General features: G+C 39.8%; 5 protein-coding genes and 1 long non-coding RNA gene across 18 annotated transcripts; 3 read left to right on the forward strand and 3 right to left on the reverse strand.

Moving 5' to 3' along the window:
- Positions 1-260: 260 nt before the first annotated feature.
- Positions 261-3,801, reverse strand: LOC111270859 (uncharacterized). Its single transcript, XR_002686511.2, has 2 exons — positions 3,652-3,801; positions 261-3,501 (listed from the first exon to the last, which is right to left on the reverse strand). It is a non-coding gene; the product is annotated as an uncharacterized LOC111270859 (long non-coding RNA).
- A 3,852-nt stretch (positions 3,802-7,653) lies between these two features.
- LOC147752070 (uncharacterized) lies at positions 7,654-10,868 on the forward strand. 2 transcript variants are annotated; one of them, XM_086972660.1, is made up of 3 exons: positions 7,654-8,207; positions 8,689-9,008; positions 9,504-10,868. In XM_086972660.1, the coding sequence occupies exons 2-3, from the start codon at positions 8,724-8,726 to the stop codon at positions 9,708-9,710; spliced, it is 492 nt and encodes a 163-aa protein (XP_086828786.1). In that variant the 5' UTR covers positions 7,654-8,207; positions 8,689-8,723; the 3' UTR covers positions 9,711-10,868. The 2 variants fall into 2 exon arrangements, with proteins under 2 accessions (XP_086828786.1, XP_086828785.1); XM_086972659.1 differs by having other exon boundaries at positions 7,654-9,008.
- A 25-nt stretch (positions 10,869-10,893) lies between these two features.
- On the reverse strand, positions 10,894-18,754 carry LOC111270857 (F-box protein 42). Its single transcript, XM_022851304.2, has 12 exons — positions 17,140-18,754; positions 16,203-16,479; positions 15,976-16,105; positions 15,717-15,822; positions 15,257-15,410; positions 14,753-14,834; positions 14,237-14,348; positions 13,697-13,827; positions 13,514-13,563; positions 13,121-13,206; positions 12,518-12,915; positions 10,894-12,284 (listed from the first exon to the last, which is right to left on the reverse strand). The coding sequence occupies exons 2-12, from the start codon at positions 16,329-16,331 to the stop codon at positions 12,160-12,162; spliced, it is 1,503 nt and encodes a 500-aa protein (XP_022707039.1). The 5' UTR covers positions 16,332-16,479; positions 17,140-18,754; the 3' UTR covers positions 10,894-12,159.
- Positions 18,755-18,902: 148 nt separating this feature from the next.
- Positions 18,903-33,697, reverse strand: LOC111270852 (uncharacterized). Of its 6 annotated transcripts, none has more exons than XM_022851289.1 (21): positions 33,619-33,697; positions 32,560-32,737; positions 29,648-29,781; positions 29,377-29,487; positions 28,946-29,089; positions 27,651-27,755; positions 27,076-27,180; positions 26,707-26,891; positions 26,445-26,567; positions 25,044-25,279; positions 24,502-24,774; positions 23,987-24,236; positions 22,786-22,929; positions 22,464-22,526; positions 22,079-22,208; positions 21,547-21,640; positions 20,866-21,126; positions 20,592-20,695; positions 20,348-20,467; positions 19,933-20,055; positions 18,903-19,529 (listed from the first exon to the last, which is right to left on the reverse strand). In XM_022851289.1, the coding sequence occupies exons 2-21, from the start codon at positions 32,609-32,611 to the stop codon at positions 19,416-19,418; spliced, it is 2,871 nt and encodes a 956-aa protein (XP_022707024.1). In that variant the 5' UTR covers positions 32,612-32,737; positions 33,619-33,697; the 3' UTR covers positions 18,903-19,415. The 6 variants fall into 6 exon arrangements, with proteins under 6 accessions (XP_022707024.1, XP_022707023.1, XP_022707026.1 ...); XM_022851288.2 differs by lacking the exon at positions 33,619-33,697 and adding an exon at positions 33,315-33,580; XM_022851291.2 differs by lacking the exon at positions 33,619-33,697 and having other exon boundaries at positions 23,987-24,191; positions 32,560-33,002.
- A 4,676-nt stretch (positions 33,698-38,373) lies between these two features.
- Positions 38,374-57,075, forward strand: LOC111270855 (uncharacterized). 7 transcript variants are annotated; one of them, XM_022851300.2, is made up of 13 exons: positions 39,881-39,896; positions 41,996-42,072; positions 42,759-42,816; positions 46,491-46,882; positions 47,205-47,325; positions 50,828-50,953; positions 51,623-51,701; positions 51,869-52,331; positions 52,584-52,695; positions 52,918-53,014; positions 53,218-53,475; positions 54,024-54,222; positions 56,598-57,075. In XM_022851300.2, the coding sequence occupies exons 4-13, from the start codon at positions 46,874-46,876 to the stop codon at positions 57,027-57,029; spliced, it is 1,896 nt and encodes a 631-aa protein (XP_022707035.1). In that variant the 5' UTR covers positions 39,881-39,896; positions 41,996-42,072; positions 42,759-42,816; positions 46,491-46,873; the 3' UTR covers positions 57,030-57,075. The 7 variants fall into 7 exon arrangements, with proteins under 7 accessions (XP_022707036.1, XP_086828784.1, XP_022707030.1 ...); XM_086972658.1 differs by lacking the exons at positions 39,881-39,896; positions 42,759-42,816 and adding an exon at positions 38,938-38,952; XM_022851299.2 differs by lacking the exons at positions 39,881-39,896; positions 42,759-42,816 and having other exon boundaries at positions 41,996-42,121.
- Positions 57,076-57,322: 247 nt separating this feature from the next.
- LOC111270854 (uncharacterized) lies at positions 57,323-66,853 on the forward strand (the record flags this gene model as incomplete). Its single annotated transcript, XM_022851294.2, is given in 4 exon segments — positions 57,323-61,555; positions 63,085-63,731; positions 64,097-64,265; positions 65,510-66,853. Coding segments are annotated over 3 exon segments (2,143 nt in total), but the record flags the coding sequence as incomplete, so codon positions are not given.
- Positions 66,854-67,835: the final 982 nt, after the last annotated feature.

Consider the following 67,835-nt stretch of genomic DNA (forward strand, 5'->3'; position numbering starts at 1 on the left):
ACTAGCGAGGGCGCAGATGGCATAAATGAGATCACAAGGCAAAAAAGATGTATATGTAACGTGCTGGACTGTTTGCAGTAAATATGTGAGTTCTTTACGTAAGTTATCGCTTGACTAATTGCAACAGTTCACACAAATCCTCGAAGGCCGGAACAAACATGGTAGGCAACCCAGTTTTGCCTCCAGCCTCACAGGTACCTTGATCTGCTTCTGAACAGTTGATCCAGCGCTTTCTACTAGTATACACAACAATGTTTAAGAACGTTATATAGCAGTGTACTTTATTTATGTGATTATCGCGTTGGGTACAATACTAATCCGACGTAAGTTCTGGTCAAATTTTTGCTTTTGAAAGCGCACTGAAGCCTTATTGGCATGTTCGGTCACATACATACCGAACGTACTATTATCTAGCTACTAATGAAGAGCAATATCCAACAGCTTAAATAATCGTTAAGTTATCATTAGGAAATGTGTAGACCTTCATTCAGCACCTAACCTTAATTCCGACTTTCTTCTAGGCAGCATTTAAAAGACAAAACTATTGAGACGCTAGTTAAGAGTATAAGAATAAAGAAAAAAAACTAACTAATTATTATATAAATGAAAAGTGTTGGACCGGTTGCGTCCGTACGCGCTCGTCGGAAGACCTGGTTCTGGAAGCCTTCGGTGATACCCCTTCGGATCACTTCACATGTCCAACTTACGAAATTCTGTTTTTAGATAAAAAAAAAGCATTTAGCACGATGATGGTACGACAATTTTTGTCGAGTTGTTAGCAAATACAAATCTGATTCATGTGCAATTATGTAGAACTAACATCGTTAAAAGTGTATGAAAAGTATATTATTTTTCCCTATTTCGAAATTTAATGAACCCAAAAACACGTCTCTTGTCGCCACCTCACTCATATCTGGGACCTGCATTTGTCCTGTCTCAATGTAAAGCAATACTGATTTTGTATTTAATACAAGCAAACTATGGCGACATACGCTACGAGCGGGCAATAATTTGCTTCTAGTTCTAAATACGTGTCGATAGGACCATTGGCAAGCGTGTTTCTGGCAACCGATATTTCCTCGAGTGCCCTCTTCTCAAGGTTATTTTTACCTCGTTTGTTTTTATGATCAGGACATTCTATCAGGACACCTTGATGAATTTTTGAAACGTTTGGTGTTTCGTTAATTGATAACAGACTAAAGACCATGACGCCACTGTCTTTATCATCATTTGTTACGATCGTGCATTTGAATGTACCAACTCCATTACCAGGACTTTGGCCAGCGCATACGCCAAACCCTTAGAAAAGATGTTTTGTTTGGCTGATGCTTTCAATAAGCATTATTTTTTGATACAATTTCATACATTTCTATCCAACTACGCTACTATCCTAGGCAACCTAAAAACCTAGATTGCGTGTTAATTCTTAACATGGTGGTGCTATCTGTCGCATTTGGTTTTTTGAGGCTCCGTGAAGATACTTTTGTTCAATCAAAGTCCTTACCATTTTGCCTTTGAAGAAAATATTGAAGGTGATTTTTCGTGCTTAGACGGCGTGACGCTTTATTTCGGCAATTATTAAAGCACAGCACAAACTACGATGTAAAAAACAATTCGTTTCCAATAAACAAATGTAACTTCAATAAGCTTACGTATGGATATATACATAGTTGACGTTCATCATCTAGAAGGTCATCAGATGAATTGTACGTAGCTGCGACTCAATAAAATATAATGAATACTCCATTACACAGATGTGATATCCGGACCTTTCTATTTCCTCTAACTTAATTTGCCACAAACATGCATTTTTTTTTAAATTTAAAAAAGCTTTTCGAATGCACAGACCTTACAAGTATACTTTCATATTTCTTAAGCCTACATACAAACTTTTTTAGAAGCGGAGCATTCTTCGAGGTGTATGATGGAAACTGTACTTCATGAGGAAATAGCACTAATAGAGTTGCTAGTGAAGGTATATAATCAACGTTTAGTGACGCCAGCAAACCGTTGGTTTTCCATACACTGTTCTCGCTTTAATAGCAATAGTAATTTATTAATTACCTAACCATCATTGTGGTCATGTTCCTTCAGTCATTATAACGGTACCCTCGTAATCGATTTATATATAGCTCCATTTATATATATATATATATATATATATATATATATATAGACAATCGTCATTCAGATGCAGATATTGCAGTTTGAGACATTGAGTTGGCATCACGTGCTCTGCAGCGCTGCCAGCAGTGAAAATCGATGTGGGAGCGAAGGTTTGTGTAAGTGTGCCATTTACGTCGTTTGAGACGACCGGGTCGAAACAGGAATTATAAATACTTGTTTGCCCCATTAACAGCGGTATATAAATTACTAAGCACTGGGTCGACGAATCCGTGAGGTTTATCGCTCAATTTGCTGACCATCGACAAACGACTAAATAGATATACTTTAATGAGTAGAATGCAAACGACTTTATAAGACCTCTGAAAAGGGTCCATTAGGGAATACATTTTTATTAGATCACTAGAACGCAGCGCGTGTTTGACGCCAATTACCGCTTGTACGAATAGGTTGTTTTATAATCGTAGACATGCGTATCGGAAACCTAATGTTCAGAACAATTAAAACAGGAGAAATCGGACATTCTCTCGGCAATTGCTTCCACCAATAAGCAATGCTAAAATAAGGTAGAAACATGAAACGAGTCCAAATAGATCAGATTGTTACATTTGTTCCAATGTGCTTATGCAGTCAAGGAGTTACCACGCACAAGTACGTACCTGTTAATATAACTTACTGAAGTTGGTTACGCAGTTAGAAAAATACGCGCACGATCCTTTTTACGTTCTTCGCATAAAAATACTTTTCCAGCTTGAAGGAAAATTGATCAAAGATCATATTGTAATAACAATGTCGTAACTGTAGTAGTAAGGCAATTATAATGCGGGTTTCGTTGGCATGGATAACAGTATTGCATACATAGAGGCCTTATGCATATGTAGCATCTATCAAAACTACTATTTTTAGTAAAAACATAACAGCGACTGCAGACGAACCGCAGCTTGTCATTAGGAGGCTATTTAGGTGCTTTTCAAAGTCTACTCATATGCGCATCAACATAAAGACAAAATTCAATATAATCTTATCTATTTTTAGTGATGGAACCAATAAAAGGAATATACGGTGTCGGCGTAGCTCAAATCGATCAGGACTATTGATCATTCTACAAAATAACCTCACACAAAAAATCACTTGACCATATGTAAGCTCAATATCGGATATTGTGCATTTCTCGTTTGAATAATGTCCATAGATTAGGCCCGTAAACTCGTTCGTGTCCGGCTTCCCTGATGCACGGCAATGATGCTTGTCACCACTCGAGGTCTATTGCTACAACGCTGAACGCCGGTAGATGCTGGCGTAGGCTATGCAAATTGGCGCATGCAGTTGGGCCGGGCCGTCAAGCCAAAGGAGTATTCCAAAGCTCTGCATACGCCACTGTAAAGAAAGGGAATGTAAAGCGCATCATACACACTTTAGCAGTCCTCTACGTCATCATTATGAGTCGTAACAGAAAAATGCAAAAACGTTCGCGTGCTCAACGACATTTGATCGAAGTCGAGCGTCGGAAACAACAGAATACGTTACCATTAAGGTGACGTGTGTTGCGAGAAGGTCTTCTTGAAAAGTGACACATGCACGGTAATAGCCAATGGAATTGGCTGCACGTCACGTGCATCAATTTTCGTACAGCAAGAATACGTCGGCTGCTTTAAACACAGCCGACCGCTATCCGCTAACAGAGCCCTACTCACAATGTCAACACGTTAGAGTTGGCCAAGCCAATTCAGTTACCAGCTATATTCAGCGGCGTAAATGAAAGATGCTCAAGGCGTGGTTTTTATAAAATAATTGCTAATATCCTATTGCGCTTTGCTCTCAGTTTTTTTTTTTCAATATTACTATTTTTAAAATGTAAAACTTCTTTTACCTACATAGGTCATATACGTTGGTGATGACCTGTGCGGAACTTTGAGGTTTTGCCAAAACGATACGCTTCACAAGTGGCAGCGAGTTATTCGCGTAGGAGAGCGCCAAATAGTCCTTTCGCTTTCCAAAGCCACTTTTATTCGTCCACAACCGTTGCAAATCGTTGGCTCCGGTGGGCTCCGGTGGGCTTCGTAGTGGAAAAATGACATCAATAAGTCTGTCGATGAAAAATTCTAGAAGCTTAGCGACACTGGCGCCAGACTAAAAGGACTACAACACACAGGCCGTGAACTCTTATTTATTTTTATTATTTATTATATTATATTTACTATTAGAAATAGTATATTTCAATAAATAGAAGCATCAACCCTATACTTTATTTGATGAAAATTGAGTGGTAGCAAACGTTGAGACTTAGGAGACTAGTTTAGGAATATTTGAGAAAGGTATTGATTTAGGTGTGTTTCATTCGTTGTTAAACACTGATGATAGGGAGATCACAAGTGTTTATCTACTCTTATAATGTTATCATAATAGACAATTAAGCTCCCAGTTTATTTTTCATAGTATAATATAATTATTAAATGATTATGAAATTAAACATGGTTAATCATTAGTTTTCTGCCCCAATTTATAATCGCAACATATAATAATATTAATATATATAGTAAAAATATAATAATAATTATATAATTTACCGGTAATAAATATACGGCAGTCTTTTTGACAACGTCATGGATATCTGCGGGGCTACCTATTTCTAATGCCTCAGCTCCATTAAAATGTTTGCATTGCAATAAAGTTCTGGATGCTAAACACTAGTGTTTTGCAAGAACCGTCGGAGACTACCGTTTTGTCGTGGAGATAAATTTGATTTCAGGTCATCAACTTTTCTACAAATACGACCGTTTTAGAGTCAAGTGCTTACGACGGTATCGTGCACCTCGCGGTCGCATGGCGCATCTGCTAGGTTTTTGTTGCACAGTCTTGCGTAAAGGTGCAAGGCGACTGGGTCTGCACATGTTGCCCCCTAGCCTAAAGTACTTATAAGAAGAAGAAGTCGTTAATTCAACGGCTGAGAACGCGTCAAGAAAAATAACCCAAACACGTCGGTTTCTTGCCGGTTGAAACACTCGAATCTACAGCATTGTGTCGTGACGTGTATGTGCGTGTTGTACGAAGGTCCTGGCGTTCTGTTTTATACGATCTACTTAACCCAGAAATTCAATTCTACAGCCCTACCTGACTGGATCTTGAAATGAGCAAAACCGCTGCGCGTAGGCCAGCAGACCCTTCACAACATGCACTTACAATCCGCTTATGGAGCTAGACTAACTGCGCGACGGAAGCTCCATATAGAAGGTGTCAACCGATTATTTTTTTACCTTTCTGGTAATGGTCTATGCTATGGAGACACAATGTGCGTATTTCTGTAGCCGAAACTAAATTAATTTGACTTGGACAATCGACGGTTCCATCAAGACAGTGCTACCTATTATTGCACGCTGGAAACGTATAAATTATTTAGAAAAAGGTTTTGTAAACACGTAATTTTATCACAGTTTAGTATTGATATGTTTGGCACGACGTTACCGCGATCCAACTTTGAAGTTCAGTTGTGCCATACGAAGCAACGATTCGAAACAGCACCGAAAGCGATATTGAGGTATAACGGGGGTTGCGAGAGAGGATAAACGAGGCTGAACTTCCTTCTCTCGCTCGAGGAGTCTGTTGGACCCTCTCCAACTCTAATACTTAAAGCCGTAGTTGCCTGAACATGGCTGCCTTAAGCTGTGGTAAAAAAAAGAAAAGCATATTCATTACAACCCGTGGCCAGGACGGCACCGTCCTACCCGTTGCCTTTTGACGCCATTGTAGCTCACATGTCGCTGCCAATCCAATAACTTCAAGGTTTACTTCGATGTAGGGGGTTCCACAAGATTTGTGACCTTCCGCACTTGTGTTCATGCACGGTTTTACTGAACCTCGTGAAGAATGTTAACAGTTCGTTAGCCACTTACTTCTTTGGTGACTCTATCACCTGTTGAATTTATTGTGTAATTCACTTTATTAGCCAAACATGTACAGCTAGAAGAAAGTGAAGGCGAGATTGGCTCATCAACGGAACGTGTGCGCAAGCCCGTTTGTATGTGTGTCTAGCCGTGTACGAAAGCAGATACTGAAATAGTTAGCCGCGTTAGTTGGATATATTTTTTGTACGACGAGATGTACAGGTAACAAAAATGTCGAAGTTAATTAAGAGACAAGAGGCAGTCGAAAACAGGATTTCGGCCTAATATCTATTGCGACGAGAACGATTTACAAAAATCTCAAAGAATCTCAACCCATAATTTGGCATTACTGCAAGTTTTCATTGCGAACTTCGGTTAAACAATCGTTCGATGACCGGCCTTCTAGATGGACAAAAGTATATGTGGTAAAGTGCTTACTTATTTATTTGTTAGCGTACATTAGTATACGATCTAAGCAATTAACCTTGTCTTTAACATCATAGAAACGTTGCACGAGCTAAGGACTCACTTTTGTAAGTTGCAACATACTAGCACAAGCGCAAGTTCTGTAGACGGCTTTAGCAGATATGGTTCGGCCAGATTTTTCTGAACGTATCAAGGAAGTGCGTCTTTTCGAAGTGCAGACGACATCCTCAGACTAACTGTCTCTGTGCATTACTTTCGAAAATATTTTCTGTATTAGAACAAGACCTTTGTAGTTACTGACAGCCATACATGATGTAATTTTTTTAAGTAAATAAGTAAAACTAATTAAAGTGGTCCCTTACTGCTCGAATCTCTCGATTACGTTTTTACCGTAGGCGCGTATAAAGAGTAGTAATAATTTAATCATATCGTTTCGATCGACTTTCCCCTTTAAAAAGTGTCTTCGTGTTGTCGTAATTGTAATGTTTTCAGGGGCCATTCGCTGGTGAGTGCTCAATGAAATAATTTTGCTATATATCTTAATAGAAACAATTTTTGTTCGTTAACATTTTTTCTTAACAAACAAACAAAAAAGAACAAACAAAGCAAATACAGTACTTATTCTATCTATAGTTATCGTTCCTATAATATCGTTTAGTCCTAAACAACTTCTAACCATTATGAACTATACTTTTTAGCTAGCCACGGCCCCCTACGTTAATGAGCGTCGGACATCGTTGCTTTGATAGCGCGCATTGGAAATCATCATCATAAAAAACACTATATCGCGTTTCACTAATTACACTCATATACTTATACACCCATACCAGTTAAAACATCTCTGCAGTCAACGTTCTCCAACCTCTTGCTATCTGCTTTGGCTTGTTCTGACAATTACAAAGTCTCTCTGAGTGTTCTAGGTTCTCAACGATGACTCTGCCGATGTTTTCTTTTTGTGTCGTCTTCAATTTTCTAGGAACTTCACGGCCCCATCCAAGAACAGGCGACACCTTCGCTCGGCAGCGTTTAGACGGCACCTAGATAGTACACACGCAGACACACACACGCATAGACACCCCTATTTCTATTTTTTCTCCCTTTGTTCTCTTTTTGTTGCGCTCATGGATGCGTTGATGGTGGCCGCAGCGCCTCAATGATGATAGGTTGTTATTTGTTACAGCAACTTCACTGCTTAGTCAACGGCTGAGCGGCAATTGCCGTCGTTCTAAGTAACCTCGAATCGAACGAAGTTCGGAGCAGGCCACTGAATCGTTGCTTTTAACGCATCGCCTGTTTCTATTCAAGACGACAACAACTATTGCCACTTTAAACAGAAATAGCTGATAGTTGGTTAGTCGTTCACTCGGCACTCCGTTAGACGGTCGCCGGTCCTTGTAGAAACCGAAAAAAAAGTCAAGAGCTGAGACTCTCTGCAGGCGCGATGTTGTCCTGAATGAGGCAGCATAAGTTGCAGCCGTCGATGTTGGCCAGGTTGCTTCTAGGAATATTGCTCGAAGGACATGCGACAGTGGCAGTTCGATGGCAATACGAGGAGACCGGCACAGCTAAAAAGTCCGAAATAGAGAGAATGGAAAAAGCAAAGCGCACAGGACCTCGAACGCGAATGGCGTATGAGAGTGATTAGATCTGAAGTGAAGATCATCAGCAGCAGCAGCTGCAGCCGCCGCCGATTTGATTCAAACAGAAGCAATGCATTTAATCACGGAACGTGAGACTGTTTTCTTTTCGAGAAATCCGGCAGCTGTCGAAGTGTCGGTAGGGCCGTCGCGTATCTTGCTTCTCGCTGAATCTCGAAATTACCGCATGAGAATAAATAACTGCTTGTGATAAGACTGCCACTATCTTACGGATTTGAATATTTCAGATATGTGCATCAACACTTCAGTTCTACGCTCGCTCCTGATGGCGTATCTGAGAATGCGCGCATACAGTCGATTCTGAGAGAATGTCACATGTAGCCAGAGAAAGCCAATTTGCCTTTTTCTACCTATAAATTTGTTCAGCACGTGGGGTGGCCGTACGTTGCTTGTAGATGCTTGCTTGCTTGCTTGCTTGCTTGCTACGAAATTTCCGATGAAACCGCTAAAGGTGCCGATTTTAAATAGCGCATTTCAATGATATGGTAAATATTATTTGTGCGGTTGTTCGTACTCTTCCTGTACCACATCATGTATATAACTGGTTCTTCATAGTTGTCGGCTGAGTGTTGACCACGTGTGTTGTCTATATTTCATAGCTGTCAAACTTGGCGGTGGCGTGATCGGTCCTCAGATGTTCCGTTGTGATAGCTGTTCGTACTCGAGCTATCGCCTTCACCATCTTAAGCGGCACAGGTTAACACATTCAGGTGAAAAACCGTTTTCCTGTGAAAGGTGCCCGTTTACCTCGGCACGTCTGGATGCCCTACAGGCTCATCGACGGAGTCATGCCAAACACGACCCGCTTGCCTGTGGCGTTTGCGCGTTCGCTGCGAGCAATGCTGAAGCTCTCAAGGCGCACCTTAAACTTCATCATTACGCATGTCAAAACTGCGACCTGGTAGCGCCCACGTTCAAGGTATGCGATAAAATATTGATCTTACAACTATTGCATCGAATCAGTATAAGATATTCGGGATGCGGGAGATAGTGCAATTTTTTTTGCACACAAAGGGAAACGTGCTAACAACAGTCTATTTCAGCAGAAGTAATTGACTAGTAATAATCCTAAGCTTCAACACGGTGATACATCGAGAGAAGTACATGTGACTACTTCATTACAGATACGTAAAATATGTCGCCGACATTTGTGATTCTATAAATTCTTACTGTCTCATATCTGATCTCCACTGATTGGATACATCAGCTATTCACAAATCGATCCTGATAGCCAAGGCAAATCGTTGTCGCACTTACTACTTGCTTCATGCAAATTAAGTTTATCTAGCGCGACAGAATCCACTTGCGAAAGTACTATTCGATAAGACTTTTACGAAGTTTAGAGTACGTCTACCTTGTTTCGAAACTAGCAAACACTATAACAGAAAACGTTATTTGTGAATAAAATACGTAGGCGTTACGAGTTCATCAGAGAGCGCACAACGTCCACCGTTGTAGTCAATGTGCTTTTTCGTCACTGCTTGCCGTTCGGGTTGAAGCTCATGAGAGGTCCGTACACGGCTCGGGTAGTTTTACCCCGGTAGCGCCAATCAATTCCACAAAGATGACCAAACCTCTTTCCATCAAAGTTATACCTCCTGGTATCATAGCAAATGATTAGGAAGCGAATCTCATCGACCCAGCGAGGACCAGCTACGATATATACATGACGTGGGTCTCCTTCAACAGCCAACGCTTTCGTCAGACTGCTGTGAACGTCCAGATGGTTAACGCTGGCACATTTTACATAATGCGCATTTTAATCCAACAAATCATATCATTGATACGAATTATTCGCAAACAAGCACCTTATGCCCTGTAGAACTACATATACATAAACGATTTATTTTTAGAAGCAACATAACTATTGTCGCAGTATTAGGACATGGTCAATTTGTTTCCCTCACCGGATGAAGCGTATAGTCGTATTTAGGTACTAATCGTACTGGAAAACATCCTTCCCCAGATGTTTTCCGGTTCGATAACTCTAAGCATGGAGAATAGGCTATGTGCGAGAGATGTAATATTTTCTATTATTTTTTTCGTAGCTCAGTAACTAGTGATTGAAAACCTAACTCTCTAGTGAACAGCTAAGACTTGATGTATTGCGTTCTTCATTTATGAGTGAACTTACTTTTCTCAGATACGCGGTCAAGTATTTAATACTTCTGTAACTGCGACGGTTTCATTTTCGGCGACGATTGCGCAAAGGCCATACAACAGCTAATTAGACATAATTTTTTGCAAACGCAACGAAGCTAACATCACCCTTTAGATTTTTTAAGTATTGAATAAACTGTTATATTTTTAGAAATGGCAAGCTTTTTACCTGCGACAACGAGGTCTGCAGCGACGACCCGGGCCCTGTACCCTCAGGCTTCAGCCGAATCGAAGCAATATTTAGTTTTGAGAAAGCAGAAATCGTTTACTTTAGATTAATTTAGGCCGAAATCGTCGTATAGCCTTTTCGCATTAAAAGGCATGGCGTCTGAAATAGGTAGGACATCCCGGCCCGTTTATGGTTCATATTAGGATTATTCTGTTTTGACATTTTGTCCGCCGAATTTCTCACCTGGCAACGATGACGGCAGCTTACACACTGGGCAAAAGCTTCACGTTGTTTTTTGCGTAGCGTACCTTAAACATGGACGAAGCCCCAACGGAACGTGTTTCTGGCTGCACTGAAGAAACTGTCGTGGGCGAAAGCATCATACTCACATAACCAAAAGTAAAAACCGGTTCTACGATTTTAAATATAAACAGATATCGAACTAGCAAAGTGACTTTTTCATTTACCATAAATATACAGTGTATCGGCTTTATTAACAACCTTTTCAGTCTCGGTATGTTTTGTGTATGCTCGTGTGTGCGTACGTGTATGTATCAAGTTGTTGAATAAATAGACGTAACTGTATGTATTTCCACTCGGGTAAATAACATTGTGTTTTACATAGAATAGAATAGACAGTATACAAACATGCATGAACTTCATCATAAAGCGGGATCTACCGTTTCCAAGTCACTCAGACGAATCAAGGAGAACTTCGTTCGGCATTCGTTCGGTTGCTAAGTGTTGCTCGAAATGAAACTCAGATGGTGCATAGTTCATACGAAACAACGTAACGCAGTCGCATAATAACGCTAATTGAAAATAACTACTAGTAAACAACTAGTTATTAAGAGTGCGTTACTTCCCTATAGACCGGAAGCTCGCAATGCCTTTCAAATAATTATCATACGATCCTTTGTTTGCATTTGTCACACTGATTTGTTTGTCTAGTACTATACAATATGTGATCGAGCTTTTGCTTTGCTTCATTACAATTGTCATTTTTGCCATGTGGTTGCCGAACATACTGCTTCTCAGATTCGCTCCCACATCTTCGTCATATAGAACAGTTTATACATGAGGAATTCCACCTACACATCCAGGGTTCAACTTAATCAGTACTGAAAATTACATTTGAAACCAGTTGCGGGTTAGTGCTTGATACGACAGGACGCGTCTGCATCCAGCGTCACTCTTCAACACCATACTCAGTCACGGACAGCCGTGACTTCGAGGAGTTTGTTCGGCACGCTTCGACTGCTGCCTTTCGTTGTCCACTTGCGTGCGTTTTTGTTCATAACTCGAATCATTGTGCTTTGGCATGACCGCCGTTATACCTGTGTACAAATGGGCCATTCTACTCAATAGTAGCTTCGCTTACGTACCTTACTTACGGAAAAGCTGACATTAGAAAGCACCTACGCGCGAACACATGCTGAATCGAGACAAAGTGGGAGAAATATACAAATTACAGAAACAGCCGCGGGGAAAGCCATCTGCACAGACGCACAAGTTGAATGGACGTAGCTAACTCAATTTTCTATCGCCCGCTCAAATTTGAAGAGAGGAAATGCCGCTGGATTTCGTTAGGGTACCGACATCACCTATTATCAGCTTCGAGATCAAATTCGTCTTAAAATCCCGTAAATCCAGCATCAACTTGTAGGCCGAAAAACGTAGCGACAGCAAAGCAACGAGTAGTCGTCCTATTTTTGGCGCTCTGTACTTCCATTTAGTTAGATCATATGACCTCTTGGGTAAAGGACAGCGAGTAAAGATCATTGGAAGCGTTGTCGGAATTGGCCGGAACCTCAGAATTGCCAGCACAGCTCTCGCGTCGAATACCTCCAAACATCAATAATTCACCTGAAAAGGGACATTACACAGGAGGGACAGTTACTAGCAAGGACATCAAAACAGATAGCCTTTATCAATCACAAAACAGATCCTAGCTAGGTGGTATACGCAACTAGCTTATGACTTCTGTGCCAGCGAAAATCCTTTTCATTCTACCGCCGTTCTAACTATCGTAATTTTAATAATAGATCCGTCCGTTTCCTCTCTCATGTGGTTGTCAACGCACAGAATTTTTTTCTTACCCTGTCCTTTGACGAGTGTATATAGAACAAGATGCTCGGGCGGCTGATGGACACGTCCTGCTGCTTCAGCCCGCTCCACCCAGCAGGCTCGTTTCTTCACTACCGACTCAGAGATATCAAGAGCATAGACACTCATTGTTGATTTCCAGCCAGCGGCGTGTGTGGGGGAAGCCACTGCGCCAGCTGCTGCCCCTCCTTGAGCAGCGACGGCTCCACCTGGCGGACCTCTGTCGAGTCGAGACGGCCCAGGCATAAAATCGCCATTAGCTGGACGAGCTCGTAGAGGCGATGCATGTGATACTCGAACCGAAGCCTGTGGAACACTTTTTGCGCCATATCGACTACGACCAAGCATAACGACCCAGTCGCCTACACGGCAAGCTGGGTGAAAACTTAGCCTGTAGACGCCGAAAAAACAAAGCACGTTGTTCAGTATAACTTAGCCGACACGTGCTACTGAGATAACCTCTAACAAATGTACGCCCTACTGTTCTAATAAAAAGAGAAAAAAAAACGCCGCAGTCATTTTGGTCTGCGTCTCTAATAACAAACTAGAAGGTCTTCAACTATATGTGCGATAGGCAAAGATTTTTAGTTACTAACCTTGGTGCCCCATCTTTTTGGTTCGCTACCTCGATCGGGTACCATTTCCATTCGAGATTATCTGATGTTCGATTCCTTGAACACGCCTTATAAATTCAGCATATATGAAAACCATTCTGAAGTTAGATCTTCGCTCAGAGTCCCACTGGCTGGCGGAGTGACATTCAAGGTGAAGCGGTTTTACCAGTGTCTCTTAAATGAGTAGGTCTTTGCACTAGGCTTTATGCGCTTATATTCTCTCACTTTCGTTCGGCCTTGTCCTTTTTGGGTAACTCCATAACAGTTCAGAATAGGAAAAAGAAATAATTCTTTTAACCGACACTTGGATAACGACGACCATAAAGGGAAAAGGTATAGAAATAGTGATGGTAGAAATGATACATGTTTACTTACTTCCAACAGCCACAAATCATACAACATCTCATCGGGACCGCTACAACCACCTGCAATCAAAATTAAATAGCCACTTTACGCTTATGGCTAACAACTAAAGTCGCTAACTTTAGCTTGCTCTATATACTACGGACTGTGGTAAGATCTCTATCGTTGTCCAAGTAGACATATTGTAACACTCACCGATAATTAGAATGTGATCCTCATCAAGAGCGATTTGTGAGTGCCCATATCGAGGCTTTGGTTTTGCGCCTTGAATTTTTTGCTTTGACCACATCCAACTTTTTAGGTTCAGGAGCCAGACGTCATTCGACCTGTACCAGATAAAGACAAAAGTCATAGGCTGCACAAAATATGCGCTTTATTTTGTCTTGACCTCTTTACGCAAGACTACGAAGCATTGCTTAAATTTTAACAGTCTGGGCAGTCTAGCATTAAATAAATAATATTAACATGGGTCAATAAAGCAAGATACTCTAATCACATGGTATAGTTCAGTCGTAGTTTATTGAAACTGTTCTTTCTCGTGATGGGGAGTGTAGACAGAAATAAAACAATCAAAATAATACATATAATAAAATAGAGCTGATGCTTTCCCAACATAAACTTCTATCACGAACATAAACTAGTATCACTAAACGAATAAATAATGAAACAGAAGACATTTACGGCCTGATAATGTGAGCGAAATTGCTATAAACTGTCATGCAGACGTTTACGTACATGTTGTACGGCGGTCCACGGCCGTCGTCAAGAGCCTGGAGTCCCCCAAAAAGCAGCATTTTGTCCTCCCGAAAGAGGGACGCGGTGTGACCTGCTGTCGCTGGGCAACAACCTAAAACAATATGATCAACAGAGGCGGCTTTCCATTGCACTTATTACAATGTTACATTGGTTTTCTGCTAATAGTCTGGATGCTAAAGGTGTTCGTGTCACAGCAGTGTCATTATACCGAAAATGGGTTTCGAGCAAATGTTTTGGATAAATGTATTGACGTTAATACCCACATTCGATTTGGTAGCTCATGGTCCATTACGAATCTGTCAGGGGTATGTCCCGATAATAACTCGAACAATAACAAGTATAACATGTCTGTTGGGGCCAAATCTATCACCTGCATGATCATATAACAGTGAGATTTCAAATTGGCCACGTCACTAACACTAATCGAACAAGTCAAATACAGCTAAATTGATAGATTTCGATAACCTACTACTATCTGCAGTACTTCACACCTACCTGAAGTGGCCATACGATTAACTTCTGTCCAGCAATTCATAGCGGGATCATAGGTATGGATGTGGTCAAAGATACGCCAAGACTGAAAATTTTTCACCATGCAATGTTCGATAACTTTTCTTATTTTCACATATGTGATATAATTCGCCTACTGCTTTTTAAAAAAATCCTAGAAACGCGTTCCACAAATGAGGCTAAACATTTACCAGTCGTTTTTATACTAAGGTGCCCGGCGTCGCCTCGATCGATTTTTCCGCTAGTTACTTTACTAAATAACAAGTTAAATGAAGTTCTAATATTGCATTGCGTAAACGTTTTTAGTCGTATTTAATCTTTCGGAAAGGCTTCCGATCCACGATGCCCTTAGCATGGATCTTTTAGGAAGCAGGGTCGATTTCTTTAGATTTGTTGCAACATTCCTAATGACGTATTGGATAATTGTTTTCGTGTGTGAAGAGACTGATTCAATGCGAGGCGTTTATATGAGGTAGCGCATATACTCACGTTGTAAAGTGGATAATACGGGGAGGTGTGTGCCCAACCTCCAAACAAAATGAGTTTATTCTGGTGCGTAATCAATGAAGCGCATGCCTTCGGTGGAGGATACGTCCCGTACGACAGTGGTTTTACCCATACACGACGCGCAAGATCGTATGACCTGTTAGCATCGTGACATTATCTAAATCGTTAGAAATAATCCGAGATGTAAACACTTATATTATGGACTGAACGGCGTTGGACAAAAGCGTGTGTTAGAGAGAAAGCAACTCTTCATCATTTTCTATGCTGCCGGTATAGTATAGCGTAATACATTCTGACAAATACTTAGTGATATCAAAAATCGCAATTGAAGGATCAGGGACTTGCTACCTGAGGTTCTTAAACCAATACTTCAGTTAAAAGTCATGCACATTTTACAAGCTGTCATTTGCTGACGAACGAACGATATTGAACAGGTGCTAACCATAGATCGTTGTAGGTAGTGGAGGTGTTCGACGTGCAGCCCCCGAACACGTACATGCGTCGCCCTAGGACAACACAGGAGTGTGAGTGACGCTTTTGTATATAGGCTGAAACGGACAAAAAGACGACGTGCTATAGTGCGGTGAACTTCTCAACTCGCCAATAAAAGCAGTAATATTCAGCGCTCAGAACAATAACAAAATATGAAGATTTTCTATAGGTCACTTGTATCTAAGGTGAACTGTACTAGAAATACCTACAGGCGCCAATCTCCCCTTCTTCGATAGGCCTGGTGAACCACTGAAGCTGCTGATTCTGTACCGCCTGTTCGAGGTTTCGGCGAATCTTCACCATTGCCCTCTTTGCCAACAAGTTCCATAGTCTGTTTACCTGAGGTAAAATATTTCCCCGTTATCACGTAAGTTCCTTTGTCAGTCTAAAGGCAACACTCGGTAGACTATATACACCCAGTCGAATTATCACGTACCTGCGAACATGCGTGTAAATCAGAGTAGGGTGAAAGCTGCAATAGTATGTACTCGAGCACAACCTCGGGCAAATCATTGATCGAAGCGCCAATTCCTGCTGCCACTTTCCTCGGCGGCTTCTCCTCCATATTTCAAGGAGCCCCGCGTTTCCAGCCAGCTCCAGCGTACTATATGGCCTTCGGCCCTATGACCCACAATATCTGCTGGGCACGGCTACTAAATCAACAAAATGGTCTTACCGCTACAACAATAGCCAAGCTGCAACGTGATTTAGACCTGGCAACCAGTCAGATACAGTAGTAAAAACACAAATGATGTACTAGTCTTAAATAGATAAAGGGAACTTTATATCTTGACAATTCACCGTAGTAAAAAGTGAAAAAATCACAGCTCGTAAGATGCAGGATCCAATGTGTTAGTAGAAACTCTATTGGTTTAAATAAAGTCTTGCAAGGAGAATATAACGCTATACGTCACAGAGACACAATATACAGTTATAAATCCCAAAGAAATCGTTTTAACCGTACTTAGTTACGCAGATTCACATACAGTTATTTAACGACTAGAAATTCGAATGCTCTAACGTATATGGCATATACAGTTTTTAGAATCATCCAGATATTTCTGTGTTTATTAATCTCTACCGGGACAAATTACACAAGCAGAAACCTTTCACAGTACAATTCGATGACCTCTAAACGTATCAGTAAAGAAACACACATGGTTTGAAAATCTCACACGAAAATATCGAAATTTTTCGTTTAAACTCTATGCAGCGATTACAGGCTTTATTAATGCACTTCTTATTCTAGCTAGCTATTTTTGCCTACTAGATAAAAGAAGCCTATCCTTTCACTTCTTCTTCGTTCTTCGAAACGTAAAAAGATAGAAAAAAAAAAAAAGTTGAGGCGGCGAACTTCTTCACCGAATACCTACGTGATCGTATGTTATACCAATGCCATCTTACTCAAAAACTTCTCAGGTGTGGATAAAATAGAACGGTACACAGCTGGGAGCTCAAATATAAACAAGCGCAGTCCTGCCAAAAACCAAAATGGCGTCATCATCATTCAGAAAATGTCTTAGTGGCGGCAAAATCGTTGTTGCATGTTTCCGAACAGATGCGTTTCCACAGAGATTTAAGTTGATTTAGTTGAAATGTCACTGCAGTTATATTAAGGCTGTTTTGGCGGTATCACACTGTGCATATGTATTTTCGAGTGTACCCGATCATCATACGACCTCATCTGAGACTAGCTACCACCGAATTGTGTCTTATGAGAAAATTGTCTGCCACTGTTGGTGAAGAAACAACTATAATCGTGCCATTTTTATTTGAACCAGTTGTCGAGTAAGATTTTGCAAAGAAACTGTCATTAAGACAAATTGAATTTGAACGCTTGGAACTTTATTCATTCATCGGTATTTTCTTTTGGTGCACTAGTTATATCGGAAGTTCGAAACATGGAAATTTTTAAGTGTGATAGATGTATGATTTTTGTCTGCTATCATTTCCCCTATACATTGTTTAGTTAGCTTTAGTAAACATTTTTTTAAAAAAATCTCTAACGGGAAGTTGTTTAAAGAAATGCTGCTGTGTTGGAAAAGCGGCGTTTTTGCCCATTAGGGTCTCAGAAGACCAAAAAATGAGACACGTTCGTTATATTTAAATACTACTAATGCAATATTTATCGATTTAATCACATTTTTTACCAGTTAAAAAAACAGAACAGCGGGGACAAGAACATTCTAATCATTATACGAAGGCGACTCATCTCAGCAGGACAAATGATTGTTTTCGAAATCCTCTTCTCGATATATTATTCGTTTATATAATACGGAAACTGCTCGTTGTTTCACAAAAACGTCTCACATCATTTTCACGCGTACAGCTAAAGCCAACCGACAGCTATTGGCAGTACTTAAAATAAATGAAGTTTTTTTTTTATCTATATTTATGCATGTAAATGCGTAAAGAAGTAGGTTTCGAGAACGTACTGCCGTTCGTTTAGCTATGGCCTTTCATAAAATGAATATAAAATTAAACAAAATTTCGAAAATAATCTCTGAAATACTTTTATCTTTATTTAGTTAAATTTAAAGCCTCGATTCTACTCATTGGATAGTATCAATCATCAGTTAGTGGTAGAATAGTGAGGCCGTTATTGTGATATACGCAATCGCACCCTGCCCAGAAACGATGTGCTGAATCAATATCTATTGGCAAAAACAATATCAAAAAGGCCTCCTTTTTGCAGACGGGTAGCTCATGATAGTACCCACATTGCCTGCCACAACCTTGCATTTATTAGCTCATACTTATAAAAATTTCCTGAAGTGTTAGTGATGCTTTTTGACACTTCAGTAGGAACTAAACGGTAGGGACGATCTAAATATCGTCTAGTTGAAATTTTGATTTAATTTCATTTAAATCAACTGTCCTTCAAGCTAGCTTGACAAGACTGTGGCTAGAGAAGAAATCGGAGGTTCCGCCTCTTCCAATCGTTGAGCGTTTGTGGATACCAAATCGTACATATATACAAAAGTAGGTGTTTCTTCGTTTCGGCATTAAAAACAACTATGTAAATATAAATATTGCTTTACATAGGCGATTGTGTATGTTGGCCTAATATATCTATCGAAATATTGCAATAAAAAGAAAAAAACTATCATATAGCTAGTAATTATTTACAGGTATATAACATTTCGTTTTTTTTTTATTTTTCATTGCGACAAAATAGAATGAAAAAACTCATCCATCACTAATTTCGGGTCAGCTACAAATTACTTTACAGGAAGTTATATAATTATATATTTATTGTAATATAGCCTGCAACTAACACTTGGTTGGCTTCAATTGTTTCATCAATAACATACTGTTTGTACAGTGTTAGAAACAATAAAGTTGTTTTTCTGGAGAACGCTTTAAGTCAATTAAGCGGAATCACACAGCCATTTAGCGAAGGTCGGTCATAAAACGCTTCAAATAATCTGACATAAGATCAATACATTTGAATCAATAGATAAATAAATATATATATATATATATATATATATATATATATATATATATATATGTGTGTGCGAATAGTAGCAGCATTTGTCGTTCTTAATAGGTGCGTTTGATCGCGTCCAGATGATTCGTATTAAGCGGCGAAGTTCTTTAACGCTAGAGTCCTATCGCTATAATTTGTATTGAGAAAAGATTAGATTCACTGTATATAACTGAGTGGTAGTTCGATGTCGAAGACTTCCTGCCAGGGTTGACGGAGGCTCTCAATGAACACAAACATTGATGCTACGGACGCAGTTTCAAAGTACCACACCTGGAATAAATATATCCGCGATCAGAACCGTGAGACCGAATATTCCTATTTGAATAAGAGTTCAGCTGTAAAATACAATGGTCGTACATGTTTGGGCAGCCTGCGTGTGCTGTCATTAGTACCTAGATATGGCGAACGTAAGGTTTTTTGAACAAAATGCTTTCTTTTAAAGATTCGACTAGACGTAAGGCAGATGCTCTCGAGAAGAACATAACCACTATGACCTACAAAGAAATAGCGAACCTAAATTAACTGCACTCGCAACACGAACTTTTTACGTATGTTTCTATGAACAAATATATAATTAATAATAATAATCAAGTATTAATTAAGTGCTACTAGCATTACTATTAAGTGGTTGAGAGATTGCTAAGTTTAGTGTGAAAAATGTCATCTCCTTTACCTGTTCCCTGGTGCCGGTTTCATCCAGGGCAAACGTGACGTTCGCAATTCGTGGATCACTCTCTTCAAGCGCTAACGAGGTAAGTGCGATGATCGACTGACTACATACCTCAGTAAACTTTACCTGCAAACAATTACGTTAACTGTTCTAGGATAAAATGCTTTGTTCAAGCTCCTAAGCTCTAAAAACAGCTTTGTAAATATAACCGGGGGAGGGGGGGGGGGGTAAACATTTCCGTCGGGCGAATGGTTTATAATAGATTTATATAAGGGTGGGACTTATAGGACAATATTATGTCCTTTATAGAAATTATCGATTCGGTTATACTTCGGTTTCAGTAAATTTAGTTTCTATCATCTATCTAGACAAAGTACACGTGACTGTGACGTGCAAGCTATAATAACACGGCGACGACCTTCTCGGGTTCAACGTGACGTTCTCGTACGACGACGACGTCCTGCGAAGCAACTGCGATACAAACGTGGCTTTTTTCTGGCGGTGTCGCGCCTCCATCGTCCAAAATTCTCCAGTAACCCTACAAATAATAAGACGAATAAATGCCTTAAATCTATATATGGATACAAAATACTGCAATTTTAGACGAAAATCAAATAAATATTAAGAAGGCATGTTTTCCTAATGATTTAAGATAAGTTTACCTGCGAGTAGGCTCGAAGACTTTCGCTTTCGAGATGGAGCGATGCTAGCAAATCCCCACTTCCAACCTCCGACCGCAGTGTTCGAGCTTTTTCCGGCATGTAAACTGCAATTTGTATATAGTAAATATAAATACCTATTGTATCTGTGTGCGTAAAGAAAACCGTCGTGGAATATTTGCTAATCGCTTCAGCTAGACAGGGTCAGAACGCTGATACAAATCAATATAAATGTTATGGCGAAATTTTTTTTAAATTAGGATTCGTGCCGACTTACGGTTGATTAGCTGAGAAAGCTGTGCACACCAGCCTGTATCGCCTATGTACAGAAGTAGCCAATCGGGCGCGGCACCGGGTCCCCCACACGGCCCCCATTCGGCTGTGTTTTTATCAACTTCAATTACGAGTGTCTGTGCTCCCAGCTGAACAGTGGTGCGACGAAGTCGACACAATGGTACGGACCAGAGAACGCCGCACTCCGAGGTTGAAACTCGCGGCTTAGACACGTACATCCGATGCTCGGAGAGGATTACAAAACCTTTTTTAAAAGACTCGTCATAGTTAGGTAGTACTCGCTCTCGAAGTAGTAAATGGGTTCGTATAGACAACCTCACCAAAAGAGTATTTTTTACTTAATAAAGATATGCTACTTAATCAAGATAAGATGACGCATTATCAACTTGAAGTGAACTACTTCAATCAGCTTATTATTAAGCTGCATGTTGCATTGGTAATGGATTCATAGTTACGCCAGAAAACGAGTGACGCTTATCAAAAGCCTCATAATAAAAAGCTCCAATTCAATTTCTATCCTACAACTTCTTTGTTTGGAAACCTAGTAAACCTGGACTTGTTATAACACATCTTTAAAAGTCATAAACCTATCTTCAGCCCAGAAGTGAAATGTATTCTTTTTATTGGAAGTTAAGTATAGGTAAAGTAGATTCTGTGCACCAACCCTCCAAGGCCCAATCATGGGTCAGAACAATATAAGCTCGAAAAGCTGCTCGGAAATTTTCCTCCTTCGTGAACACCTGCAATTCCAGATACACCTGAAAGGAAGCATTAAATACTCATCGGAGCAAAACCCTCAGAACAGTTTCTGAACTTGATTTTTATTAAGCATAGTATGTTTTACTGCACATGTGGAGTAGCAAATAGACACATCCATGAATCTTGCCCTCGGCAATAGTTTAGCTCGGTTCCGTGCCTCTAAACCTATATGAGGTAGTAAGTAGTGCATTGGAACCCCATAGGAGACATCTGCTACAGTTAATTTGTGTATAAATGTAGCTACACGTCTTGTATATACACATACATACAGTATATTCCCCATTCAAGACCAAGGTTTGAATGATGAATGACGAATCTTTAATTATCATGCACGATATTAAAGTACATTACATGCTAGTAGGATAAGATGAAATTGTGGTTCTCAATTTTGGTTATTGCAGGCATAAAAATGTGGGTCGATCGGTTATTTGCCGTACCTTTTCTTCAGCAGGCATCGAATGTTCGGCGTCATACTCCAAGTTGTTCCGACGGAGTTCTCGTAATCTGGCCCATACCTTACCATCTTCTTCCAAGCGATCTGAATCGTCCAAGCTCGTAATACTCCTACTTCGTAACGTCAAAACGCATTATATTATCTTTATGTGCTAATAGTTATTTTGGGCTCATGCTACTCGGATAAATTAGCACGACAAGAACATAGGAACAAGCCAGCAGTTTACTGCCTATAAAAGCCACGTTACAAACAATAGGCGAAAAGGACCTCTCAAATTCGTGGAAAGAATGTAAAACTGTAATTTAGCAATAGTATAGAACTAGCTCTAATTAGTTGTATCTAATGAGAAACAGGAAAAGCATTGTTACTTTCGAGGTGATGGGTCCGTTTGTTTGATCGCTGACCCTGGTTCCTCCAATGTGTTGTTCAAGCTGTAGAAGGGTGAAATTTTTGGAAAAACAATTGTTTATGGAGATTATACTACCAGAAGCATTACTAATGTACAATCTTAGGCTCTACCGTTGAGAAATGACGATTTTAGCTAAAATTTCGGCGACCATTACTGTAGAAAGCAAAATAACAATTTTTTTTTTATTATAAGCTTCGTTCATATATTTCCACTTTACGGATGCGCTGGTTGCAATCTTCAAAACAGGGTACACTAAGTTAATATAATAATATATAGCTTACACGTTAAAACCGGCGGCATCGCCTGTAGGTGTCGCGGCAGCTGATAGGAACGTTCCATCTGATGTGGTATCCGCTAGAGCCTCGATGTCTTCATCATTTATCTCAGGTGGCTCCGCGTCGATCACACCGATTGCGGGTGATTCTCTATACAATACGTTAAATCAGAGGGCATGCAAAATTATTCGAGAAGCCATCATTTATGGAGCTTTACGGGTCGGAAAAGTAACATAAAAAAAGTTGGAAATATGTCTACGCCCACGTATTTTCAAGGTACTGTCAATGAGAGGAAAACTAAACGCATTACAAAGGAGAATATACGCTTACAATTGAAGAAAGCGTATACGTTATTCAAACAGTAAATGGTGCCATTAAATAGAGTGGCTTCAGACGTAATGTTTCTTTGTTAGCATATACCATTCGAAATCATGCTATTTTCTCAATCGCAATGATAGAGTGTGACGAACCCGATTCTGTCACTTTTTTACACCAAAATATTCATGACACCTAGTTTTTTTATGGAATCACAAAGCTACTTGATGCAGCATGAGGGCATTTATGCTGTGTATAGTGAGAAGTCTAAAAATAAGGACGCTATTCGAAACTAGCTTGCTAAGTTCAAAGCTGGCATTTTTAATCTGAAGTATGAGTGGCTAGTTTAGAAAGATATGCTCAAACCTAATGTTAAGCTAGATCGTTTGACAAGAATGACGATTTCCGTTTGGGCGAACCCGAAAGTCCTTGTACGCTGCCAAATGCTCGAGAAAAAATCTGTATATGGCCGAATTACGTTACGAAAGTAAAGCTATTGAGCATAAACGGCCCGACAGGCATACTTTCCACCATAAACCTTCTCCGCCCACTGGCAAATGAAACTGTCAGCAGTGCTTTCGACAAGGACAATAACGATCAAGAACAGGACGTATCGCTTCTTTAATATAAGAGTTAAGTATTCCTAGCGGGACGGAATAAGATAATCGGAAGAAGGAAAAGGGTCGTACAGAGTGGTAGCAAACATGCAAAATAAATGAACTTATCAGTGTTATTCAAATGATAGGTTGTGTTCTCTGCTCGGTGTAGAATAGCTATATTGTTGAAATGATTCAACAACTGTAAACAGCTTCAAATCTTATTTATTATAGCGCTATGATGCTCATATGGTAAAAAAAAAACGAGCTAACTCTTCATAGACCAATAAGCATACTCTTTGTCACTTTCGCTATGCCCGAACGCCGACGCTCCTAGTGCATCGTCTTCTAGTTCAGGAGTTGCCCGCACAGACGTTTCATCGATACTTTCCACTTGCGACGTCGTCATTAATACGGCAGCGCACAACGAAGCGTTAGGAGAGGCGCCTCGAGGTTGTCCTAGTAAAGCTTGTTCTTTGTTGTCGTTCAATGACGCCAGATCTATAGAAGAAGGCACATCCTCGCCTGTTACGATCAAACAGTCGTCTGAGGGGTATAACAAATTTAATTAATGAAACGAACCGATTTCGTTTTCCACGTACGAATAGATTTGTCATGACGATTCTAGCCTTAGTGGTGATATAAGGATACTGCATCAGCAATTTATACGGTCTTTCTAATAGAAGTTGACTGACGTTTTAAATAAGCGTATATCGTTTTTCGCTCAATAGAGATCACGTTTGTTTATCGGGAAAAAGTCCTTTCGATATAATGAGAGTCCGTGACATGGAAAAGGCAGACTGTAACCCACCACTCTGATGGCTTTCCTTTCGCCCACAGCCGAGTTCTTTTTGCCTTCCGTTTACTTCACTCGTAATGTTAGTATCCTGGGAACTACTCAGGGGCGGCAGGGGTGTACTCTGCGCCATCGGAAGTTGAAGGACATGAGCGGCAGTCAACAGCCAGGCGTGGCCATTTTCCCTGCAGTGTTCCTGAACAACTTGCTTCAAATTGGATACATTTTGTGAATTGCTCATAAGAGAGAGTCTCTCTTGTGATTCCGTATCACATTCTGCCGGGTTCTCTGAAGGGAGAAATGGAAACAGGACTCAGATTTACAATGCTGTCTATGGGAACATTATCACATTCAGTGAGGATCAATCGAACAACAATAATTATTTTGTTTTATTGCAATCACAGAATATGGTTTATTTGGTTCGCCTTTTCGCAGTCGAGACAAAGCATCTGGGAAATGATCATGTTACTTTGCGCAAGCAAATTTGTATGAAATGAAGTGCTCGTGCAAAAATGTTTGTCAACAGTATTGATGGCTTTGTCTTATAATATACGAACCTATTATAGACTGTCGGGTTTTGCCTGTCTTGACCGAGGATGCGGAACTGCTAGGGTGAGCGCCGGACAACGAGGGGCAATTCTCAGTTTCGCCTACATATATATGCTGGTCCACGGCTTCGGTCCGTCCGCGGCCGACGGGATATATATGCATTGGCTCTAAAGTGCTTAGGATTAACGTTCGTTCGCTGTAAACCTCGTATTGGCCATCCAGAATGACTGTTTTGGCGATGTGTCTGTTATTTCAAGTAAACTCGATTAGAAAAGAGTAATTAATCTACTCAGGAGGACGGCACTCCTAAAATTCAAGGTGCTGAAAATTACAAGTAGAACGTATTCATTAATATCAGGTCAGAAAGAAAGTTCCCACGTTTTTTCGCTGAATAGAAAGCACGAAATTTTCTACTGCTATGAGAATAAATCAATATGTTTCATTGTTCTGTTTCTCCCATCTTTCGACCAAATGGCATACGCCATTTTGTTGAAAAAGACGCACATTTTGTCTCAAACAAACTTTCTAACCACGTGTCGATTCTCAATTGTTGATCAATATCGAAGGCAAGACCACAGAGCTGATTATCCAGTGAGCGGAAAAAGCGAAGATCTATTTGCGCAAGTACAATAAAACTTCTCATTTTGAATTAAACTGGCTTAAAAAACGCGCCGATCAATTGCCTGGTTCGGAGGAAGCCATTCGCAATGAATCAGGTCCTCATAGTTTTTTTCGAATCAAGATTTGGTTAGATCCTGGGTTTGAGATCCTTTGCTGAAATCACCTATTCCAATACATGAGTTATGTTGACGTATTGACACTACTTCTTATTACCGGCGACAATCGTGCGCAAAAATCCGTCACTAATCAATCACGAGACGTCTCACACGCGACGAGACGCTGAGACACAGCATCAAGCCATATTTTCTTGTTGGATTCAGAGAGTTCATGAGGCATCCGAGCTCTGAGTTTTTCTGTAAATCAGCGGGACTCAAAACACTTGAAAACGATTATTTGGCCACCGCTTATGTTTTCGGCCGATTTCCAAGTTGTTGTTCAGCCCTCTTTTTTCAAAAGTGGCCTCAGATGGGCGTCATCAAACTCAAAAGGTCGGCGAGGAGAGGAGGATCTCTTAGGTCTGTTGTCAAATGAGAGAAGTTGATAGATACCGTAGGCAACGAGTAGACGACGAGCGAGAGAATGTGGGAAAGAGTCGACGCGAGAACTCTCTTTCCAACCTAATATAAGCGAGCTCAAAGTATCTCTATATTTTACCAAGTTAGACAATTCATTTTGAGATCGATATCATTAGCAATCGATAGTTTTCCAATGATTGGGACTAGACCATCTATGTTCATCTAAATACTAGATGCTCAGTTGATGTTCATAAAGTAACTTCAGCTACATACGCAGCCACTTTTTTTCGATAGTCAACATGGAGAGCAAACGGGTTGCCTTCCAATGCCAGCCGGTCTAATTGCAACAAGTTGGCCAACGGTTGCAGAACGCTGAATTCGCTCATCATATTGTGCCTGTCAATATAAGTTAACGAAGAAAACATGAAGTTCGTTATTTTTTTTTAACTTGTAAGGGTTCAAGAAAATCTTTTGAGCATGACTTGGTGACCATTATAACAGTTTATGTGTATCCAAAATTCCTTTGCAAACCTACCCGAGGTCTAATACTCTGAGGGCTGTCAGTGCCTCCAGGCCCCAAAGATCTTCGAGAAGATTGTTGCGAAGACACAGATGCGCCAAATGAAGAAGGCTTGAGCGGCAATGCAACTGAGGTATCCGCGAAATGAAGTTGAATGAGAGATCGACACACGACAAGTACTCCAATCCGCAGAGATCGAGCTATTCACGTAGAAACACAAGCCGTAACAAAGAAAAACGAGAAGTTCTTCAATTCGAGTTTGAAGATTATGTATTAAGAACTAACTTGCAAGAATCAATACACAGCAACTATACCGCACTTATTCGGGATTGCCGAAATATCCGTTTTTTTTTCACTCTGATTAACTTCTATTAGCCGACCCACCTCTCGGAGCTGATTATGAGACAGGTCAAGATTACGAAGATTGGGGAGTAGGTGTGACATATGCAACGAGTGCTCATTCTTCTTGTCCCTGTCGACATCCGTTTCCTATAGAATCAGGAAATGAACATTTAGTACGGAGCAGAGGATTGTGCAACCTATGAAGAGCAAACGACTACGGTACATTTCTGTGTAGCACGAGTGTGACAGCATGTGCAGGACCCACGCCTTCTTTAATGTTGACTTGTGTCGACTACCAGATACTATAGCCTACCTGACACATTATGCAATACGCAGTATAGCCAGACCTATATTATTCAATACAAACACAGGTTGTTTCAGTAATGGCTTAAGGTAGTTTAGCCTGAAATTATAGATCGCCGCCGCATAAATCGATTGCTTAGATGCGTTGGAACGAGATTTATTTCCGGTTACATTCGTTCCGTTTTCTTTTCGATCTACCGGCGTCTTTTCTTGCTGATCGCTCCCTAAGTACGCGTTAGGCATTGCTGAGTGTTTGAAGAATAGGCCATTATGCAAAGGCTAAAGCTGCTATGATATGAAAAAATAGAACTCACAGTAATTGTTTGATGCTCAAGGCCAAATGAAATGAGCATATTGTGAGACAATCTGAGGGTTTCCAGTCTGCTCCACGGAGCTCCACCCGACAATTTCAGCACGGCCTACAACAACAAACGACAATTCTACTAATTACGATTGTTAATCAACACAGGCGTTAGTAATTTCCGCGCCACTTCTATTATAAACAAATGGAATCTTAAAACATTTATAAGAACAAATGGGCTTGCCCTATAACTTGATTGATGATCCTCAGCAACCCATTTTTCAAATAAAGATAGCACTACACACCCTAAATCTACAGCCTACCACAAACCAGTTGTTCGTTTCTCATCTTTATAGAAAAATTAACACGAAAAGGGTATTCATTTTCTTCAGTAAAAGGTCATTACGATGTTTACAGCTCTAACTCTAAGGGCACTTTTATATTAAATGGAAAAGTATATAATAACAAAAAGAATGAAAAAGTTTAATTTAACGTACTTCAAAGACATAATAATCCAAAAACGAAAATCAATTGTATATTGTACTTATAAGTAATGGTTTGGTACGGAGTATATTGTGCTGCAGTAGCTGCTACCCTCGTAGTTTAGAGGAACAATGTTAGCCTATTGGCCTGAGATCGCCTATCATAGGTTTCATAGGAGCGTAAAACGTATATGATATTCTATTTAAGCTTTCCAAAATAAATGAAAAAAATATTTTCCTCTATCAGAAACTTAATAAAATGGTAAAGTTCTTAGCTGCCTGCGTATTTCAGAAACCAATATTTAGTAGCCAAACACATAATTTCAATGTGTTCATTCGATTATGTTTATTTAACAACGACTTTTTTTTATCAATCATCATGTTGATACTTAAGTATTTACGAATTAACGCCGTTTACATCGTAGGGCTTATAATCACCAAAATTAACAATATCATTGAAGGCCCAAACCAGGCAACCAACAAGTCCAATACTTAGCACTTACCCTGTTTTTCTACCTGTGACTTTTGCACTTACTAGCAATAGTGACTTACAAAGAGTTGTAACTTATCGTCATCATCATTAGTCTATGTATACCGTTTTACATGTACTTCTGCATAATTAGGATACGAACGCACAGGGGAAACCGCAACTATTTTTCAATGAAGACAGTTCGCATTCGTTTACGTATACGTTACGAAGCTTGGTTGTCAATATCTTTCGCGAGATGCGACAGGGTATAAGCGATTACGGATATCTATGAAAAGCCCGTGAAGTACACTAGCTGCTTCTAGCCATGATCTTGTTGTCTATTTCGTTAATACGAACCTTGGCTTCAGTGAGGCAACGGTGAGCTTCGAGGACCTCAAGTTGTCCGGCCTGCGTCGGACACATAGGCACGAAAAGGTGTGGTGGCACCCGCTGAAGATCGAGCTGCCGGAGAGCGCCAAACCGTGAAAGGGACATCTCGCTCTAAATGCAGCAGATTACGACCGCACCACAACAAATTTATGGAATGAGAAATGGGAACGTTCTTCAATCAAGACTTTCCTGTGTATTGTTCTCAGCATAGCGTATTGAAATGCGGCGTGCAGCACCGTGTACAAAAGGCTCGATACGCTTCAAGAAATTAGAAGGGCAGTCGATATGTAAATGGAAATGCTAAAGGTATGGTAAGATGAACTTACTTAACCTTTTGAACCTATGGCGTTCGAATTTATTCACCAAGCAATTCTATATAAGGTGCATTTGGCGCTTACTTCGACGGTGGTTGAGGAGGTAACCAACTTGAGTTTGGTCACTTTTTGGAAGATGTCGTGAATGAAAAGGAGGTCCCTCATATACAATGAATTAGCGTCACAGCCTAAAACCTGCAAAATCAAGCAAGTCACGGTTCTTTTAAATTTATATTAATTTTTTTTAAATTTTAATTTACGATTCGGTGGGATGTGATTACATGTATAAAACATCCTACATGTGAAAAAAAAACACGCCTAAGAAGAAGTAAACGGAATAATGAAAATATCATACCGAGAACGAGTTTGATTCAAAGTGCTCATTTTGTAACACCATCGATAGGTGTTTAGAAAGTTCAACTAAAGCTCGCGTAGTTAGACAGAGTTTGCATTCTATGGAGGAGCCATTGCTGTTAAATAAAGAATCACCTGAAAACAGTATAATTAGAAAAAGTAATAGTTAATAATCCGTTTTAGTGCAGCATCGTTGGCGATGAGCAGCAGTTCTTATTATATATAACAGTTTCCTGTTTAACAATAATTAATAAGAATAATAATGATAACTAGATATAGAAAAGATATCCCAATTAAAAGTCGAGGGGCGACAGAATCTGACAATGTAATGCGTATCTCCTTGAATGCGTAGCCTTAATAATCGCAAAGACGGGGCCATCGAGGGTTTCATTCAAACTTTGGCGTTTGCAAACGGTTTTTATGGCGGATTGTTGTCGTACTGCTTTATGTGTCCGTCGGAGAAACCCCGGATAGGCCCAGTTAAACCCGTCTAAAGTACTGCCGAATGCCTCAAGTACCTAACGTTGAAAAACTCCGCAATCTGAATCATCTCAACGCCATTGTTAAGTGAGGCCTTTCTAAATTAAAATGAAAAACAAAAATTATTTGCGCTATGAAATGGCGTGGCAGCTCATTCATGAAGCCTCTTTTGAAGGAAATGCTACCGGCTCGTTGTGATAAGTTCTATAGGAGAGATGCAAAAACTTCGTTGTCCTCGAAACGCCTAATTTTCCTAGCTACTACCTTTACTAGTGGTAAAAGCGGCGTGGCAAGTTCTATGATATGCACTTATTTCATTCTAATGGAGTTGCTCGTCTGGTCAATGTTTTTTAGAGCAGAAGCGTATAGATTCTAGACCAGTTTGCTCTTCCTATAACCTAGAAAAAAATATGAGAATAAACAAATAATGAAATACATGGGACTTATAAGGACTGTCAATCGTTCATAAGCTACAGAAAAACAGCGACTGTAACATGTCACAGATTGCTTTGTTAAACAAATCACTTCCCGTCCTTCTTTGATTCGACCATAATTAACCAACAAGGTCGTTTTCATATATGAAATGGCCTCATGGTAGAAGGTTATGAATTGATACTACTCTTACAAATTGTCTATGTAAAAATGTTTGGGGTCAGCCGACCTAAAATTTTATACGGTTAAATGGATGGTTGGCAAAATGCCATAATATGATATTACCACTAGTCACCTCTGTGGTCGTAAATCGCTATCTAAATGTCAAGGTATGGACACAGGTCAGAACGGCCACAAGTTCGACTGAGCAAATGCCTGCTTACAGAAGCAGTTGGCCTTAAAAGCTGTTCGTGCAAACATTTATCATTCAGCGTCGTATTCGAGTAGCGATAGTCGAACACTAGCGTGAAAACCACCGTGTTACAGAAACACTATCGGAAGCATCGATCCTTAATATACAGAATTCCAGAAGTGTAATGGTACCATATGCTCGGCCTTATTACCTATCACATCTCACCGTATCCCGCAACACTGTGATGGTTATCTTGTTAGAACTAGTTACACTTTACAGGGACTCACCCAATGTATGTCTACTCGAGCCTAAATCTATCCTAACTGGCCTGATTGGCCTCTATCTAGGGAAGACCAACCGAGCCCATCGTCTGATAACACTGAAATATACGATAAAACAACTTTCATCCGTAGAGGATCTTTAGATGGAATAACGTGTAGTCTGACGAAATGAATCAGAACGGATTTACTGACGAACGGCTTTCGTAATCGGTTATATAATGATTTCGGTCCTCTCTTTTCAATCAGCAGCCATTGATCGGGTTGACTTATGTCTACAACACAACAAATTCTATATAATGCGAAGCTTTAGGTGTCCCCCATACATAAACAATGACACACTTCATAGCAGAACCATCGCTAAGCGAAGCTCATGAAAACTGTGCAGGACAAAATCTATCAAAATAGTCCATTCGAATTTTCATAAAACGAGAGAAACGCGGACGTAAGGTACAAATAACGGCTTCACTAATAATATGTTCATTTTTAAATGACGCGATCTTTCCTGTCTAAAACCAAATGTAATTCCTTCCAGTACTTATTATTCGACCCACGTAAATGGGTCGGGGGGACGCACGAAAAACGAAGCTTTGATTCATAATAGGAAGATAGCGAGTTATTTGGAAAACTTTTGATGTAAAAAAAATTCTCGAAAGAAAAAATGTCGCGTAGTATGAGTGCTCAGCTCAAATGCGAAAAGTCAGTATTTGTGACCAGATTGGGCTCTCTTTCGAAAGGCTTTCATAGTTTCAATAACAATGGACACAGAGATGATCTTTTCAATAGCCACAGCCGCGAGGAGCAGCAAATATATGTTCTACAGTTACACGGCTTGTATGTAAATAACAAATATAAATAACAATGTTGATTTTTTTATTTACACGATACGTCGGGCTGCTATATAATTGTGGAAAGTTTCCATACACTCGATAGTATGTGGATGTTGGCGGTACAGCGGTTTTCTTGACCCACTAGATAAATGCTGTTTTAAACAGCCTAAAAACTCCCACGATTAGCCTGAAAACGAAGAACTAAAGCTGGACAGGATATTATAGCCTCACAGCCGCCCTGAAACGATCATATTCATGGTAATAACGGTTCTTCCTACAATAAGTTGCCCTACTTGTATGGTAGCAATGTGAGAGCTTTTTGTATGCATTCGGTGTATGAAAGAGACATTTTATCAGGATTACATATTTTTTGTAGAAATAAATAACTGACAGTAATTTTCTTTTTTTTTTAGGCCGTCTAAGGCTTCAAACACTATAATAACTAGTCCTTCAGTAAAATATGTTTTCAAAATAACAAAATGTATAATAAAATAATGTTCGACGTTCATTATGTGTATCTTTATGACGACCCTGTACTCACCGTATGACCGGAGAAAGTCCGCCAATTTATGGAAACTGTTATGCTTCATCATGGTACAATAGTCACATTAAATCGGTAACACTTTACTACCCTGTTGACTGAAAAAGCCTGCACGCAGCAGAATTACGCGGTGTAGGAATCTTCCGATACGTCAAATAGGAGACTCAGCACATCCAATCTAGAAAGCAGTAAATAGTACGCTCGATCGGAAAAAGCGCAGTGGGCACGTCTGTCTCACTGACGTGACAATCAAACTAACGCTAAAATAATGACGCTGCGTAATACTCTTGAAGATGTACAAGTTGTGCAACGAATCAAAGTTCTCTATTTCCTTCTCCCAGCCGTCAGTAAGTTATATACGACCGTAGTTAATATAGCAAGGTTGAATGCGGGTAGTCAGCTGAGAGCGACGCCTGTATCAGTTTTTAGGTTGATTTGTTCATCCAACAATTACAGCTCCCCCAGAAGTGTCATCCAAGCGAATATGTGGTGATAGTGTTGACCGTGTGACCCCCATGATACGGACAAGCTCCACCGTGGGTGGAGGACAAGTTATTGCATTCAGTAGTAAATGCAAACAATACTCTTTTTTTGATCAGTGAACTAATTTCGGCGTTTCGAGCGTTACCTCTTGGTGAGGTGAGCTCAATGCTACTCCTATTAATACTGGTATTGGCTTACGAACGGCGTGGAAATATCTATCCAGCTAAAAACGTAGAGTATACTATAACTGATTGCCGGCGCACGTAACTTACGCTATGGCCGTATATAATTACTGATCAGACTGCATTTTCATCGGAAGAACTAGTCAAAATAGGCGGCGTAAGGAATTTCGGCAGTGTCACAGGGCAAGACGCTAATTGTTTGTTTCAGGAACTTCGAAAGACATTGTGCTTGCTTGATCGTTCTACCGGTGACAGTAACAACAACATCTAATTGGAAAACGTTTAGCTTCTTCATAACTCTAAGCAACACAACATTAACAGCAACATCAACACAGACGGGGTCTCCTCTATTGACCAAATTTTCGATCGAAGCAGCGAACAACACTACGCTAACCGAAAGAGAAGCGGACGGCTGGCGGATGGGGTGATCAGCTGATTCGTATCCAACCATGACTCTCACAACAAGCAGGCCGGCAACAGTAGGCTGGTGGCGGTAATAACGAACGAAATTTATCCGGAACAGATGCATGGGCAAAGATACAAGCAGACCCTGATAAAGACTCTCTCCCTGCCGTCTATATAACGTAGCGTCGATTGCCGCTAGCCATGAATAGGCGTGTTGATCAGCGTCGGCAAGCTGACAAAGGAAGTCTGAAAAATGTACAGGCAATTGGATCCGCGCTATCCATGAGCTCCTTCACCTTGGCCTTATGTGACATTTAGCTGCTGACCGCGTTAGGTGAGGGAAGCGCGCCGTGACGTCACCCGTGTCCTGCTCATGACATATTCGTCTTTTTTCTACTTATACTTTTGTTAAAAGGTATATTATATAGAATTGTGGAAAAGAAACTTCGCATTTAATTCATGTTTTGAAACAGTGACCTAGAAAGCTGTCTGGAAAATTTCGTTGTTATTCCTACGTCCGCTGCATATAAAGTCACGAAAAATTTGTATCGGGATGCTTTCGGATAGCGCTGATAGACGCTCAGCATGTAAAAACCGACTATCAGATTTCAGGGAGCTTTCAAGTTATGTAACTTATCATTAAATCTATAGTGTGAATGATTTCGCTACATTTTCATTTTTTTTCATGCATATTTGTGCAGTACCTTTGGCTAGAACTCGCTTAGATTTATATTTTCGTTGATGCCTCTTAGCCTATTAGGGAGAGCCAAAAATATGAGAATGACATGATTTAACCTAACCTAACCTCTCTATAGAAATCTGTAGTCACGACATAACGTCCAGCTGTTTTAGTTAAAATGCCTTTAGTTAAAAAATCATTTATATAGTACTTCATTGTATAAAGCTTTTAGATGTTTCCACCGACGACTCTCTCGTCAGCTCAGATGGTTAGAGGCGCACTCAACTGCGTTTCGAAGTGCCGTAGCTTTATTCAGCAAGCATTAACTTCCATCAAGTTAATTACTTCGGCCCAAATCTAGCTACGTAAAGTGTGAGAAATAAGTAGATGATTGCCTACAAACAAAGCTAGCTGAGAAGTTCATATTGATATTGTATTTATGATTAAGCGCGTACAACGTTAGGGACGAGTGTGGCTTCATTAGAAAAATCTATATATGAGAATTGCTAACCTTAAAATTTAGTCAGGAAACAAGATTTTCCCTTTATTAACCTTGAGGCGTTGCTCAATGCTGAGATCTGCATGAAGTTATATCTTTCATCACCTGACAGAGAATATTATGCGAACTAACGCTACTATTGAAGGCGAAATGATCCTGCTCATTTACCTGCGATTCCTTATAAACTCGCTAGAAGTAGATTTAGTATAAAAAACACATTTGTTTTTTTTGACTTTCTACTCTGCTTGGCCACACGCCGATTGATATCAACCTTAACGCTGTAAACGTATTAACGACGTAAATTATTATACCTTATTAGATAACTATTATATCATTTCTCAAATTGAAATAAAGATTACTTAATAATTCCGATTATAATGCAAGACCTACGAGCTTAACGAGGAAAAAATCTCCGTATGGGACATTATAGAGAGCAGAAGACTTATTCCTGCCTATGATATTAGACGTAGGGAATATATACAACACATCAAAGTTTACGCCTAGAAACACCAGCAAATAATGAGTGTAGTTAGTGAACTCGGATTGTGCAATACCTAAACGTTGTTTGTGTTAAAATACCGCTTTACAGGTTAGACGATCGAATACTGTCAAAAAATCGTCTGTCTATTTAATTCGTATGTTCTGATCAAACTGATCCGATGATCTTCATAATATCTTACGCCATCGGATTAGGACAGACAAAATGAACATTAATCATAGATATGAGAAGAGTAGATTTGATTAACTTCTAGTACACAGCTGGCAACAATAGGCCAATAATAGTTTGGTATGATATGAGTTTATAGTGCGGACACAGTTGTAGAGATAGGTGTCTTCGCTGTTTTATCGCGCGCGTAAAAGTTCCTATGAAGATATGCTGGGGCTGAGTTAATTCTATATTCGTTTCTTAGTTGTTTATAGAAATCAAGGGAAAACTGTAGCTTTGAGATCTTCTTTACTCAACGTCAACTTCAATACGCATTGACGTCCTGCTATCTCTTCACGATATGTAGTATTTCGCTTATTTCCTACAATTAAACAACTACATATACAACTTGAGCCCTATCGATAGATGCCCAAGTGCGTACTACTGAAACGCTTAGTGTGTTTACAGAGCGAGCCTGTTTTGGAGAGCAATTTAGGGCGCTGATATCGTCACTGCAGAAGGCCATACTTCAAGGGGATAGGCACAGAGCATTAGGCACGCGCAAATATCCTGTTGCGTTCGGATAAATAGAATGCTGAGATCCTCTAGGCCAAGCGCTTAACTGGGGACTCATTTACTCAGCAGGAGGTCTCGTTTGAGCTGCAAGGCGCGTAAATAAACATTTTTCGAACGAAACGATTCATTTGTCGTGCACAATCTGCAACTAAATAAAACGTCTCAAAAAGGGCACTCGGGCGCCTACGATGGGCCGAGAGCATTCATACAACCATACCTACCGAAAAACTACCATTGCGACTTATAAAATATATAATAGTTTCCCCTGGAAGACAAATGAATGCTTATAAAGGGCTAAATATTTATACTTCTAAATATATATGCGAAACTGAAAATGCTGAAAGTAAAGAATGATGAGCGTTGTGAATTTAAACCCAACCCATTGCTCGAGATTGAATTTGAATATAGTACTAACCCATTTTTTAATTTTATCGTTTGTTATTTGTGATCGAATAGTCATTTAATGCAGTACCGGATTTCCGGCAGTATAGCAACTTGCGCCCCGATTGTGAGTTGTGTATGAGGAAACAAATTTTGAAGGTTCCGGCAAGAGGAAATTTTAGTGTATCAGCCAGTGACATATACATTATCTATGTTGTTCGCGCTGTTCACGTTTACGCCTACACTTCAGTGATTACGCAGTGTAGTTATAATAAAAGCCCAACGGAGTTTACTTGCACTCCCTAAAATACCGGTGCATATATACATGTACCTCCGAATTATATAAATCACTAATATCCAATTTACAATGTGTTCATAAACAGGTTGTATTTAGCAATCGTAGGAATGGCTTAGAATTACCGAGTTGAAAGTGTTTAGAAAGGTTTTTCATGTTTGCGCGTGTCACCCGGTTGCCCCCTGTCATCTGTAACCGGTACAAAAGCCTTTTTCTTTTCCAGCCCAAACTCTCAAGTCTGAAGCAGTTCTCGTTTACGAGCGTTACAGATTGAGATATCGATTCTTGGTTCTTGCAGCTCAGTCGGTAGCACAGTTCAGAAAAACTGCATAGATGAAGTTATCTGTCTACGAATAGGTTGCGCGAAGTGTGTCTGACGCACACTATCTGCCAATGCAGGACAATGACATTTATGCATGTCAACGGACGCCAGGAGTATTACGCGTCTGTTCACCTTCTGGAATATCAACCATCTGTAGATGAGTGTACGAATCAAAATAGAAGAACGAGTCGCGATAACGAAGGCCACGCCTCCTCTTTCTCTCTCTCTCTCTCTCTCTCTCTCTCTCTCTCTCTCTCTCGCATGGTTTCGCCCATACGGCGATGATTAAGCGATAACATGTCGGTTTCGTCCAGTAGATCTTTTTGGGCAGTAATCGTACCCCACATCTTCCTTGCTTTCACAATTTCTGAATGGTCGGTAAACCTGGCACTTTTTATTTGTCTCAGGGTTCGTTCCGCAACCATCATGATCAAATATTGTAGGCCTTTCTAGTATTATACGAAGTGCTGTATTCTCGTTTTTTTCTTCTAAGAAACTTCACCGGTAGTCCTTTTTCTCTATTGCACGTTTGATAGCTACTAACATTTGTGCTTCAAGAGACACAGCAAATGTCATCATACAATATGCAACATACCTTCATTTTTTATATATAGTTTTAGTAATACAACTGTGTAATTCTCGCAGGTGTCTTTCATTAAAGATAAGATACGGATTTTTTAAGATGGCCTATGTTGCGACATTGGCGAAATGAATGCGCTCAGTCAGTGTCCCTTCGCGACTCTTCAGGGCTCTTCAATGACATCCGGCTATGGGCGCGAAGAAATAATTCTTTTACAGCGTTTACTCGACGTTGTGTTTAGGCCATCTTGCCTTTTATATGTAAACAGTAAAATACAGAAAAGTGCAGATCAATCCTACTCCATCGACCCTTACGTTCCGCGTACCTTCATAATCCTTAGCGCCATCAAATGGCTAACATAACTGACCGTCGACAACGACGACGACGACGACGGTGGGGAGGCGCGAATACCGCCCAGTTTATATACATTCCAACCCGGATTACTGCTGCTGTGACGTTGTTGTTGTTATTGCATTTGTGTGTATATACGCGCGGTAACGTCCAGTCTGTATCGTACGCTGATATATTACGCCAGGTAGATAACTGTTTGGATAAAAGGAAATATGGTTCTGTATGGCTGTGTGCGCGTTTTGTGGAAAGGTTGTCACAGGGCATTTCCTAATCCCTGCGGCAGTGCCGTCTTCAACTAACAGAGACGACATGCGCTGCGCCCTTTCATAATGGTCCTGCACTCACTCACAAATAGCAGCGGCGACGATTACTGCAGCCACCTACTTTGGAAACCGCCCTTGGTGCCGCAATGGACGCGTCGAGTAACTGCCGCAAGAGCAGTGTAGGCCAATACAAACCACTGCGGAATCATTGTCGCTGCTGTTCGCCGCTAGCTGCAACAACCGACGCAGACGGCAAACGAAGGGGCGGACACTCGAGTCGCTCGTCTGCGCATGAAACACAGCTGCGATCCCGTACAGACGCGAGAAACGTGACGTTAATGAGTGATTCTGTCCGCAGTCATCACAATAGCAGAAGCTGTAGCAGCAACAGCTGAAGCAGTCGTAAAGAAACGAGTGTCGTCGTCTTGTGTGCACGCGCGTGCATTACAATGTTGCTAAAAGAATTAATAGTTTATCTGTGAAAATATCGTACAAACAACAGAACATTAATACCAGACGAAAATAAGTAGAACAGGCTATTAAATACACGGTTGGCAGCTAGCGTGCAGACCGCTCAGGGTCAGGGTTGTCACTGTTATCGTGCAAAAGAATTGTACGGGAAAAGATGCGGATAAACTTTTCCGCCAATGGACCGGCGAGTGCTACTGCAGCTTTTGTCAATGATACAGTCATCGCATGTGCTACCTTCTTATACCAAGTCTGCTTAAAACGTAAGTTTTGACGAGAGAGCAGTAAATTAGGGAAGGGAGTGGAGCGCAAATGTATATCGAAAAGTTTCGAAATTATAACATTCACTCAGCAGATTTCCGCTATTCATTCTTTTTGTAAATTGAAATTAGCTCCAAAACTTACAGGCTGTTCTTTTTGCGGTGGTAAGATAGGCGCCTGCCGTTAATAAGTGTGTCACAAACTGCGCGTTCTTCCGACCGAAATAATAGTTATAATCGGCGCACAGACTCCTTTTTCGATCTTATTCTACAACCAAACTTTTTACATTCCCATCAGCTAGAGTCTTTTGCTGAATGGTAAGGATTATAGATCAAAAGGTTATTTCTATCAGAGTCAACAGTTATCGCTTATGTGCACTAATTCTCGGAGTTTCCTCCTGGATTTATAATAGATTGAACGTAGGTTAAAAACCTGAACGACTCGCATAGAACAAACTGTTTCACATATATTAAAAAAATAAATCTGATATTGGTTGAAGGGTCCAGATTGGTCAATTACTTTCAAGGTGAGAACATGTCGACAACGGCCTGCAGGCCGTCCGCATTACCAACGCATAAGAACTCGTTATCAGCCACTTGCCCGATATGTGCTGTTATAGCACTTCTGTGTGTCGGTGCTTATAATGGTATAGCTTGATTCTTTTTTTTGTTTGTCTCGCACAACTCACTTTAGAAGTTTTCAGAGGCATGCAAGTACTTATATGAAAATCAAGGAAACTGCCGATAAGCTATAACCAGTTTCACACGCGTTCAATTCTAAAATCTAGTTTGGAGTTGAGCACGGCCATATGATTTATGTATAACTGTAATGAATCTTTGAAAATTTGCGTGGAACAGTTAAGGACATTGAGTACGCCTGTCGGAATGTTCGGAGACATGTTCGTATCCCCAGTAGCAGTGAAATCTGTTCTTCATCGCCAGTCAGGGTATGTCGAATCGTACCCTTTCTTGTGAATCGTAAAGCGAGAAGAAACTGGAAAGCGTTTACATTTGTCCATTTTACCTTGTGTAAGCCTTAGGCTTCTTCGTTAAGCCTGAACATCATGCCTACGCTGTGGCCTTTCAGTAGGCGTAGACCCTTTCCTTTGACAACAGTCTATAAATATTAAAGTACTGATATACGTTGATGCAGCTAATCTTCTATTTACTCCTTAGTCTTTATATTGCTAAAAAGGAAAACGAAAAATATTCTTGTACCAAAAAAAACTGGTCTTAAAATATAGTCCTAACAATAATAAACATACCATTATACCGCTACCGATCCAAGAATTATCGTATCTGTGACTGTGATTTTTATGTTCCAACAAATTTGCATGTGTTCTATGATCTCGAGCAGGACTTACTTGGTTCCGCAGTGCCTATAATAATTTAATTACTTAGTTAGCCATACGTTCTGCAAAGGCTTAAGTATATGTAACTACAGTGATATACTATACATTTATAATGATATGGTAGAAAAAACAGATGACTTGCTCACATATATGTCGTCTATGCAGGCAATATTCTGACAAGCATTTTGATTTGCATACAATTCGAAGTACTGCCTCAATGGCACTATCGCTAGGTCGTCTACGAGCTTGATCTTTAATGATTAATACCGAAACCTGCATCCTCTTTAAAAGGAAAATTAGGTTAGTATCAATGATAATTATTAGTTACTAATTAACGATAAACATAAAATTAAAGTCGTCATTTTCGTTGCAATTATTTTTCAATGAATGACGAGTAAAACGAACGCCTGCTGATAGAATGTGGCGTACGAGAGCTGATAGTAAGGTGATAAGCCAGAAATCCAGAGCCAGAAATATACTTGTACAACTAACAGTGAGTGTATCGCTTGGTCAGCAGTAAAATAGAATGTGCTGCTATTGGCCCTATAAAATCTGTTTGTTTTTTCGCTAAAAAAAATTTCGCTAAGTTAGCCAATATACATATATATTTGTACCCTCATTACAGCGTCCACTTAGAATCAAATCATTCAGGGTTGAGGTAAAACTTCAGGTCAGTATGGAAGGGACCTGTCTGTCTGTTCGGCTGTTCAGCCTTATCAAGCATTATTTACCCTGCGCCTTGCCTTTTCCTACTCACCATAAGGACCAATGAGCCCTTTGCATTTCTATAACGAACGAAAGAGACAATATATATAATTTAAGAAGTGCAGTGTATGCAGTGCACGGTCGATGGATCTAAGGAAAAATGTAACGATCGTACTTTTTAAATGCGGAACTTACTGATGATCTAAGAACACTCATTATTCTAAGGCGATACGTCTGGCTTATAATAGCTATACGCATTCATTCAAACGGCTATGATTAAAATAAAGCTAACTTAGGACGCGCATGCGCTGATCAGATCGATTCTGTTCTACTATGTAAGACGTGATTGTAAAGAGGTATTTGTTTCCGATTCTGGTTTCGAGATATAAGTGAATCTTATGTCTAAACTACGTCCACTAAGAATTAGATCTAGATATTAGCAACCTGCCAAGGATGGTACTATCCTTGGCAGGTTGCTAATATCAGCTTTAAGGCCAGAAAAACAGGCCTGTATAGATTTCACATTACCCAACAATCTGCAATAATGTAGCGAGTTTACTCCGGATATCGACAGGGCTCATTACTCTGAATGGTCCTTGCTATTCAGAAACACCATAAAGTATAGTGACGGTGAGGGCATAGCCGTTAGGACCTTCAAAAACCAGAGCTATAATGATAGCGTTGATGTAGGAGCAAGATAGAAACCTTTAATCGTTACTGTTGAGCGGAACCAAATATATGTATACGACCTTGGGTCGTGTCCAGCGATAATTTTTTTTTACAAGAATACAGAATTAAGAACACTGTATTAGTCATGGACCGTACGACTAACTAAACGTCTCGGGGTTGGCAATTTATTGCAGTGAGCGCCGATTGAATTGGGATATAAAATATCATATACATTTCGTATTTTGCTACAGCTGATAAGCAAATTGTCAACAGCATCTGAGTACCTAACAGTTGCTTTTTGTTTGTCTGATGTTTTGCAGGGGGGTCGGCCTTGTTGTGTTACGATATGAAAACCTCATGAATACGCTCAGTAATCTATCGTGGCACATTGATCCCGGTAAGAACATTATAAACCTGCATATGATAACTACTTGAAAACAAAATGGGTAAGCAGATACGCAGTTCGACTAATTATCGGAGTTCTTCCCCCTTTTATCTGATGCTTACAATAAACCATATTGAGGCTGCAAGTAAGCGGGATAAAATTTACGCGTCCAAAAGCTTGCCATCGTGAAAAACGAGGGCCCCCATATTCTAGAGGATGAATCTAATCAATATGTAATATGTGTACACGTCATTCTTCATAAGCGTATATACACAAGTTTAATACTTACTTAAATAAGAGAAATAGTTTTACATTGTTGTAGAGGCAATCAGATTTACCTATAGGCTCACCGCTTTCATAGCCACCTTAACGATTGTATCTCACAGAGTATGTCTACCATTTTTCAAAATGTTAACTAGTTAGAATTTTTAAGTTCGTACGTTTATGCAACACAGTTCTAGTTTTCCCTATACAAATAAGCCATATACACTATCTGCTATAAAAATACTAATAAAGAAAAAAACAAACCCTTTTTGCGGTGTTGAAAGAAATAACGGTTTGGGCTATACAGCAGAGAAGCAAACTGGCTATCCCGATGCCCTGAAATGCTCGCCTGATAATCATGCACACTTTTTGAAAATTGCCATTCCACTTTTTAGGCTAAGAAATTAGCAGGTCATCATACAATATATTTTCAGCGTTGGGAGTGGAATGCATTACTCAGCGTTCAGCTAATGCTGAACCCAGCTTGCGTACGTAAGTACCACGACTCTGTTCTTACAACCAACTCTGTAACGGCTCAGTTTGTTTTAGTAAGATATAAACGTTTTACAACGTACGGTCCACCGGTAAGGGGTAAGTAGAAGTGGTATGAACGCAAATTTCAAGATTCAAACATTATGGAAATATTATGGAAATAACAGCTATTCATAATAAAACTACGGTTTGAAAATGTACCTAATTCAGAATTTCCTAACATACTTTAAAATTTTAAAAAACAAAATGCGATCCAGGTACGATTTACTGGTGTTTGGCGAAAATCAACCTACCGAGTAACAAAGATTCCTAATCGTCAGCGTTCGTAACTGGCTCGGGTAGTAATTTAAACTGCAGTTTCTGTTTGATTACCATTTTACTGAAAAGCTGCAAGGTTCATGTGATGTAAGCTAAATACTTTACTACAGTCTGTACAAGTGGCACGATCAATCCAATCACGGATCGTCTCAAATTGTTGTGACAAATTTATCTGATAATCTTCTGAATTCAATGAACTAATTCGTTAGATCATAAAATATAACCGTATTCAAAATACGAACTACTTCCAAATTTTCGAATGTATGTATTATTACTACTGTCGCCATTCGTTCGCGCTTTTTCTAGGAGAAGGCAGAATTTCGAAATACTGCAGTAGACCTCAGTACGAAGCGACATGTCGCCTAGTAGCTTTTGCTAATCCCTAAAGTAGAAAGACTAACTTATAAACAAATTGAAAGGTTCTCATTTTGTTCTAGGTTACTTTATCTTTTTCTATATTTTTCGTCATAATAATTCTAGTTAAGTTCAGCTGAATCTGTTAGATAACACCTGCACGCGAGTCTAGCAATTTTGGAGAAGTAATAATAACTAGATAAAAGCTCGCAGTCGTTATGTCGCGGCAAGGTGAGAGTAAATAAACAATAAAAGATTGGTTATATTCTCGAACTTATGAGAAGTGTAATAGAGGTCATTCTTTGTTATTCTGTTAAAATAGCAAAAGACCGTTACAAAAAAATCTTAGGATTCGTTAGAGAAATCCTTTTCTATTCAAGAGCTTAATAGCCATACGTCTACATATGTCATCCGGGACACCGCAGCACGTCGTCTTTCTTTTGAAATGAGCCACGTAAAGCAGTTTCGCATTATGAACAGATATGATTTTTGCCTGCGCTAGAAATTAAGTATTGCGCACAGCAGTTACGTAATATAGACGTGAGCGGCAAGGAAGATCTATGTTTCTCTCGTTTAATCTCATCACTTGACAATGTATTTTCTAGGACTGCCGTGATTATTGTTTTATTACTAATTATTAGGTATAAACACACCGGTAAGCAGAGCTGCACAGCAGGTAAACGGCCTGGGCCGTTTTTTTTGCTAACCAGGCAAAATGACGCCCGTCCGTGACGGTATGCTCGCTGTTCTGCTCTGTATTGTATTGCGTTCCGTGGGGCCGACTCGAAACAAATGCTATTCTGTGTGTACCTGACCAGGCATAAGGTCTCAATTAAAGGACAGACTGACTGTTTTATTGAAGGATAATATTAACAAACACTTTGTCCAGCCAGTCGGAACACAGAGCCCCTATTGAGCCGTGTGGTTCAATATACGTATGAAAATACGGTGATAAAAGTAAACAATTGGTAACGCCTGTTTTTTGCAGTGCTTCTGCAGCGTTATAGCTACCGTCCATACGATATCGTTTCATGCGATGCTGGGCGTCAATTAAATAGATAAGCATCAAAGGAACAACGCTTTCGTGGACATAGCACTCCCTGGATTTATTCGGACAAAGGACAAGCAGTGATTTCGTATTTCGGAATACGGATGAAATGTACCGCTGGAGTTCTTACTGATCGCACTAATCTATCGTATGTGAATCGACTCGGTATGTTACTTAAACAGTCTTCGGCGTATACCTGTCGTCTGCTCATGCGTGTCCTGTAAAACAAGCAAATTTCTATAGCTATTTTAATTGCGTATAGCTTTTGTAATATGGCTATATGTATCGGCACACCACATTATGATCGTTGAGGAAGCTGATAAAAGGCCTTTATCTTGATACGTGTGTTTATCCCGAATGCCAATCTTTGTAAACCTGTCAGCGAGCTTAAGACAATCATGTCCTAGTGTTTCTTCACCAAGCTATAGAAACACGGTAATTAAAAATCTCTCAGTCCTGCAATCCTCCCCCCCGATGTCGCTACAAACATTGGAGAAACCGAACGTCTATGTGTTACTTTACTACCTGTAAGTTTGTGGCACGAAAATTCTCTTACAAATATCGAATCTGAAAGGTTTTGTCAGCTATCTGTAGTGATCGCACTATAACGCAGTTGTATCTTTGTAAACTAGGGCGCATAACCATCTAGGTCGTTCTTTATCTAAATCGCCGATAATTGTATAGATTATCATCATTAATTATATCGCTCAATTTTGCAAACAACTTCATAGATTTTATAGATAGAGACTGTCGTCCAAGTTTTCCGCGACTGCAATTCGTTTTCAAATAACCTACCTAGTCCTGCTGTAAGTTACTTAAAGTGGACCATTTTGAGGATTATAAGTTATTTTTATGTCACGATTCCGCCACTTCGAAAGAGACAATATGGGTCTTTAGGAGAACTCTAAACAATACTGGCGATTTGACGACATTGGTTAACGGAAAGAAACAAAATATATCAGTACTTTGATGAACTAAATCCGTTTTAAATACGATCAACAGGCCTATCGACAGGACATGACCAGCAATTTGAGCTTCATTTTTGGCCGCGAAGAGTAGCAATGGTAGCTAAACGCGATCACTGCTCGTCCGTCGACCTCTCGCCTATTGCGCGATAATGTACACAATCTATTTCTTTTTTGCTGTGTGCTATTAGCGGTTTTGGCTATTGCCAGCTATCGCAATGCGAAAAAACCAGGTTTGTTAAATAAAAAACAAAAACATTAGAGATAGATTTCACCAAATGTCCGGTCTATTCTATATGAGTGAGAACGTTTTTGATAGGTGCAGATCTTCTTCATGCTCATTACGAAATGTGTGTGTGTGTGTGTGTATTACACGTAAAATTAAAAAAATATAAATGCGCCTAACGCCTAATTGCATCTTTAGCCATTTGTGGGCAATTTCTCTACATATGAACGATAACATGGATCGCCCTTCTAATCTAAAGGAAAATCTAAAGGAAGGTAATGATAAGGTCCTATGAAATACTTAACGTTCGGAAGCACCGTGGTTCATCATCCAGCTATACATTTCTATATGCTCATCGGTAAACTAGTAACTTGCAGATTTTAAGGGGATCTAATATTGGTAGATAACCGGTACTGTTGCTTAGAAGATCTTTCACGTGGGGTAATCATTTAATGTCTCAGTGTTTGCAACTGCTTAAATCTACCAGCACTAATATGACTTCGGTGAGCGTATCGTCGATGGCGCCAGAGGGCCGGTCTCGAATAAATTACAACTTGCAAGCACTAAAACGATTACATCCGTCAAACGAAACTGCAATAGACTGATAATAAGAACTTTATTGATTTATTTATATACAATTAGAAAATCTCTAAATAAGCATGGAGTTTGGGTCTCACTCTGCCATTGCAGCACCTCGATATGGTTATTAAATATACGTACCGACAAATGTTAGTAAGGTCGATCAATCGTATTTTTTTTTCAGGGTGCCGAATATTATTGGGAGACCTTGTGCATTTGGACCTGTGATTAAAAAAAAACCTCAATGCATTCGTTCCTTCAATTTTGTCGCTAGCACAAAAACAGGGTGACGAAACTAATGAAGTGGTGGAAATAGGCAGGCATGGACTTCAAAACAAGTACAATCAACTTTTCCGTGGCGTGAAGGATATTTTAAAAGGTAGTCGATACCTGGCACAAGCTACTCAAATTCGTACCATATTAGAACAGCGGACGCTCACTGAAGCAAATGGCGATAATCAGCAAAATGTAAAACCTCCCAAGGATGCTGCACCCTATGCATCATTATGGTTCAGCTCGACTCTATGGAATCAACCTATTATACAAAACCCATATTTGGAAACTCGGATGGCGAAGGTAAATTCATTCTTCAATTCTTACGAGAATAAACGAGAATCTTTTTTTGTAATCTATTAAATAATCTATTGGTATACATATTGTCACAGCTTTTAGTGATAATGTGGAATAAATTTTATCGTTCGTTTTGCAAGCTGGCCAAATTTTACTTAATCTATATTCAAAAGCTTTGCTGCAGAAATGCCAAATTCTAGTAAAATTACGCTACAACTTATCAATGGACGCTATATTGATCCTCACTTAATGAAGTCAAACCTAGCTTCATATAAGTTCTAGTTCCACAGAATCGTTACAAGCAATGCATGATCACATTATTCCACAGGTGACTCACTTGAAGGGGCCGGGCTATGATTTGGCGGTTCGCAGTTCACCGGTTTTCGTGTACCCTGATTATCAAACTGGCGCAATCACTCCGAAATTTGTTGTCTACTTCAACATGACCGGTTGGTCAAAAAAAGGCGTAATGGTCTGACGCCATCAATGCTATGAGATGAGCCACTCCTGCGGTTCATCGATCCCGTTGGTGGGGTGTAGGTGGATGTGCTTCGATTTCGCAAAGCGCTTTAGGATTAGCTAGCGGTTTCAAGTATTATAGTTATCAGAGCATATACGAAAAATTTTGGAACGAAAGGGTATAATTCGATTTTGAGTTTCAATATTCCCGTAATGAAGCACAATGGCAAGTTTCTCTGCGTGCTTTTTATTTCTGTTAGCCCAGCCCAGGGGGTCTAGTTTGTACTCAACGTCCTGCCAAGGCTCACCTTTTTTCAATACTTTTTTTTCGCGTAATTTTGCATAGTTTAACGTGCATTTCATCAATCACTTCACGAATGCAGTGTTTCACGTCGTGTATTGCTTTCGGGGGTTGTTATGTGTACTTTGTATTTTAGATCGCTTGTCATAATAAACTGAGGAAAGCCCACTCATAAGATTGGGGAGACCATTTATCGGTACCGTCGTACAACGGTGAACTCTGCCATAGCTTCAAGAAACTTGATTATGTCCTGCGCAACAGAGCAGGCGCTCTGTCCTGTTAACAGAAAACGTTGTTTACATCCAATACCTTCGTTTTGGTCTAACCTCTGATTCGAAATTAGTCGCAGAGTGCTTTTCAATTGTTCGAGTCCTTAGCATTACGTCGTGTTACTGTCGTCGGATCAACATCTGTGCTGATCCGTACTACAACGACGTTGTGGCTCATTCATCGGTTCAAGATCTTTTTGGCTTCACTCAATCTGTTAAAAAGTCAATACATTCGGATTTAATGGTCAGTTGCTTTGGTGTCTCCTTCGTCAATGGGAATGTTGTTTCGAACCGTCATTTTCCATTATTGCAGGGGCACACTGTCGCCATATTTATTGCCTATAATTTCTAATCGTTTACCACCGAAAACATATACCAAATCGACCGGTAACTTCCATTACGCACCCCGTACACATATGATTTCTGAATCCTTTAATGCCCCCAACGATCAGATAGCATACATCGAGGACCTATCCTGTAAAGTTGTGGCAAAGGAAATCAATCAAGCTAGAATAATGTTTTCCGTACACGAAGTATGAGCTATACACATTCGAATGTAAGGCAAAGGGGGCTTGTCGTTCCTAATGGGCTCGTTGAAAAATTCGGTGCTACAAGTAGATCAGTGCATTCAGCAAGGATTCTTCTATTATGTGTTCTAAGTAGTGAGAAATGGGTAGATTCATTCATTTTTGAAAATCTGCCCATTGGATCGTCGTTGGCCCGCGCAGTTCCACAAGGTGGGAATATATGCGTCAGAGGTGGGATCATATGGACAATTAGTGATTTCAGGCAAGGAAATCAGTCATTTAATAAAACCAAAGAGAAAACGCCTTTCTTTCTAAAACGGCCTGAGATTACTTACTGGCAAGCTAAACAGATCAAGGATTAAAATTAGGTTGCCGTAGGCTCACATGAAGTCCTGCTGTGCAGCGTAAATTTTTCTCGAGAACTAAAAGGAATAATAACGATATGCCTATCATTATCTAAAACCATTCTAACCGCATTAGAACCGGTCAAAATATTGGAACTATGTATACCTAGTATAAATAACAAGTTTGCGATCGTGATTTTTTTCGTCGTGTGCTGTATATATCGACAATATTATTAAACTCTACTACGCTAATAAAGTGGTCCATATATACCTTTCAAAAACAATGACGTACGACACGTTGCTAATTACGGTGGCGTGTAATACGACGAATGTTCGGTAATGATAATTGCACTAAACATTATAAAAGTCCTTTTCGGCAAAAAAAAACTGAAGTTGCTTTTAATATCTATGTCCCGTATTGACCCATTCTGAGTTTTTTTTTTTTTTTGATGTTTTCGATAATTTGGCAACATGCCAGTCTCAGCTCTAAGGCCTAATCACTCTAAAAAAATCGAGAAAAAATGGGAAACAGAAAAAAAAAACTAGCTTATTCTATTATTTATTCTTTATTACAGAAGTCTATTTTCTAGACTTCTCTAGTGGCAGACTTGCAACGTTTAGCGCGGCGGTCCTTTATATATTCACTACAAATATAGTTGTTACCAAAGATAATCGATCACCCAGATATAGTTACCTGAATGATGAAACAAAAGGTAACCGACTAAGAGGAGAGCCTTTTACATAGGCAACTATTACACACTACACTTATGTAGGATAGAACTAACATGTAAGATTGTTGCCCGCCAAATGCATTTACTGACAAGCTAGACGCTGAGGTTAACATTCGGATAGGGGCATGTTACACGAGCGTATGGATCAGTTTCTTATTATAGTTTGTCAATGTCCTCAATTGCCTATTTGCGGGTAGAAAAAAAAACAAAAACTAATAAACATTTTGGAAAGTTAATGTTGCGGCTATATGACGAAAGCGAATCATTGCACGAGTAGTTCTGATAATTTGAGTCATAAATAGGACAAGGAAACCTTGACGAGTCAGCTGAAAACCTTGTGCTGTTTGAAAATAGGTCAAGGCGATACTGCAGCGGCAACGTGCCAGGCTACAAAACTTAGGGTAAAGTTAATATATTGTGCAAATCTTGGAACAGTCATATATATTTCATGTTGGTGGTCAACCATCTGCTGTAATGCTTACGCCGTTCAGGGTGTAAAACTTGAAACATTTATCTTACGGTTAAAAATACGTGGTTAAGCGAGTTACCTAGAAATCGAAAGCTAAATTTTCTCGAGATCTAGGATCTTTGACAAGGACTATACACTACAACGAGGTATTATTCGGAAATGGCAGCTACAATCCGCCGTTCGGCTCAAACGCACGTCTTAGAGTTCGTGCATGAGTATCATATGAGCCTGGATGAAAATCCCCATGTTTGTTCTGCGTGCAGCATCATGCAGCCTAGCCACTTACTTCGGCGGTCGCTCTAGTGCCACAAAGTTTTTGCAGTTTCAAAATTCAATCTGTTTATTAAGGTTTTTCGTGCTTCAGATCACTGGATAACTCCATAAATTTACGAGCGTATTTGTCATGTATTTTGCGCAATACTTTGCCATTACCGGGCAGACGACATACTAATCTTGCGAAACATTCGTCCTGAGTTTTGCAGTGCTGTTAATAAAGAAATAACTGCAGACCTAGTGTAAGTAAAGTACGGCAGCGTGTAACAACTTCCCGTGTGCTATTATGTTAAGCTTATGCTGGGTTGTACAAAACAATGGGTACTCTATATGTGCTGCAATGTCTAAAAAAATAATGAGATTGTTAATTGCATTTGCAACAAACGAGTGTTTGTTTATGTGTGCGCGGGACACCGACTTTTCACGTGAAATGCGTCCTGGCCAATAAAAACAAGAGCAGAAATCTACCTTTTTTACAGAACAAGATCCAAACAATTTTACCCCGAGAACTGCACTCATGGAGTCAAAGATCAATAGAGTGAGTTCTAATATAGATATTTTTCGAATACAAAATGCAGGTGGGCTAGCGTTAGCCGCAATGGAGACAGTTTTGCGCATTTACAAGATAATTACAGATGCAAAGATTCTACAAGGTAATCAGGGTCAACCAGGGATTGTTTTCCCAGCTGCTGCTGCTAAGGCTGGTAAGTTATTCGGTTTTTTTTTTGTTTTATTGTTTTACTAAGCTACGGATCGCCGTGTCAGCCTCATTCGAAAATACTGCCGTTGCTAATTGTATCATAAAATTATTACTATCGGTAATTTACAGAACATTTTTTACGGTAAGCTACATGTGAAAAAGTTCATCCATTGCAAAACAATCAAACACAGAAAGTTGAATTAGATCGTTTACAAATCGTAGTATTTAGGATTTAAGGCAAATAAAGTATAAGAATAGTAAAAGCGTATTTTACTTTTTTTGTACTATATGCAAAAAAAAAAAACTTTTTTTTGATAGATAGAAAGTTAGGATAGGGAGAAGTGGAAACAATTAAATCGATGTTTGGCACTGCTATACTTGATAGATCATTTCAACAAGAAACGTCTTGCTCGTAGCAATTTAACATTGAAACTTTGTGTTCTTCGTTAATTTCTATTTCTATCGTTGACCGTAAGAAAGATAAAAGTTAGTAACTAATTTTCCTCTATAAGTTACTAGCAAAATGTATTGTAACATTTCTAAGAGGAATTACATTTTAAAGACTTGTTTGATACTTTCTTAACAGGTAAAAACATTCATACAACGAGCCGAAAAAACCTTAATATATGTCTGAATGTCCGATATGCTCTGTGACCTGTTTGTTTTTTTGTAGGCGCTTACAAAATTGTCATGGGGACACAATATGCAGAGGTTTTCATTTCTGCATTCCAACCTGAACATATTGGACATAGGTAAGAATTTGAAATTTCGTGACGATCGTTGTATAGTGCTTCTGATATGCATTGTCGTTTCAAATAATTTATTCCTAGTTCGAAAAGACCTTCATGCAAGGCCACAAATTGCTAAAGTTATGCATAAAATACACAAGTACGTTTAAAGTGACCTCCATTATTTCCAGAGGGTGTTTGGCAGCAGGTTTCTCGTATTTTCTTTGCGGACTTGACTCGGGTACGCCACCATATCGTGTGGTTGCAACGGGTTCGTGTGGTCGAACTCGCTTTGTCCTTAGTCGGTCACATGCTGGGGACTGTCCACGACTCCCACTTTTTCACTATTATTCTAAGAAAAAACACAGCGATAATAACAATAGCGCTATTAATAACAATGGTGATAGCACCAGCAACACGTCCCCATCTGAGCGGATGCTTGTCCCTAACACATCTAATCAAGCCTGCATTAGCGAGAAAGCCACTGCTTCCACTAAAAGTACCGCTGTTAAAGGACTCGGCAGAATTCTGTTGGCCTGTGATGTTGGTCCGGATGGTCAGCTCACTCCAGTCTCGCGATCTTCCGATGTGGCGGAACCGCAACCTTTTCCTTGTAAACTAGGGATATATGAAAAGGAAGAGCAGATACAGCAGGTAAATCAGCTTCTCTTGAAAACGACTACCCTTCAAAAGAAGCTTAATACCTTATACAATAATAACTTTGAGGAACTCAGGCGGGAAACAGACAAGTGTACTGAAGTCAACTTGCAAAGATTACCGAGCCGGATAAGCGTTTAAGTAATCTGTTTTATATTAATAAGTCCTTACTATAAAGTGTTGACAATTGTTGTTAAACAATCAAGCTTACTTATATATCTGTTTTAGTAATATTGAGTGTTCGAATAGGGATTGCAGAACGCGAGGTCAGCCTACGACAACGATACACCAAGCCGCTATATCGCTACGCTGCCGAAAGAAGACGTGTTAAAACAACGTCTTCAATCTTTCTGTTTAAATAGTACGGAAATGCTATCTGAATAGCGACAAATGTTTTACTTTCGTTCCCACAAGGAATGCTTTTTCCCGCAGTCAATATCGAACATAAATGTCGTCCATATTAAGAATTATAGTGCATCCGTAGCCTTTATTGATTACTTTTTCATTATGTGTATACATACGTGTATTTAGGAGTGAATGTTCTGGTGTAAAAATTGAAATTAATGTTTGTTCTTCCACGCAGCGGAAATGGTGCCTGCAGAGTGCGCGCTTAATTGCGTGGAAAGGAAGCCAACATTGAAGATGCTTCGTGAAATGGCAGTGTTGCTTAACGACAAAAGGTATATGGATACGCTCAACTTATATGCTAAAAGTTTCGTTAATAAACTTTGAATGATAAGCTATGTAAAGCACACAGCTGTTATAGCTTTATAAGGGCAGTTTTTTTTTCTGGTGAAGAAATGTGCAGTTAAAATGGCTGGCGAATATTTCGGTTTTGATTATTCGACCCTAGAGTATTCTTGTTTTTTTTCGCCTATTACAGTGCCCTGGTCAGGTTTGACCTACGAACCTGTGGCCTGTGTGCGCCGAGTCGAGCGCTTCTAAATGACACGCAGAGGAAGGCGATACTATACCCCAAGCAACAGTCCTTTGCTGGTAACGAAAGCAAACCTGTCGAGGCCAATTTTGCATGCTCCGGCAATACGTCTGATAGGACAATAGGCACTAGTCCTAAAGTAGCCAAATACTTCAACCAGCGATATCGTCTTATATCGCGATTCCGGAATGACCTACACTTAAGGTAAACATCTCCTGTCGTCTCGGGAAATAGTAACAAAGGATAACTATAACAAAGGTTATTTGGGAGCTTCACTCGTCTTGTCAATCACGAATCCTAGATAATCTCTCACGGTCGAACGAATGCACTATCTCAAAAAAAGTGTTAATTCTTTAGATTCGCCTTATGTATTAAGAGCGAATAAAAGCAACTTCTAAACAAAGCACACCGAAACTCGACGTATTTATAAACTTATGGCAGTGACGGAACTGTATAATACGTGCATAAATTACGCATATTTTGAGCGCCTGTAATGCACGCTGTATCGGTGAAGGGGTGTTGTACGTGTCTGGCTGTTCGGCAAACCCACGGTTATATTATTAGACAGTATGGCTTGATCGCCGCGAAGACTCGCACAGCCGAGGCTCTAATTGAAAGTATGCCAACAACGACCCATATTGCACAATCTATCTGGCAAAGTTTTTTTTTTTTTTTTTTTTTATCTACAATTGCAACATATCGCAGGGCTCCAGTATTGCAGTTGAATTAACCGCACTATGTCTTATCCGCAGTGAGGAAGCGTGGTTTTCAATTTGTCCGGAGGAGATCGGCAAACACATCGCTCGACGCGTGGTTGGTCTGGCTAAAGCGCGAGGCGGTCGTCCTTTGCGAATTATGGATCCTTGCTGTGGCGCAGGGGGTAATGCGGTTCAGTGCGCCACGATGCCCGAAATCGAACATGTCTATGCTAATGATCTCGAGGAACATGAGGTACGGCTTTTTTTACTTCAAAATGTTCTTCCTTATGCGACGTCTTAATATATAATTCGCAAACACATTTTCGGTCGAAGCTTCACCTGTTTCGATATTCGCGCTGTGAGACAAGGTGTCGCTTTGCATATGTTGAAATATTTGGATGGTTTATCGTTCACATTTTAATAGCAATGAAGCAGACATTTAAATTAAATTTTAAAATTAGTGCTCAATCACCATCACCCGTCTAATAAAATGAGATCATTTAGCTCGAGATGATGGATCTGCATGAGTTGCAGCTACTAGAACGTGACTGGTCGAACTTATCGAAAAGAATTTTCCGCTGGATCACTATACGCAGCTTGAGCGTCTTGAAGCGTTTAGAGCTCAAAAACTTTAGCTAATGCTATAAAAAAAAATTTCCATTTAGATTTTGTATTGTGGTTTCGATTTCTTCAGAAACCGAATGAGCTGGTATTGTGTTATCCCTAACTTCTTTTACCAAAAATGTCCGGTGCATCAAAGTATTAACGGCGACCAGAAATGGATTTCGTATTTCATTTCTATGATCATGGGTTGAACTCAACCAACTAGCAGGACTTTGCCCAAAGCAAAATATCCACGGAAAGAAGGTTTCTCTGCTCGTTTGCTTGGGTAGGAAAAAAGTGTTCTATTTGAAGATGATCGAACGTCGCGAAATGTCTCTGTGAAAGCCTTTCCACAAGGGAATAGAATATTCCCTTTGGCGTGCTATCTCAGTCGTCAAGCCGTTAGCAGATCACGAGGAAAAAAACATATTTCGTACAAGAAGATAAATGCGAGAAACACATTCAGTAGAGCACTCGTGGCTGTTACGAGGCAGAGCGCTGGTACATCATTGCACTTCTGGAAGCAGTGTCCTAGGAGTCTTAAGCGCCGAAAGCCATGAACGAAGAAAAACCTTCAAAACGAGAAAGTAGACAGGGACAGATGTGGTCTGCGTGGCTCATGCGCATCCCTCTGCGTACGTTGCCATAATAACAATAACAAGTGTAATGCCGCGCTGGTTCAAATTGCAAAATTGGCCAGACTATTACGAAATATTAATATTTTAATTTATGGAAATAAATCAATATCAGTAAATGTATTCATTAGGTGGTAAACAAGATACATAAGATTAATAATCTACCTAAAACAATTAAACTAAATCAACTCTCTTAAGCCATTATAATTATTACTATAATTATAATATAGATTAATAAAAGAACTAAATGATTAACGAAAATAAATTACTGGTTAATAGCTGCTTGTATGGTTGCCATGTCGCCTTACATGTCTGTTGGAAAAATTCCAAATACGTTAGAATACGGAATCCCAAATACGGTTAAACTCTAATGGGGATGATACTATACCTATCACGAAGTGATTCCCAGTGCTTTTCCACAGAACAAAATAACTAACAGTGTAAAAAAAAAGAAGAAAACTAAATATTTTGTATTTTCTGATCGAAAGGACATTACGCTTAAATTTCGCAACTTCACAAAAAAATCTACACAGATAGTCTGTAGCCCTGTGAATCATCAGATCATCTAATACTGCAGGATGCTATGATATGGTAGCAAACGTTCGGATATTTATATGGCTTAAGTATGCAATACATTACTTCGGGCAGCGATGAGCACATCTCTGATGATCAATTATCTATAACATCTACGAAGATTAAGTGTTAGGATTCCTGTTGAGCCTGATCTTCCCGCATATTTCGCCAATCGTTCGGTCAACCATATTGACTATACTATTTCTTATTTAGTATAGTCATTTTTTCACTCAACTCTACAATGCCCTTAAGCTAACTTTTTCTATGGTCGTATAGTGTGCAGTTTACAGTTTGAAAAGCACGCTCTGTCTGGCGGAAGTTGACTTGTCCGCGGGCGAAACTAAGGATGTGATCATATTGCTTGTCTCACCATTTAATAACGTCTGTTGTAGTATATTTCGTATGTGATAATATTAATCAGAGTGAAGTTTAATTCGGATTCATTCAAAAATTACGTAATTTTTTGAAAGTACATCTCGAAGTGATCAGATCAAAAAATTTCAGCCAATGATTTAAAGTTGATGCAAGTTAGTTTTTACGTTTGTAAGTGTAAAGTAAGTTTAAATCAGTATAGAAGTTTAAAGTTGATGCAAGAAATCTGCCCGCTTATGGGGTACGTGTCGAGAGCAAAAAGCGTAAATCTATATATTCGTTCGAAGTTACAGATATTTTTTTTTAGTTTCGATCAAGTCGTGTCTGTATTGCAGTATAGCTTTAAGAGCGCGTGCAAACGTCGTAAAAAAAGGATGTAAATAGTGATTTGCTGCATAACTCTTTTGGATGCCGTAGTCCATCGTTCAACCCTTTGAAATTGCAGATTTCGAGCGCGCGGCAGCTGGCGGCTTTATATGGAGTGGAACACAAAATGACCTTCAGCTGTGGAGACCTATTTCAACTGCGTCCTGAGGACTTTGGCGATATAGACGCTTTGGTGTTTAGCCCTCCATGGGGCGGTCCCGAATATCTGAGCAAGCCTATTTTCGATATTAGTGAGATGACACCATCGTACGCCGCCATCCTTCGCCATTGTTGTCAGTTTTCAAGGAATATGGCTATACTTCTTCCGCGAAATGTGTGCCTTGATCAGTTAGCAGCTATCGCCGAGGACCTGCACAACCCGAAAATCGAAAATGCTCGTCAAGTGACAATAGAACTGGAACTAAACCTAATTGGCCAGAAATGCAAGACTGCCACCGTTTATTATGGAGAGCTTACGAATCATATGGCCTATCAATCTATAAGAATGTAGTATATTGCCCGTAAAAAGTAATGCAGCCAATACGCACTTAACTTCATTAGAAGTGAGTTATTTTTCAAAAGTAGACCCAACTAGAAACGATCTTTTTTTTGTATGTAAAAACAGAATGTGTGTCATTTTATAAAAAAAAAAAAAATAATTTTAAACTAACGTATGCCTGGCAATTGGTCTAGACGTTTCTCATTACGATAAATATCTACATAGTAAAGTTATTCGGAATGGTTACTCTGCTGAAAGATAGACGATTGCTGATCCGTCTTGATAGTGAATGGGTTGTTTCTTTAATATGGCATTACACATTACTCATGAAGGTAGGTTATATGGCTCATTAAGGAATATTAACACTGTTTTTGTTGGAAGGATGCTTTCATTGCTAGCGTGAGTGTAAGCAGCTGACGATAAAAAAAACGTGTGTGCTCTACCCGTAATAATCCTTGCCAGAGCATTTATTTCTAATATTGGAAGAAACAGTTCGTGGTATCTACGAAGACAATGCCTGAACTGTCTTCAAAATTAAACTGCCGTAAATTCTACTTCCTGTATACGGGCTGCCTACTAGTTGGATAAAAACGAAATGTAACGCTAAGTTCTGGCTGTTTTTTTGGTCTAGCAGGTGTTAACCCGCTGGATCAAAAAGGTTGGGTTGTGAAAAATCTTAAATAATTCACCACAGTGTAGCGCGGATGTTTTTGATCGGACTTTTCTAAGAACTTCGTAAGTTATTTTCATCCCACGACGATAATTGCTATCGATCCCGGTCCTTTTTCTTTACCAAATAATACGATGAAGGCCTAATTATTTCATAGCTTTCACCTTCATACCCGATAAGAGGTGCAGTTATGGGTTCCTTTTGCCGTTAAAAGTGTGAATGTTTATGATGCTGCCACGCTGTTTCGGGCAACCTCTAGATTCGTCAAGTCTTGGTATGCCTTGTAAAAACCAACAAAAAAGCCACTAGATTCTGGACCTGTTAAGCACTCACACTAAGTTGACCAGCGGTATTTGAACTCGTCCGAAAAGCCGTTAAAATGCGTGCTTCGTTTAAGCTGTTTTTTTTTTTTACAATTATTATGGCCTTAAGCCTCCGTTTCTTTGACTGATCTCTTCCGTCAGATCGGTTTTACTTTGTGATCATCCGGTTAGCTTGTACGTCTTTTCATTTACGACCAGCCGATGCTGCTGATTATTATATCCCGGCAATGTTTACCGCCCGGGATCGCGGTCATTTTTCCTTCGATTCAACTAAAAATCTTCGACGTGTGTGTAAGTTGGTAGGCTTGTTTGTATTTTTTCTGGCCCTGCTATGTTTTTGTTCTGTTTTTAAACACTCAGGATTAGGTAGTATTGAAAGGTGCATAGAAAATATCACTACTCGATCGCAAAACACTACTCGAATCTTTTATTACAGTCTCATACACTTCTAGGAAGCTAGCTATTCTGTAGTAGTGATAGTTAATACTGACTGCCTTGGGCGTCAATGATTGATTAGAGTAATGCTATGCCTAATCAAAGTGTCTGGTAATTTAGTTGCAACGAAACAAGTATCGGATATAGGTATATAATACAACGGAAAGTAACGCAGTTTACGAGGTACCTAAATTCACGTTTCTGGCGTGGGTCTTTTCACGCGTTGCACCGATCGACCCCGACGTTCCCGTGATGGTGTAATGGTAATGTGTTAGCCCACTTAACGTTGGGTCACCTGATGTGACCTGGGTTTGAAATTGGGCGTAGACACACTTCTACTTGTACTAGCATTTGAAGCAATGCTTAGCGGTAGCTGTAGGCGTAATGCTCAACACATTTAAAACACTCTTTTCTTTGCAATCTTATGACTGTCTAATGCAAGAAGGCAAAACACACAGAGAGTTAACATGTTGGTGTAAACATTTTTTTTTTTTTAATATCAAGTGCTGGATCGAATATTAGTCTTAGCTTACTACTTTCTAGGTTTCTACTTTAAACATAAATTCTTGTCTAATATTTAATATGTATTGATAATTCGCTACATCATGAGGAAAAGATCTCATCATTGAATTTTATAAGCCCTTCTTCGCAGGGTATCGCTTGACTGAAATAACAACCATCTACTGGCCCTAATGGCTTAAGTTTCCGTCGGCAAAAACTACCTGACAAATAGAACCATACGTTAGCACAATCTTCGTTTCTGGTTCCACTACAGCGCCAGAAGTATATCAACGGGAAAATAGTTTCAAAATTCTCAAAAAATTAAAAAAATAATCAAACCGATAAGGAGTAATCTGGAAAAAAGCTTGTTAAATTGTTGAGAGAAAATGCTAACATTTTGCTTAGGGTAAAATTAAGATATGGTTAAAGCATTTATACCTGCGTAATCAACGAGCGCAAAAAGGAATATGAGTGCACAATTTTGTCAAGGTAAGAGGTCTCCCCTTAATTTCTGACTGAAGCACACATCATTAAAATGTTCAATAAAAAAAATGCTTAGTAGTTGATAAAAGACAACGACAGAACTTGTCAAGTTTGATAACGTTACTTAAACACCATACTGGCTATAAGAGGACATACTCTTATGGCCAGTATGGTATAACGCTTTATAAACGCTGATGTTTACATAAATTGTACAATAGTCACATCAGTCGTATTGATTGTCAGTATATATTCAATATGTATTTATAAGCCAACTACAACATAAAAGAGAAATAATTTTGAGACCCTTCAGTTACACGAATAAGTAAATTTTATAGGAGATCAAAGCACAGAGCTCTATCAAGACCGAAGTTTTTCCAATCTCACCAGCTAGGTGTACCATGTAGCATACTATGGCTGTAGAAGAAATAATTTAGTATTCTATATGATGCCTAGCTATATCGGTGTTTCTTTTACGGAATTTTCTATATACCATATTCTTTTTTGACGTCTTATATGAAGCATTAGGCGGGCTTAGTTATGTGCTGCCTTATGGAATTTTACCGTCACTCGCAATGTTCCCGTTATTGGGCTATTAAGAGTAACGGTAAACTTTGATTTTTTTGAGAAAATGAGAAACTTTTAATTAATTAACATGTCCTGTCGGGTATTTTTTTTTGTTGTGATATCTAAACATGGGCTTCAACAAAATACGGAATGGTCTGCATGCTTAGCTTCATATTATGTTTTGTGTACAACGTAATCTGTAATTCAACGTACGATAGCGAGCATAAAATAAGCTATTACCCACTTGATACCCATTTGATTTATGAATACCCTAAAAAACAATCCATAAAATAGTCATATTATTATTCGCCTTGACAGAAAAGTCATTAGTTCTACCAACTAGGAACTCGAGTCCTTCGGCCAGGACCGATATTCTTAGACTGCATTACAAGATTAACTGCATATAGGTCACGATATCTGTGTGTTTAGGCGACAGTGAAACAGAGAGAAAGTGGGCTTTCACGCGGCTCACGCTAAGATTTTTATGACGTAAGGGATACAAATGGGTGGATGATCGAGAATGGTCATTAGAAAGACTAACTGAACACCGCATCCACACACATTGCAGAGGGATAAAGGATAGAACCTGCGAAAACTATACGTCAATGGAGTAGTAGTTTCGATAGAAAACTGACAGCTTGTTTCACTCCCAGCAATGTTGTCAATGATTCGACAATGACTTTATCTTATATAAGACCAAAATTATACTCGCTATCAGATTATATGTTTTCGCCATTTCGAAAATGATTTGAAAGCTATTCGTAGCTTTGTCCGTAATTGTACTAATGTCTCATACTCGGTGCAACTAATTGGGACAATTGAAGTGCCCAACAGGTATAATACGATAAAGTGAACTATCAACCCAGATCATACAGAACTTGTCATCTTGCTTTTACCAGTCATGCCCACTGCGCAATATCGCTCCCGCCAAGACCGTGACGTATGCCATAAAAACCCATCAGAATCATTTATGCCGTGACCCACACACTCGGGTATGGCCTCATTTTCGGGTACTTCGTTTTTCGCAGAAATCACGGTATTGTTTGTTTATTAGAGTACGTTTAGCAAGAGGAAGTGTTTAAGACTTGCTGAACTTTAGGAATGCTATTGGGCGTTGTCTACGCAGTGTTGGACTTACGCTGCCCAAATAAATTTCTAGGACAAACTCAGATTGTATACTCTCTTTTGCTGCCAGTTGTGGAAGACGGGGTGAGGCTTGGGTGTCGTTAACGAGCGGGGAGTTTATCTAGAGGGCGCGTCAGTCGGTAGCTGACGGAAGGAGGCTTATGCGTCATTGCCGGCCGCATTACCTGTGACGACCCGTAGTCGACGCTGGTAACAATTCATCACTGCTGGCAGACGTTGCAGTAACGAAACGATAGGCTTTAGCTGACTCATCGGAAGCAAAGGGAAATTAAAATACACCTTGTAAAAGTTGTTATTCGTGGTGTGGCTTTCAAACAAGAAAAAGGCGCGCGCGGAACATGAGTGGCTTACCGCAAACTGGTGGGTAGATGAATTGCAAAGGATGCACGCTCGTGTGGACTAGGACCTGATATAAGGTATGGAAAGAAATTGTTTATAAGAACGGAGAGCCAGCTATTACCCTAACCGACTTCAAAGCTAAAAAACTAACCTTCTTTTAGGTGTATTTGATCATAAGGGTATTGGTGGAAAAAAGGTTTTGCAAATTTGGCCGAAATTTTCCATCAGCTAAGCCAAGTATGGTACCGGTTCTGTATTCAGGCATTGGATTGATTCGGGTTTATCTAAATAACGTACGTATGGGATTTTCGTTAGTTTTTGTTACATTTGTCTTTAAATGAACTACTGCATTTAGCTCGTAACATGAAATCTCGGTTTGGGCTTCATATACGCAATGTTATGTGCATATCATTCAGTAGCATGTCGATGATCCTCACGGAATGCTCCGAGCACTGTCTTTTTTAGTCTTGAAATACACAGCTTTTAAACCTTAGTCTTTTTCCTTCTTGACGCTAAACAAAGAGGTTTCATAACGAGCTCAGTCCCGCACGACCGTGCCTCTAACACTCAACATAAATTAAACATCTATTAATGTTTATTTTATCGGATTTAACAGAATATAGTAACCTCGTGGATGAGCGTCTTAGGATCTAAAAAGAGGTCGATTTCCCTTTTGAATAGAGTGACGAAGATCTTATCAAGAGAGAGCATCTCACAATAGGATTTCTCAGAAAAACACGACTTATATATAAATCTGCTTTGAGACCATATAGCGTAAATTAAGTGTACTTTCAGAACATACCCATGCTATCTATCAGCGTAAGTTGTACAGTTTACGCCCCCAGTGTCACCATGAAATTTTTCTCAAATTTTCTATATGCTCAAGATAGCTGCTTCGGACTATTACAAGGCGTATATATATATTGTGTATATTAGTAGCCGACACAACATGGTTCAGCCTGGCCATGACCGCTATCAATAAAAATTAGTATCGCCGTTTGGTGCCAAATAGCGAAATATAGTTTGTTAACATTCTAATCGGACTTATATGAGACGCCGGTTAAATTAACAAGTTATCGTTATTTTTTAGTAGAATTGGTTATCACAATCAAAATTTTAGGGCTCAGACGGTTTTCTGAATGTGAACTTCGCGGAATGGGCAGAAGGTTTTCTTAAAAGCATATGTTTCAATACCACAAACCTAATAAGTCTCTGCCCAAAATAATTAAGCAAAAATAAAAAACTAGCTCTTTTTTTAGCATATCAGGCAGCTCATCCTAGTAGCAAGTACATTATGTCAAGCTGTGTGTTTTTGTTAGGAATTATTTTACATACAACCGGCCTTTGCATTTCTGTCACAGTGTGGTAAAACTTAAAGTGACCTTCTCAGAGTCGGTTAGGTGATGCGAGCGTCAGAACTATAATTTCCAAATCTGTTTTCGAATTCATTTTACGCATCAATGGAATCTTCTTAAATTAATAAGTTGTCGAGCTGAAATATTTTGCAAATGCTTAAATACGTCAAGTTTGATCTTCATGGCGGCATTTTCGTTTGAAAAAAGCCTAATGCGATTTTTCCTTTATATTTCCCATGCGTCGTTTTCAGCAAATTCGTGAGGTAATATGTCAGCAGATACTGAAGCCTCCATTTTGGTTCTCCTCATTATCGCTGTCTACGTCACCTCGCGGTCTCAAGTAGATCTTCATGCGGTTCGACGGGAAATCGATAAACTTCGATTTTACGGGCAGAACCGTCACCTTTGTCAAGGCGACACGCTCCGTGAGCCGGACATCACTGCACTGGCTGGCGATGTCTGCTATTGCGACGCGTTTTGCCTACAGTTTGGTGACTGTTGTGTGGACTACTCAAATGCAAAGAAGCCCTTAAGAAACGAGAACTATCACTGTTATCGCTCGGGCTCGAGTTCACGTTTTTACTATGTATTCTCGAAATGCATCAACGGCACTCTGCTAGACGGCTGCAACGGCAACGTGGACCAGCCTTCGTCGTTGATTCACGAACCTGTTTTCGTGCATGGAATATTATTTCGTAACGAGTATTGCGCGAGATGCAATATACCAGAAAGCGTGCTAAAAACCAGTCGATACAAATGGAAGAGAAGGGCTAGCTGGTGGCCAAGTGTACCGCCATTAAAAAACGTTGATGTACGCGGTGGGATCAGGAAGCTTTTTCAAGAACGCAATTGGTACTACAATGAGACGACGAGGAAGTACCATCTCTTTTATGAGAAAGTTGGTATACGACTATAACAGACATTTATTGTATAGCAAATCTACTTTTTAGTCAATCATGGTAATACTCGTAGTGGATGCAGAGGGTCGATACGCGCAAAAAATGACCTGGTACCTTTGTGCTATTCATAATTCTTGAGATTTTATTTGATTTGAGCAAATAACTAACGCAAAATGGAAACTAAGAGTGTTAAACCAAAGTTCATTATTCCGCTAACGTTGCCTAATAATGATATAATCACCAGTGAGAAGCAGGTTTGCAGAACTGAGCTGGCAAATATTAATCTATCTGATTTTAGAAATAACATACCATGGTTGGATTTTGTTATTAAAAAAATATCAATGTCTGGTCCCGTTTGCTTTAGGACGAATACACATTAGCTGTGGACGTAGTTGAATTTGATTGGACGAATTTTACTGACGTATTTAATACAAGCCTTTGCCCACCTTTTCCAACGGTCAACGCTTGTAACGACTCTGCAGACACTTCAGATTCGAAACTATGCAGCCAGTACACCGCATACGTGTATACAGGTACGTTGCTGTCGCTGTCAGTTTATTTCGGATTTAACCTCACTCCGATAGAGCTTCGGATAGTTTGATCTGAATACTCTCGCCACCTAAGGATTGCCAATTAAACCAAGTGTGGAAACCCGCACATGCACTCGAGCTCCTTACAGTTTCTCTGGCTGATAATGAGGCTGGCATTAAGTATCTTTGGCGCCCCGTAGAGATGTTAGTTCGGTTGCGCCTTTAAAATGCTGCTTGTTCAGGACATGTTCAGCGACCCTGTTCCGTAGGCTCTCAAAAGTTGCCTTTAACCTTAGTAAAGGCGTCAAACACAGGTAACCCAGGCCAAAAGAAAGCTGATCCCAATGACTCAGCCTGTCGTGTCCGCTCCAAAAGCTCAATAGCGTCTTGCGTTTCGAAATGCTATCGAGTGCGCTCTGTAACTGTTGGAAGTAGATCTGGATCTTTTTCTTAGATCGCGCCGAGTGTCGTAACTCTTTAAATATAATTATTTGAAGTCAAATTTTAAGTACTCAGGTAGTGAGAAGAAGTCGCTAAATCGTTTCCCCGTTCCCTAATCATTTAGTGGCATCTTTGTGATACTAGCATAAAGAAGATGAACCTAGCCACTTTGTTACTTTAGCGGGTGCATAACCAAAATTTGACTGAAAGATAGCAGGATCGTATTTTGTTTTCTAAGACAGTACCAAGTCGATTTCGACTTTCTAAGAAATCTGCAGTTCTGCCCGGTCTGCGAGCAAGTTCGGCCTAATAATCAGAAACAAATAAACGAAATGACAATTCCAAAGGACATTTCGATGACAGGGTCAGTCTCACCTACGTTTATTACTGGCAGTAAAATTGTACTTACAGAAGTATCTAAATTTGAATACTGTGTTTAGTTATACCCAGAAAGGTACCTCCTAAGAAATGAAGTTAGTCATTCGACAAAATGTGGTTGCAAGGAAGGTCCTCACCCACAGAATATAGAAAGTAGAAAATAAACTTGCGTCTGACTTTCGAGGCCGATTTCTTTCCCTAAGAGGGATCTGCCTCTGGTAATTTCTGCAAAGTCAATAGTATGGGTGCATATGGTAGGATACATCTCATTTTGAAAAGTGAAGACACGGTCGTATCATGTTTTGCTTGTAATTGGTAGTTATTGATAGTAATTAGTTATTAAGACGATTGATTCCGAAGCTATGATTGGTGATCTTATGCTACAGTTTCTGGAACCTTCATTATTGCACTTTTTGGTATTATTCCAGGCTCTGCAAAGGATATAGTCGTCTATCGCAATGTGCACTGTGCACTTTGCAGTGGAATTTCATTAGGACAACTCACTGTGGGCCTACCGGCTCCATCGCCAGCACTGGAAAGTCCTCGTATCATTGGAGACTTCCTGCTCGTTCCAGAACTAGAATGTCTTCCAGGGCAGGTCGCTGTCATGGGCGTCGTGTGTCAGCCTGTACTCTGCGAAGTGGGCCTCATTTGGAACGGAGCGCAGTGCGTTACCGATAACGGACAAGTCGGTTGCTTCATCCTTACGTTAGACGTGGAATGGGTCAGGTTTTTGAATTCGCACCTTATCCTGTGGAAATCTGTAGAAAGGGTCTTCTCTGATTATACCAACATAACGGACACGTGGGGCACTGTAACCCACGTTCGCGTCTGTACCACCACCCCAGTAACTCAACCTATCACACCGGCGCTCGAGCGTGTCTCGGAGGTGTGCTTGATTAGTTCATGCGTCTGTCTGGCTCTGCAAATCGTCGTCTATCTCGCGTTGCCTTCAACTCGTTCTTCACGTTCAGGCAGGATCATTATTATACTTAGTTCGTGTATCCTTCTCGGACATATGACATTTCTGATTAAGGACGATGTCGAGCCAGGCCATCTTAGTTGTGAGCTGGTGGCTATTGGAGCACATTTTTTCTACATTTCGTCCTTTTTCTGGATGCTTATCATGGCGGTGGATTCTTGCAGGTGTCTCGCGTACAATATGTTTAGTGATCCACATCATTTGTTGCGACGCTACGTGATTCTCGCATTAACAGGCTCGTTATGTGTAGTTCTGAGCGGGGTCCTGGTTGGCTGGTTGTCACCTACCAGTCGTTTCGCGCCGGCGTACGGCGTCGAGGTATGCTGGTTTGGTAACCGAAGTGGCTTTCTTATATTCTTCGCTCTTCCTACACTACTTATTATTAGTGCAAATTTTTCGCTGTTTATCTACACGACTGTTCGCATCCGACAGGCTCAGAGTCGGGTTGGCCGAGTTCCGACAGGGCCGACGACGTCCTCATCGAATCACAGACGAGAGATGGTCCGAATGAAACTTTATCTTCGGCTTGCTATCATAGTGGGGCTGACCTGGCTGTTTGGCATATCGTCGTTTGTGACTGAAAGTGAACTGGGTCATTCTGCGTTCACATATCCCTTCTTAATACTTGGCTTCATTCAAGGTGTATTTATATTCATCGGATTCACGTGTAAACCAAATATCATCGGTGATCTACGCCGACTTGTATTCGACAAAAAGGACCCGGTATCGTTTAGCCGAAGTGGTCTGGAGAGACGACAGACCTGCTTAACGAACACGACTTCCGAGGAACGTAAGCGAACCGTACCACTTCTAGAAGTAAAAACACTTACAGAGACACAGCTGTAAGAAAACGTCGTCCTTTTTCTTGTCCTATTCAAGAAATATAAGTAGTCTGGCATGAAATCGGAATTCGATGTTCCCTAAGATAGTGACGTTTGTCGTTGCTCTTTTTGTTAATACATTGTACAGTTATTGTACAATAGATCAGCTAGTATAAGCAACGAATAAGCATTTTAAGGATACAACCTCCGTGAATGTCAAACCTCAGTTCATTTAGAATAGGATTATATTACCACTAGGCTACTTGTATCTTGTACATAACGGGCTAACAAGGATCGGTAGTTTGTCAAACATAAAGTAAAGGGCACCGAACGATCTCCGTTCCCTAGAGCATTATTCATGTAGCTGCCGCTTCTAAACCTAGAAAAGATATTCGTTAGCACGCTACTCCAAAGATATTGTTTTTTTTATAGGCAAAGCATAAGATTCAATTTATGAAAATCTTCACTGCTCCGAGTGATTCACATCGATTGAATGGTTAGTGTAACGCGGTCTGGCGCTTCCCTTATATTTACGCAGTCTCCAATTGCCATGTATGCTTAGTATTAAGGAAATTCGGGTATATCCTTTTTTTGGGGCGAACGCACTTAATTCGTTGTTGGGCTTTACTTAGCCAATAGCTTACGAAGATACTAAACTTTTCACATATTCGAACAATATACGTATTTAAACATTTGCTAACATGACAACTTTAGTAGTAGAGGAGGCTCAATACGATCCACTGTACAATATAGCGTAGCTAAAAAATCACAATACTGGAGTTTAGAGGATAGGTTGTTAGACAGTTACCACTGTACATATTATTACCGACATATTTTCGAGCTCGATAGTAATTTTCTGACGTCGCGATCGATTTAAAAACACTGAACGCATTCATATTATAAACGAGGAATAAGCTTGTCTACTATCTTTTTGTCGTCGAATGCATATAT

This window comes from Varroa jacobsoni, unplaced genomic scaffold (genome assembly GCF_002532875.2).
Source record: "Varroa jacobsoni isolate VJ856 unplaced genomic scaffold, vjacob_1.0 contig00148, whole genome shotgun sequence".
Classification (NCBI taxonomy): domain Eukaryota; kingdom Metazoa; phylum Arthropoda; class Arachnida; order Mesostigmata; family Varroidae; genus Varroa; species Varroa jacobsoni.

Bases quoted from the DNA above. Each gene is read 5' to 3' on its own strand.
- LOC147752070 (XM_086972659.1), top strand. From the start codon at position 8,724: ATGTTCCGTTGTGATAGCTGTTCGTACTCGAGCTATCGCCTTCACCAT. The intron at 9,009-9,503 runs GTATGCGATAAA...TAAAATACGTAG, and splicing joins TGGTAGCGCCCACGTTCAAG to GCGTTACGAGTTCATCAGAG.
- LOC111270857 (XM_022851304.2), bottom strand. From the start codon at position 16,331: ATGGAGGAGAAGCCGCCGAGGAAAGTGGCAGCAGGAATTGGCGCTTCG. The intron at 16,106-16,202 runs GTACGTGATAAT...ATTTTACCTCAG, and splicing joins ATTTACACGCATGTTCGCAG to GTAAACAGACTATGGAACTT. The intron at 15,411-15,716 runs GTTAGCACCTGT...CGATGCTAACAG, and splicing joins ACTACCTACAACGATCTATG to GTCATACGATCTTGCGCGTC.
- LOC111270855 (XM_022851295.1), top strand. From the start codon at position 39,835: ATGTTCGGAGACATGTTCGTATCCCCAGTAGCAGTGAAATCTGTTCTT. The intron at 50,954-51,622 runs GTAAGTTATTCG...GTTTTTTTGTAG, and splicing joins AGCTGCTGCTGCTAAGGCTG to GCGCTTACAAAATTGTCATG. The intron at 54,223-56,597 runs GTACGGCTTTTT...TTGAAATTGCAG, and splicing joins ATGATCTCGAGGAACATGAG to ATTTCGAGCGCGCGGCAGCT.
- LOC111270852 (XM_022851289.1), bottom strand. From the start codon at position 32,611: ATGATGAAGCATAACAGTTTCCATAAATTGGCGGACTTTCTCCGGTCA. The intron at 25,280-26,444 runs GTATGTAGCTGA...TTGAAATAACAG, and splicing joins TATCGAAAAAAAGTGGCTGC to ACACATCGCCAAAACAGTCA. The intron at 19,530-19,932 runs GTAAAGGAGATG...TATTTATTCCAG, and splicing joins AAACCGGCACCAGGGAACAG to GTGTGGTACTTTGAAACTGC.